This window comes from Pseudopipra pipra, chromosome 17, assembly GCF_036250125.1.
Source record: "Pseudopipra pipra isolate bDixPip1 chromosome 17, bDixPip1.hap1, whole genome shotgun sequence".
Classification (NCBI taxonomy): domain Eukaryota; kingdom Metazoa; phylum Chordata; class Aves; order Passeriformes; family Pipridae; genus Pseudopipra; species Pseudopipra pipra.
In genome coordinates, this window is record NC_087565.1 from 4213610 (window position 1) to 4284395 (window position 70786).

General features: G+C 47.8%; 1 protein-coding gene and 2 long non-coding RNA genes across 3 annotated transcripts in view; 2 read left to right on the forward strand and 1 right to left on the reverse strand.

The window, feature by feature from the left end:
- Positions 1–2022: 2022 nt before the first annotated feature.
- LOC135423576 (uncharacterized) lies at positions 2023–26132 on the reverse strand. Its single transcript, XR_010434835.1, has 3 exons — positions 26118–26132; positions 3656–4614; positions 2023–2408 (listed from the first exon to the last, which is right to left on the reverse strand). It is a non-coding gene; the product is annotated as an uncharacterized LOC135423576 (long non-coding RNA).
- On the forward strand, positions 25585–30950 carry LOC135423577 (uncharacterized). Its single transcript, XR_010434836.1, has 2 exons — positions 25585–25834; positions 29824–30950. It is a non-coding gene; the product is annotated as an uncharacterized LOC135423577 (long non-coding RNA).
- Positions 30951–70090: 39140 nt separating this feature from the next.
- The window catches only part of OPRL1 (opioid related nociceptin receptor 1), a 13716-nt gene continuing 13020 nt past the window's right edge, over positions 70091–70786 (forward strand). Inside the window, exons 1-2 of the mRNA XM_064673978.1 lie at positions 70091–70209; positions 70458–70735. The gene's annotated coding sequence lies outside the window, so the exon portion shown is untranslated. The remainder of the gene's footprint in view (positions 70210–70457; positions 70736–70786) is intronic.

Genomic DNA, 70786 nt, shown 5'->3' on the forward strand with positions numbered 1-70786 from the left:
CACACGTGTTCAAGCTGAACACAGGAAAGTCTCAGGCTGGAAACTTCTTGCAGGCAACCTGAGAGGCTCTGGATACTGCCCGGGTGTGTGGAAGCCCCGTGGCCTCACAGCCTGGCCGTGCAAGAGGATCAGTGTTCAGAGGAGCTCAGCTGCCGTCTGCACGCTCGCCTTAACAGCCAGGCTTTGAGAACAGCTCAGCTCTTTAGAGACTGAACTGTCGAAAATCTGGTCAGTTGTGTAACAAAAGGAGCTGCCACATTCTAATTCATGGTCATTCAGTCTCTAAGAAAAACCACTTAGCAGATCTGGACAAGGGCTGAAGCTGATAAGGAAAGAACTCATTAAACTGATAGAACTGGAGATCTCTTTTAGCCTTCCTCCATCTGTCTTTTGCCACCTGTCACTCACTGTTGTTTCTCTAACTCAGAACAGTGAGTTTGAGGAGCAGAGATTGTGTCTTCCTACATCTTCTGCTTAAGGTTCTTTTAACATTACATAATTACCAATAGCACAAAGAGAATAAGGTATGAGAACTGCAGAAATCCAATTTTTGCGATGTTGCTCTTGGCAGCAAAAAGACCCTTCTAGTTCACAAATCCTTTATAGTAAGTACATCTCCTAAATAAAACATGATAAGACTCAAAAAAAAAAATCAAAACCCAGGAAAGCTCTCTGGAAAACCTCTGTAACTAACACACTGACGGAGCCAACCACAGGGACCCTCACAGGCCCAGCTGTTGACTCAGACAGTGCTAACTCTGCCTGAGAACAATTCCAAGAGCAGATGTTTGGGTTCAAACACCACATTTCTCATGGACCCTGATGAAATAGACCTTAAATATATTTATAAAGGTAAAGATGTTTTAAATTATCTTCTTTTTTTCCAAGGAAGACCTGGAAGAAATCGCAGATTGAGGAACACGGCCTTGTTCCAAATCTTTGGGGAATTACTTTTTGAACCCTGATACCCCACAGTTCAGTCTCCTGGGAAAAGGCATCACAGGAACCTCTCCCTGCTGCTGTGTAACTGCAGGGGCTGTTGCCCACAGCTGTCTAGATGATACATACAATCATAGAATCATAGAATCCCAGACTGGTTTGGGTTAGAAGGGACCTCAAAGCTCACCTCATTCCAACCCCCTGCCATGGGCAGGGACACCTTCCACTAGACCAGGCTTCTCCAAGCCCCATCCAGCCTGGCTTTGAACACTTGAACAACAGGGATGGGTCACATATTTATGTAAAATGAGACAAAACCCAGCTCCTTTTTGGGGCAAGGACTTGTTGCTCATTTACAGTGTAACCAGGCTGGGCAGCACCAATCCTCACCACAGCATGTCCCGTGGGGCTCCCCACACCGTGCCCTCCCCATGCACAGATTTGGGGGTTCCTTTGAGGTCTAGACACAATAACAGCAGCAGCACCTTCCTGACCAGCTCATCGTGGCACGGGGTGGAGCAGGGCCCGAGCTGCCCCAGCCCCAGAGGGGTGTTTTCCATCAGGGTTATCCCTCCACTCCCCTCCTCACTCCCCCACTTTCCTCCACTGCTTCAGGGCAGTGCAAGGAGCCCTCAGGGCCTCAGTGTCAGCTGAGCAGTTCACAGGCATCTTGTTTTCCCTTTTCATGTTACAGCTGGAAGCAAATGGCTTGTCTAGCAGAATCATTACATTTTTTATGTTGTTTAAATGCTTTTTCCTGTGAGGAAAAGGTGTATGGTAAACAGATACTGAAGCATGCTGCTTCATATATATATATATATATTTTTTTAATATGTTATGAAGACAAATACTTTCAGGAACTCCATTTTTATTTCCCAGCATCTTTCATTTCTTTTGGCTGGGCACCATCCGCCAAATAGGTATAATAAAACCATGGAAGAAAGCAAATGTACAACAAGGCGCTTTACCTGAACAGATGTAAAATTGCACTCGTTAAAGAAGCACATTTAGGCATAAAATGCAGCTCAAAAATCTCCATTAAGAGCTTCCACCAGAGAAAAAGATTGCTTTGACCTTCAGAGATTGACGCAATGTGCAATGTTTATTAATAGTTTTAGCAAGAAAGTATCTGTATGGGGGGTTGTCTTGCCTTTTATTTGGCTGATTTTGAGTGCCCTTGCCGTTTCTTGACTTGCCTACTGAATAGGGTTGATGAAAAACTCTTAGGTTAACATCTATCAAAAGATTCTCTGCTCCTCTGATGACGAAAGTAGCACTGTGAATGCTGCAGGACCCTGGGTTTGATCCCATTCACTGCCTCTACAGAAAGGGAAGGCGGCTCCAAGGCTCTTGATAGCAGTTCTGTGTATGACAAACACTCTAAAAGCATGAGGGGCTTGGGAAGGCGCCTCGCTGAAGCATCCCCTTGTTTCTTCTTTGGCACTACTTCCTGCCCTCCAGGAGATTTTCTATAATCAAGATTGTCAAGATCTGCTTTCATGTTTTTGCTCACGATTTGTGATGGATGTAATTACTCCTGCTGAGGGTCTTTGAACACCACTGCTCTAAACCATCAGCAGCACAAGGCTATCACTTTGCTGATGTGACTTCCAAGTGTAAGAGTTTCTCTTACAAAGATCAGCTGAATTTTAGCAAACCACACATTTGTCTTTGTTGACAAGACTCAGCATTACCAGGCTATGAGGAGTAAATCTGGCACAAGAATGCCATTCTCAGGTCTTTTCGCTCACATTTGGTGAGTCAGGGCCTGGGAAGGGTTTGTGATGTGACTTTTCACAGGCAAATGGAGCAGGGATTTGTTTTACTCCTTTCCCATCCCTGGAAGTGTTCAAGGCCATGTTGGATGGGGCTTGGAGAAACCTGGTCTAGTGGAAGGTGGGGGGACTGGAATGAGATGAGCTTTAAGGTCCCTTCCAATTCAAACCATTCTGTGATTCTATGATTCCATGAGTGCTTCCCCAGAGCCTCTCCCGCAGCCCAAGAGAGCCTGCCAGCAGAGGGAGTGTAGCACATGAACTCACAAAAATAGGAGCTTGCTAAAAAAAAACCCACCCCAAACAAACCCAAACAATTACCAGAATGATTATGGTCTTTAGCAGAATAAACAGAATAGTCAGGGAAGTCAGAAGCTTTTCCCCAGGCGATGAGATCCAGCTGCAGGCTGGATGGGGAACAGGCACTGCATCTGCCAGCGATCGGGGAAGTCCCCACAGAGAGGATGTCCCCGTGTATCACACAGGGCACTGCCACTGCTGGGGTGGACCCCTGTCTCTTTTTTTCACCCTCCTTGATAGAGCCACCTCTGTAATTCCACATCAGAACACCACAGTTTTAGATGAACCAGAACGGAGCTTCCTCTGCCGTGGTGCAGCAAGCAGAGGGCACGAGTGCAGGAGGTGGGCAGGGTGATGGTCTCACAGCTGCTGTGCTGTCCTGCCTGCTCGTGCTCTGGCCATGCTTCAGTTTTTGGCCAGAAGCAGGGAAGTTTGGGGCTTGCCTGCGAGCAGCTCTGCAGACAGCAGGCTGTGCTCAGCATGGGAAGGTGGAAGTTAACCAGTCTGTCTTAAAGAGGATGATAAATAAAGACTAATGGGGAACTGGAGCTCTTCCCTGGGACTTCATCATCTGTGGTTCATGCTACGAAAGGACTTCTCCAAAGGTTTGGACAAGTGATGACCTTGGGAACCTGCCTTACTTGCCATGTGCTCCTCGTGTCTGGTTATGGGGGAGCAGAGCTCATAGGATCTATGGCTGGTTTGCTGGGGGGGCAGCAGCAGGTGGTGCTGCTGAAAGCACTTAGCTCTGGGACTTGCTGCTCTCTCCCCACACTCATGGGGGTGAGAGGCAGCTAAATGATTTCTCCCAGATCCCAGCTGGCATCTGGGGCCTTGACATCACAGTTATTGCTTGTGAAGTGTCTAAAACAGGATAAGTTGCACATTTATATTCTGATCCCTCAGTCAGAAGGAAGAGGAAGTTATGGTGGAGCCATTTCAGCATAGCTGTCAGATTTGAATCTGACACCAAACCATTTCTATAGCAGGTTGATCATTAGGAGGGCCTGAGTGTTTGCAGGGTATTTCCATGAGAGCTCTGCAGCCCTTCAAATCCAGCACACTGCTTTCATTGTGGATTAAAAGTGTAGCATCCAGCCAAGCTTTGTTAGCTTAGTTTTTAACAGGGATTTAAGCATTTTAAATTCTTTCAAAGCTGTAAGCGAGGATCATAATTTAAACTCCTGCAGACAGATGTCATGGGAAAAATATGGAGACTATTTAAAGGCAGCCTGCCTGCCTGTCCATCTATCTGTCACCTTCTAATCTGCCTGACATGTGCCATCACTTTTGTCTTTCCAAACACAACAAGGCCGAGTCTGCACAGCTGTGTGTGGAGTGACCTGAGCTTCCCAAGGGTCCTGCACGCTCCCTGCCAGCTGCAGTCCAGCAACAGGAACAGGCTGATGCTAATCACAGAATCACAGAATCACAGAATCACAGAATCACAGAATCACAGAATCACAGAATCACAGAATCACAGACTGGTTTGGGTCAGAAAGGACCTTAAAGCTTGTCTCATTCCAACCCCCTGCCATGGGCAGGGACACCTTCCACTAGACTAGGTTGCTCCAAGCCCTGTCCAACCTGGCCTTGAAAGCTCCGAAGGATGAGGCAGACACAGCTTCTCTGGGCAGATGCTGATGCTCAGCCCTGCTGCAGAGCAGCCTGTGCCTGCCTAGATCTGGAGATTCAGGCTTGCTACATGGGGAAGGTACCTGCAGACTTGATGGAGGAGCTTACTTATCCAAGGCACTCTCTGAAGTTGATGGGAGGAGGGAAGACATTTAACTTACCACCACATAAAGTTTCTTCTCTACTTGTTTGGGAACAAGCATGACATTTGCAGAAACTAAATCACTCTTTGGAAACAAGTGACACAGGATGAGATTTCACTTTGTTAGGTGACCCAATTGTATTTTGCCCTCCTACACTCCCCTGTGGAGAATGAAATGATGCTCAGCCAAGTAAATCTCTTACTTGGTCAGGCCTTTCCAGCTGTCCTTCGTTGGCTGGGGAGCAGTTGCCTTGTATGGGAGCCACAGCTTCCAAAGAAGCAGCTCACAGCCCTGCAGATGTTTGCTGGGGAGTTAGGAGGGATCAGCAGCTTGGGCTGACACACACACACACATCTAATTCTGGCAGTATAGAGGAGGGCAAAGGCGATGAATGTCTCAGGGATGGCACATCTCACTTCTGAGGCTGCATTTAAAGGAGTGGAAAAAATGTGGCCTGGTTACTTAACTGAAAAAGTTTGGGAAAATTATTTTTACAGTATTTTTGTAGATAAAAGAACTGAGCCTAATTCTGTCTTAAGAAAACCATGTCAGGGATGACTGCTGAAACGCCCCTTGTTGTCAGTGGTGGTTGGAAAGAGAACCTGAGTTTATTTGGTGAATTTAGTGAGGGGTTGGAGGGCCTGAGCAAGAAAGTTCAGCGCAGAAATTCCCAAGGCTCCATCATCTCAAGCTGCCATAGCCGAAGGAGCATTTCCAGTAATTGGTCTGGTGTCTTTCTGCAATGAGAGATGAAAATGCCCTTTGCCTTTAGCTTATCAAAAGGATTTGATTGTGGTGCTTGAGCAATGTTGTGCAGCAGTAGGCAGCTCGATGGGGCTTAGTAAGGACCAACATGGATGAAAAATGAAGATGAGTTCAAATTAGAAACCAGGCAAACATTTTGAATAGTGTGACACTGAACCACCAGAGCACCCTGCCAAGGGGAATAGGGAGTTTCTTTACCTCTGCATAATTTTGAGTTATGCCTGATGACCTTTCTGCAGGTGCTTTTATCCATCACGAGTTCCTGGGCTCAGCACAAAAATAACTCTGAAGGGGGAGAAAATGTAGCAGCTTCTTTTGGCTATAAGGTCTCAGAAAGTTTGGAAAGGACAAGGCACACTGTAAACTTGTCTTGTGTTATCAGAGAAGATAAAACGGTTGTTACAGTCCAGGCGTTGCTGCTGACTCCCTGCCATGCTTTTGTGCCTGCTGAGGTCTGTGCTGTAATCTCCACAGCCCATCCTTGGGTGTTGGGAGGGTTAATGGGTGTTTGCAGAGTGCTCTGGGTGAGGAGGGAGGGCATCATTTAATACTGCAGAGATTGGAGACTCCCTGATGTGATTATAACGTGTAGTGATGGAGGCTATTTTTGTTGTATGTTGTGAATATTTCCTTGTATGGAATCACAAGGAGCTTGCTTGTGACTTGTAGCTCTGTTGAAAGCTCCAGCAATGAAGTTCCCAATGTCTTTGGCATTCCCAATGTCTTTGGCATTCCCAAGTCAGTGCTGTATGCAGCAGTGTTAATTACCCGTGGGGGCAAATGCATAATAGTGATGAGATAATGCCTCTGGCCTTTGCTCTTTGCAGAGGGAGAGTACAAAATACCACAGTCCCCTCTGCATCTTAGGACCCAGCGTCTTGCAACTAGAGTGAGTAATCCCCATGGAAGTGGGAGGGAACTCTTAATTCTTCCTAGCAATCCAGACTGCTGCTCAGCAAATCCCCTCACCACTGGAGCTGCAGATCTGTTAGTTGAAATGGCATTGAAGAGGAAGTCAACCTTTTGCACAGTTTCCTCTTGGAAAGTGAGTGTTACTTCTAATTATAGCGATTGCAATTTTTCAAATGCTCTCCCAGGGACCAGGATGCCGGGGGTGGGGAGGGACAGCTGGAAATGCAGACATGTTCCTCCTCTTCATTGATTCATGTTAGTTATCTGAAACGAGAGCGGAGAGAAACAGTCTCTGACAACACCAGCCTGACTGTTCTCCCCATGCTAGTCCTGGTGTTGAGCACGACTCTGTCCCTGACAGGCATCAGCCTTGGTTGCAGAAACGTCTCTCCCAAGTCGTGGTTGCTTTTTAGAGAAGCTCAAACAGTCCCTTTTTTCCACTCTTCCTCCAGCACTTTAGTGCTCTGGCTTCCTCTTGGTGGGTTAGAGACACAACACGAGCGATTTTGTCCCCAGGCCAGACCCTCCTGAAGAAGAGCCACCATCCTTGGATGAGTTGAGCCTGCCACCTCCTGGTCACAGTCTCCAGGACTAACCACAGCTTGGAGCATGAAGCCGGGGGGCAAAAGACTTGGGTGCCACGCGCCCTGAGCACCACACACACTCCTCCTCCTTCCCCTCCCTGGAGGGGGAGAACACACAGCTCTTCCAAGTCCTGGGGATCAGGGGTGTGCTGGAGGGGGAGGCTGAGAGGTCTCAGTCTCTCTGTCACCTCTGCTCCATGTGGGGGTTCTGTTCCCAGCAAAGTGGTGATTGAGCTGCTGTGTCACTTCACAGCAGCTCATTTTGGCACTGCTCTGAAATCCCTCTTGCCCTCTTAACCTGACCCCAGAAATCTCTTCACTGTCTTGGGATTTGTCCTTGTGGTTTCTCTGAGGGGTGTGAGCATGCAGTTCCCTCTGTTTTGCAGAGCTAAGACTGAAGCTCAGCTCTGTCCACTTTGAAGTGCTGGAGTTTGGTGTCCGATGGTTTTGGGACCTGGATTTCCTGTGTGGAGAACATAGAACCAACGAAGAAGAGAGGAACAGCTGAGGAGGGCCCAAGTCATGCTCTGGAGGTGAGGCCAGGATGTGGCTGTGGTTGGCTCTGAGCCTTGCCTGGCGTGTGCCCCCGTTTTGGCCACCTGTTGTCCACCCTGGTGGCCAACAGCTGGGCTGCTGTTGGAACCTCGTTTGCCCCAGGAGTTCACAGAGCTGTGTCCCTTCTCTGCACTGTGTTTCTGGGTAATCTCATTTCAGCTACACTCAAATACCATCTCTATGGTGATGACTCAGAGGCATGCATCCCCACTCTGGGCTCTCCTCTCCCTGTCCAAATTCATATCTCAGAGGAGCTCTCTGACATCCTGTGGATGTCTCACCACCCGCTCAAGCACAGCATGGCCAAATCAGAGCATTTAACCTCTCCTTCTTAGCTCAGTGATTCCTGAGCTCAGCAATGCCAGGATGCTGCCAGAATCTGAGACCTGTCTTCATCTCCTATCTCCTGCCATGTCTTCATATCCTGGACACCTCAAACACTTGCATAACCTTGCAAAGCCTTTCCTAAAGCTAAAACTCTCACCTTCTCTTTCATCACATCCCCCTCCACTTGCTGCAATATCCCTTTTTGACCTGAACAAACTCACTGTGGGCCAGCTTGCATCCACTGGGATGCTGCTTCAGGCATTGCTTCCCACATCTCCTGCCCCTCCTGCCTCACCCCTCTGGGCTGCCCTCATGCCTTCAGCCACCCACTGCCTCCCCTCGCTCCCCACCCATGCTCATCGACTTTGCTGGCTGCCAGGGCTGTATCCTCCTCTTAGTTGCTCATTTTATTTCTTAATTGTAAACTTTTGGGTCAGAGGCAGCTTTCTTTACTCCTCACCACTACTAGACAATCAAGCTGCTGCATTTCAGCCTGTTAACTGGCACAGATGGGAAAACATCTCACTAGTGAGTAGGGAGGAGGGCAATAGAGGGGCAGGGAAAAGTATTTCCTCAAGTTTTGTCTGGGATGGGGCTCGAAGGATGCCCAGCTGTGCCCATTGGTGCTGGGTCAGCAGGCTGGGGGACACAGGGCTGTCACAGGCTGCTGGCAGCAGCTGCATCCCTGCCAGCACACTGTGGTGCCCAGGGTGGGGTGGAGCAGCAAATGGATGGGATTTCAAGTGCAAATAAACAGCCCTGGCCCTGGACACAGAGGACTTGGCTTTTTCCTGCAGCTGCAGGGGTGAAGCTACTTCAGAGGATAACTAAACCTAAATAAAGCCACCAAATGAGGACTGGGAATGGGGGACTGCTTCAGGGGAGTGAGCAGGGGGTAGAGCCTTCACCTGTGAATGGAGCGAGGCTGCGAGGACGAATTCTGCCCCAGGTCCGAGCTGTCGGCTGCACTGATGAGCATGGATGAAATGAAGGAAAACCAGGAGCTAGCTGGACTCCCAGGTCTGGTCCCCTTTGTGGGAAATGAGGAAGTTGGTTCCACAAACATGACAGGTGCTGCAGAACAGCTCTGGACCAGCTTGTTGTAAAAGGGGCATCTCAGAATCAGGGCAGAGCTGCCGCGGTGTCCCAGAAAGGTGTCGGTACAGCCCAACCTCGCAGTTTTCCTGCCAGCTGAATATTTGTTCAGGCAGGAGCAGAAAGCTGTGATGTGCCTGCTGAGATCTGCAGTGCCTCTGTTTGAAAGCAAAGACTGTTCTTTTCCATTAATTTATTGATGCTGGGCTCCAGCCTCATCTCTGCTCCCACAGAAGGATGAAAGCAGCTCCCTGTTCTCTTCTGGCAGGAGAGAGGCAGGTGTGTGTGTCAACAGGAGTTTTATGTTGACATGTGAGGAGCTTATTTCTAAAGCAGCTCATTCCTGGAATCCTCATGCTGGTGCTGGTGTGCATCCCTGTGCACTGCCATCCTCAGCAGGCTGTGCCCTGTACCTCACTGCAGCTCTCACAAGAGCTGCCCTTCCCAGGTGAGCCATCCAGATGAAGGATAGTTTTAATGTGGCTGCAGAAGAGGCACATCTACCCCTCTTGCTGTGATCCCTTTTCTTATGGGGAAAGGTTCTGTTCAGGAAGATCTTATTGATTTCTCTGAGATTTAAGGATGGAAACAGAACCTTACTGCTGCCTAGCTGTGCTCTTTCTTTGTTCTCCAGATCCTGCCAGCTGGCATTTCTTCACTTTTGATCTGTGTTCAGTGGGTTTCAGCTATGGCACAGCAAAATCAGCATCAGGTGTTTGTTCTTCCTGTGAAATTGTCCTGTGGCCATGGCCTGCCTGGGGTTAAAAATAACTGCTGGGCCCTGGGCAATTTGCTTTGCAGCACATAGTGCAGTTGCTGGGAGACATGAGTCAGTGATGCAATCCCAGTTTCAGAGAACTTTGGGCCACGTGATACCACCCCAGAAGTCAGTAAAAGTGCTGGATGGGAAATCCCCTTAATGTTCCCAAATCTCCACAACATTTCTGCAGTGCCAGCCTGGAGGGATGCTGTGGGTCTGCCCACCTCTGGACAGGGAAGGGTACCACAGCATGGGCAGGCACCAGTGTGATCTTTGGGTCAGTTCTGCCTGCCTGGAGTCACCCACACCCCTGGGATGCCCTGGCTGAGCAGAGACAGACTGACTCAAACAAGCCCAAAACAGGATGGAGCTTTCTTGGCTCTCTGATGGTCTGTGCTTGAAGCATCTTTAGTGATTATCTGAACCAACAAGGTCTTCTGATTGTGTCCTGATACATTTACCTCTTCTATACTAAAATGGCCCCAGAGCTCATCTTGACTCTCTGAGGTAAAGGAGAAATAGGCTAATGGGCTCTCGTGTGGGCCCTGGTCTCTCAGTGCTCTTCTCTTTCCTGAGAAAACAGTGGGAAGTTTCTCTAATGTTCTCTAACTTCCTAATGCACAATTTGCCGCAGGATATTATGAGGCATTAGCACCTCGTTCACAGATGGGAAGCACTAAATAAGCAACATTCATCAGTCACAAGAACCAGTTCTGCTGCTCAGGGCATCAGAGTAAGTGCAAGGGGACCTGGCTCTTCTGACATGTAACATATGAAATAATAATAATAAAAAAAGTCAGGTTCTTTGTTAAGTATTACATTATCTTCCAGAAAAGTGTCCTGCAGACTGCAGACAGTGGCTCTCTTGTGCTTTATATGAAGCATCACAAGGGAAGAAAGAAGCCAGCTTGCTTCAGAACAGCTCCTGCTGGTTCCTGTGCTCTGCTGCATCTTGTGGTGGTCAGAGCTGGTTCATATGGGAGTACAGGGCTGGATGTGGAGAGCTTCTCCTTGTTGTTGGGCACTTGAGGAAACAAAGAAGATTGTACAGAGTAAGGAGCCTCACCAGGTGTGAACAAGGGCTGGGATACAGCCCTCCATGTGCAGTAAGGGTGGCAAATGCTGCCCAGCAATGAGGACATAAGCAGGGTTCATCCATCCATTCACCTTCCAGACAATGCCACAGAGAGTGTGGGATCACAGCAGTTGAAAAAGAAACCAGACCCAGGAGAGGATAAGAGACATCAGGAAGGGACTATCAGGGAGGCCAGACTGAAGGAGGGTTCACAGGTGCTCAGCATGGAAAGCCAGTTCTGCTGTGCTGGGCACAGCCCTTGCTGAGTTCACCCTGCCAAAAAATGAAGGTCTTGCTGTTTCCACTGAAATGAATCCTTATGGGAATCTGGTCTCTGATGCAACGCTCAGCAGGAGATTTCTTTTTCCCATCACTCTGCTTATTTCAGCCTGAAAAACAAACAGAGGCGAAAGAGAAATAGGCAGTAAAAATATCTGAGAGCTGCTCGAAGAGTTCCGAGTTTGCCATCTGTCCGTGGGGAATGCGCCGTGATGGGTAACGCGGATGCTGACTCAGCTGCCGTTCCTCAGCGATGAGAGCCGAGGGAAAGACTAAACACGCTGCCTCGTATTTTGGCTTGGAATTACATTAGAAATAATAAACATCTGAGCTCTGATTCTCGACTGACAGTATCTCTAAATGGAAGGGAATGTATGGGATGGGAACCAGCAGCGAGTGGCTGAAAGCAGTAAGCAGCTACTGCTGTGAGCGGAGAGTGTGTGGAGGGGCAGGGAGGGGGCTGCTGGGGGGCTGGGGGTGTCTCAGAGTGTGGGAGGGGGACCAAAGGAGCCTATTGGACCATGTGTCCTCCAAAAGACAATGGGGATTGCGAGGTGGAGGAGGAAGAGGAGGGGGCTGCTGTGTTGCTTCACTGCTCCATATCTGCAGCATATGAGAATCCTCCAGCTTCAATTAGGGCCCAAAAAGTGCTTCATGCACAAAGCACTTGGCCTGATCCACTGCCCACAGCAGGAGAGGGCTGGTGTCCTAGGGACTTGGGACCAGCCCTCGTGAAGCAGAGAAGGCAGAGTCAAATGTCACCTCCGTGTGAGATCTGATTTCCCAGGGAGGGAGGAAGAGAGAAGCTCTGCAGGTGTTTTTTGGCTTTGGGATGGTTAAAACACAGACCCACACTCTTGATGAGCTCAGGGTGGGCACAAGTGGGTCTTTGCAGTGTGCTGGGCAGTGTGATCTGCAACGCAGACAGCAGTAAGTGCAGAGGCAGGGCAACCTCACCTCCACCTCCACCTCCTCCTCCTTCCTGGCTGTAATTTCCTGCAGTGAAGCAAACTCTTGCTTTGCTGGAAATAGATGTGTGGCAGGCACACTGAGAGCAGGTCCTTGGGGCACCTGTCTTGCCAAGGGTTTGGGTGAATAGAACTATTCAGACTCAAAACCAGGCCACATATTGCCTCCTAAATATGGCTCCATTTACCAAGAATTGGATTCCTAATAAGATGAGCTCGACGAGGCAGGCAGTAGAGAACACTGCAGATAATAGCCAGAGTGAGAGAACTAACCGTGTATAGGAATTTTAATTAAACCTGATAAATCCTGAGAGGAAAAGGGGAGAGGCCAACTGGCATAAAGATGCTGAATAAGCTGAGCTTGGTGAATACCTTTGACCTGCTGCAAGTTTAGGAGGATGTGCATGTCTCTGGGTGCATGGGCCAGCGACACAGGTCCTTCCATGGTGCTGGGTCAGGAGAGATGCAAAAAGAGCTTTAATCATGCTGTGCTTTGTACTAATACAACAAACCTGCCTTGAAATTAAATTCCCACTGGATGCTTTGCCCTGTTTCTGGCAGCAATGAGATGGTGGGTACGAAGGGAAACACTGTTGGGTGGATGGGCCCCCTCGTTATGATGCAGATGGGGTTGATCCACCCACTGCAGCCTCCAGTTGATACCGTGCTGCCAGGCACCTTTTGAGACCCTCTGCCCTTTGCTGTGTACCCAGCTCATGCTCCTGGGGGAAGGCAGGGCCTTGTAGGAGCTGGAAGGAATCCTGCCACCTGGAGATGTAGCACAGACTCACAGAATGGTTTGGGTTGGAAGGGACCTTAAAGCTCATCTTGTTCCAACCCCCTGCCATAGGCAGGGACACTTTCCACTAGACCAGGTTGCTCCAAGCCCTGTCCAACCCGACCTTGAACACTTCCAAGCATGGCACAGCTGCAGCTTCTCTGGGCAACCTGTGCCAGGGCCTCACCACCCTCACAGGGAAGAATTTCTCCCTTATATCCAACCTAACCCTGCCCTGTGCCAGTTTGACACCACAGCCCCACATCCTGTCACTCTATACTCTTGTCAAAAGCTCTCTCCAGCTCCAGGGCAGCATCCCCAGGCCAGGAGTGGTGCCGGGCGGACGGCACAGGCTCAGCAGCTGGCTGCAGAATCAGTGAGCTGGAGATAAACCAGGGAAGGGCTGTGGGAGCTCCCAGCCATGCACAGTGCCTGGCCGCCCTTGCTGAGCTCTCTGGGGCATTTGCCACACAGTCTGAGCCAGCTTTAGCTCCCCTTGGGCTATTAATGCAAACAGCAAGGCACTGGTGATACATTTTAGTTTAGCTGGAAAAGCCTCCAGAGCGATGCTGAATAAGGATTAAAAGGCCATTTAATCTATTTTTTTTTTCCTTTGCAAACACAAGGAAAATTCAAAACAGCTGACAGGGCAAGTGGTTTCGAGCCAGTTGCAGCAGCCCCTGGGATTTCCTTGGCATGCTGGAACTGCCTGAGGGGAGAGGCTGGAATGAACCAGGTAATTTGGGCTGTGTCCTGGTGGTGTTGCAAGCGGGGGTGGCTGGTGGGAGGCTCTGTTTTCCCTTGCTCTGTAATGAAGTCTCCATCATGTGCAGTGAGCACTGTCCTATATTTTTTACCTGCTTGGGGTGAGAATGGATCCCTGCCCAAAGAGGAGAGCCAAGGAAACAGAGCTGAAGAAAGAGGAGAGATGCTGGAAAGATGCATTTTACCATGTGGGTCCTGCTAGCAGCCAGATACATCCCCGGGGCATCACTCCCATCACCTGGATGTTCAGCATCTTGGCTCTGCCCTGCCAGACCCAAACCCTCCATCTCTCTCCTGTGCTGGAGATGGTATCAAACCTACTTTGATGCTCTGGCCAGGGGACCTGCTCTCATTTCCCAGCCCCATGTGTGTGGGGCTTTGGGGCTCCTTTCCTGGCTGTCTAACCTGGCTGGGAGGATACTTCAGATACCCCTGCCCTGGCTGACAGAGCTGGGAGCCCAGCCCTGCCTGGATGTGAGTCTGGCCACCTCCTACTTCACCTGGTTTCTCCGCAGCCCTCGATGCTCCATGTCTATCCACTCTGTGTCTCACTAGTCCTGAATACAATTTTAGTTCCATCCAGAGTAATTGCATCTTCATTGCAGCTATTGTATTACGCAAAATAATAAAACTTCATTAATTAGGCATAAAATGAGGGCAGTGGAGACTGGAGAGAGGATGCACATTGACCAAATGCAATATCCCGTGTCGGATGCCACGTTCTGCTGCCACCAGCACTGCCCACAGGAAGGGTCAAGCTTTCCACAAAGCACCCCTGGGGCTCTCCTGGTGCCCTCCAGCCCTCCTCGTGTTCCTGCCTGGTGCTGAGCTGCACACGCGGGCGAGGGCACGTCCCTGGCACGTGTGCCAGAGCTCATCTTCATGAGCCTGGAGCGCTCTTGAAATAATTGTGCCCAAACATTTTGACTAAGCCCTTTGCTCTCCCCTCCCTGCTAGCATCCCAGCTCTGTGGTATCCCTGGAAAATGCTGGCTCTTGCTGTGGGACAGGCTCTCCTGGCTGCTCCGCCAGCCACCGGTTGGTTCAAATTAAGTTTGCAAGCAAAGCTCTGCCTTGTTTTCTTCTGACTCCAACAAGCTCCGGGCTGCTCAGCGCCTGTGTGGCCTGTCCCCCTCTGCGCCTTGGGGACAGATATAATGAAAATCATTCTGGGTTGAAAATCACAGCCTGGGAGAATGGGTTTCTCCTCTTCTCACCAGGAACCCGGCTGGAGAGCCCAGGCGGCTGAGCGGAGGAAACTGGTTTTGGGGACCAGGCAGGGATGTGGAGCAGGGCTGGGTGCTGGGATCTGGGAAATGTGGTGGCTGGGAAAGGCAGATCCCCTGCAAAGCCATGCAAGGCCTGAGCTTTGCTTTTATGTAAACCATGAGTGTGGGCTGGGTACATCAGCCAGAGAGACCAGGGTGCAATAAAGGCTTGAAGTCCTCTGCACCAGAGCAGGCTGCTTCAGGAATTACCAGGTGAAGACTCTGCCTGGGACAAACCGTGGCACAAGGCATGAGCTTGGGGGTCCTAACACATCTCAGTTGTATGCAGGGACTTCAGGAAGACCTGTGACGTTCCTGGGAAGCCTTGATCCATGTGTGCCACACACGCAGCTCATGAGTCCTGGAACACAGGTAAGTACCAGCCTGCTGATGACCCATCCCTGCACTGACACATCCCCATCCCTCACTTGCCCCAGCGTGAGAGCAGGCTCACTAAGGAGGGGGTTTATTGGCTGGAAAATCAGCAAAAATCCCCATTCTGAAGGGGCATTGTCCACCCTTGGGAGGGCAGCAGAGACTCCTGGGGTCCAGCTGGGCAGCTCTGTCAGAAGCATCCCTGTCCCTGGGACATTGCAGGCATGGGTGGACACAGGACTGTAATCACATTTCACGTTCCTTTGCACACACTGTGAAAGTAATGCTCCTGAAAATGAGAGGCAGCTTTTCTGGCTAAGAGCTGAATCTTGGCCTGGCAGAGCCTGGCCTCCTCTCCTTGGTTTGGTGGAAGCAGCACAGTGGGGTTGGCAGAGCTGAAACGCTCCGTGCTCCACTTCAGTGAGGAGGCTACAGCCAGGCTGTGCCGGCTCTGAGGGATATGCCTGGCCTCCAGTCAGTCCCACCAGTGCACAGGCTGCCATGTGACCTTGGCCAGCTCTGCCATGGGACATGTCCCACTGCCCCACCAGGCTCCGCAGCCTCCCAGAAAGTCTCCCTGTGGCTTTAGGAGGAGAAGAGTGTCAGCTGGGAGCACAGCAAGCTTCTTGGTTAATTCAGAGAGTGGAGATATCAAAAAGCTGGAGCTGATGTGCTCAGTGCTTTTGGCAGTGCCCAGCATACCCACTGTGCCCAGCCCACTGTGGGCATCTGGCTCCTGTTCCCAGGGGAGTGGGTGGAACTGTGCTCCAGGCAGAGGAAGGAAAGCGGGAGTGCAGAAGGATGCTGCTCTCTCCAAAGCTGGCTCCGGAGCTGGCTGGGAGGATTTCTTTCTGAAATATTGGCACAAATTGCAGGGGAAATCACTCAGAGAGGAGAGGCTGGCTTATTCCTGGGTTTCTCCTGGTTTTAGGTAGCTCAGGTTTCTTGGCAGCCACCAGGGAGAGTGTGTTTGTAACAACTGTGCTCTGAGAGGAGCCGAGTGAGAGAATTAACCCATGAGTGTCCTCGATGGCTCTCAAGGGGAAGAAATCCACTGTCAAGCACAGCCTAAAACCCAGAGGAGCAAAGCAATTCCACTCCTGCATTTCCATCTCCTTTCTATCAGTGTCCATGGAAGCACCCATGAAGAACTTGTCAGTGATGAGCTTTGGGAACAATTATTTCTACACACATTCTTTTCCCAAAGAAAAAAAAAACAACGAAAAGACTTCTCTTTGAATTTGCTGGGTCAGCTCTTTGGCTGCTGCTGGTTATTTCAATTGGTGCTTTTCCCCCTCGTTAAATCCTGCCCTGTGCGGAAATGCGTGAGCTCAGGAACTCTGACACCCTGGTCCCTGCCAGGGCCCTGCCACCACGTCTGCTGTGATTGATTACAGCGAGAAAGGGGCTGCAGATGCTGTGGTTACACATAACAACAGGGAGCTGGTTTCTGTGGTTGAGGGAGATGCTATCTGCCTGGGATTTGCCTCAGGAAAAGCCCCCCCAAGGCCTTCCCTTCAAGTTGCAAAACCAGCTGAGGCCACCCCAGATTTGTCTGTTTCTTTGCACAAACACTAAATGGAAGCAAGGATTTTAGCAAGTCCCTTCAGACAATCTGCTCAGTGGGAAACAGGGCAGGAAAGACAAAATGCACATTGGCTGCTACATGCAGGGAGACAGGCTTTGGTCAGACCTCTCCTGGCTCAATAGTGTTGGAATTGATGGAGCCATCAAAAAAAAAAAAAAAAAAAAAAGGAGCTGCAGAGATGGTGATCTCCAGATCCTCGATGAGGGGAGCTCTGGATGAGTAAAACTGTGATGCTGGATGGTAAAAACCTCAGGGTGTGTGCCCCCAGACCCTGGGGTAATGGTTGCTCCTGAGATGAGCTGGGTGGGCTTTGCCACTTGTCCTCACTCTAGGCAAGGCAAAGCTGAGCCCCCTGACCTCCATGGGGCCGCATCCATCAGCCCCATGGAGCTTCTCCATCTTGATCTCTTTTATTCTTCATGAGGTGTGGTCGAGATACAGATTTTCAGGGTCCTCTTATCTATATCCAGATTGTTTGGGTGGGAGCTTCCCAAAAGGATGGAGCCCACCTATCACACAAACACACAAATACATATAAAACCTGTTGCTGCTTCAGATTGTAAAGCAGCCCTGCACCAATATGTTGCAAAAATGGGTAGATCAAATCTTCCCTGCTGTAAATGGATGGTGTCAGCTGCAAAACACTTCCTTTTTCAATTTGCAATACCTGGACAAAGCAACCTGCCAGGATTTGGTCAGACACTGTGCCCGTCCATCAGCTGCTGTCACCCTACCCTGAGTCTTACTTGATCTCCGGGAATCAATCCTGCCTAATGTATAAATATCAGATCTGGAGTCTCAGCTGCAGCAGAGAACACAGAGCTGTCAGATAAGCTGCAATTAGTGCATTTATCTACTTTATTTTCCTGTCGCTTCCTAAAAATCATTTGCCTGCCTGCTTTTAATACATGTTATTAAACCTGCACTAAATGTTGATTAAAGAAGTCTTAATCCCAGGTGTTTGTTTTCTAACACTGCTGTGAGCTGCACTCTTTAACTGTCTCCTTAGATTTTATTTTTTAGGAGTTTTTCCCAGCTTCCAAGTACATTGGAAAATGGGTTTTTAAGAGCTTATTAGTGGGCCATCCTTCTGATTTGCTTTGATTTGCTTGGCTTCACTGGACAGGTGATGGGTCATGTCTTTGCAGGCAGCTCTGCTGCCTCAGAGAAGCCTTTACCCCCCCCCCATCCACAACCACTTTAAGGAAAATACTGCAGAAGAGATAGATATATTCTTATTAGTCTTGCAAGAGAAACTACAGCAATCAATCCCAGTGCTAGACTAACTCCTTCCCTTTGCAATTTGGATGTTTAGAAGTAATTTGGAGAGTAATCGCTGCGAATGGCAGCATGGAAGTAACTGCTTGCAATAAAACATTGTGGGGGTGACTGTTATCCTAATGATATTTCCAGCAAACATTACTGAAATACGTTTTCTTCTCTAAAAATGGCAACAGAATTTTAATGTTCTTAGTGCTAACATGGAAATGGAGCAAAAATTAGCTGGGATGGTTCTGTGATGTCATTTCTTTCTTATTGCCATGGTGGGTGGGTTTTCCCCTGCCCTGCTTGTCCAGAGGCACCACATTATTCTCTGCTTCAGGACTTGCTTGTGTGTTATTTCATGTGATGAAACCCCTTTCCATTAAACCAATATAAATAATTGCTATATACTTTCACAGAAGAAACAGGAATGTTGCAAGTGGCAACAGCATTACAGGAAAAAAACTGCTGGCCTGATCCCAATGGCCTTTTCTCCTTTTATCCAGATGGGTTCATCTCTTATTCTTTGTGAATTATTTATCCAGGCATGCCTGGAAATGTTCCCTAAAGAAATTATGGCTGTTTTAAAACATATATAGCAGTGCTGCCTGCTGGTGCTGGAAAACCTTCCTTTAGCCCTTTCAGTGAAGTGGTTTCCCCTCTGTGTGCAAGCCAGTGGTGCTGGGATGCACTGGGATTTTGGGAGACGACCTGGGGAGGGTAGAAACCTGGAGCTGGGCAGTGATGGCGTGGGCTGGGTGTGTGGACCATCATCTAACTGTGAGGTCAGAGGGTGGCTAAGTGGTGCAGGGATACAGTTCAGAGCTGGGCAAATCCTTGAGGACCTGCTAGACCACAGAATCACAGGTTCAGGTTGGAAAAACCCTATAAGATCTTCAACCATTCCCCCAGGACAGCCAAGACCACCACTAACCCATGCCCCAAGTGCCACATCTACATGCCTTTTAAATCCCTCCAGGTATGGTGACTCCACCACTGTCCTGGTGTTCTGATGATGGACAATCCTTCCTGTGAAGAAATTTTCCCTAATATCCAATCCAAACCTTCCCTTGACTGAAGTCAATCTGCTGGCTGCAGTTGACTGGTTTTATCAAGCATGAGAGCTGAGGGTTGGGGGCTGCCGGGGAGCCTGCCCTGCCTTCTTTGGGTGGATGGGTGCATGTCAGGTGCCTCTGTTTGTGGATGGAGCCCATGATGGCCAAATCTTTCCAGCCAACAGCTTCATGTTGTTCAGCATTTGCAAACCAAAGCGGGATGGATGCAGAAGCAGTGCCAACACTTGATCTCGTGTTTCCATCTGGCCAAACCTGCTGAGAAGGCTTGGAGGCTAGAAGGAAAAACTCACCATGCTCATCATCAAGGCATCTGAAATCCCAGAACATCACAAGCTACAGGGAACACAAGAGAGAAAAATTTTGGGGAGGCTTCAGACATTCGCTGTGCCTGCTGCTCCTGCTCGGAACGCAGCCAAGCCTCATCCTCCCTCGGAGTCACAGCAGAGCCCTACACGGCGAACACCTGCCAGTTAAATACTGTGTAAAATGAAAAGTGGGGTGTTGTTCAGCCCTCGTTGTCCCTATGGAAGGGTGGGCTGCTCTCGTTAGCCTGTTGGCAGGACTCTGCCCTCCTAAGAGGAGGAGCTGGCTCTTTGCTCAGCAGCTCATAGCGGCTGCCGGTGTTCAGGGATTGCGCTTTTCATGGTATGCCTCTGTCAGACGCAAAGCTATTAAGGCAGGTGATTAAATGCCATGTCTCTCTATTGATCCTCCTGCTTCCCAGAGCCAGGGCTGACGTTATCCTCTTTGGATATTCATAGAGCTGCTGCTGAGAGCCAGCTCGGAAATCCTTCCGGACAAAGGTGTCAGCAGCCGTCTGCCGCCTTCTGCAGCGCTTTCGGCTGCCAGAATCCTGCACTGAGCTCCTTGGCACAGGGGGACATGGGCTTCTGCTCATCAGCCCGTGAACAACCATGGCATGACCCCAGGCAGGTGGTGATGGTACGTGGTGAGGAGGAGGACACATCCTGGTGCATCCACCCATTCTGGCTCCCCCTGGCCCCGCACTGGTGGGTTGTGATGTTCTCTCAGGAGTGGTGTTGATGTCGGGCAAGCCAGGCTGTACCTCTGGGGAACATTTTTCCCTTCCCACTGGCTGTGAATACTACTTCCCAAAGGGTCACATAATTTTGGTTTTTTCTCTCCTATTTGCCTAATTTTAAATGGAAGCATACCCCCCCCATAAACTGATGCTGAGGGAGCCTGAGTGACACCTCCCTCCTATTTGGCATGGGGTAGCCAAGAACAGAAGGGAAGGCCTAAGAGCAGGCAGGCTATTTTCCAAATGCACCAGAAAAAAAAAAAAAAAAGAAAAAATTTGTTTTTAAAGCATTTTTACAAGGTGTTTGGTTTGCAGCCAACAGCCTAATGCATCACTGAGTTTAGCTCCATCTATTCTGCGGTGGAGTTGCCCAAGAAATCAATGCCCTGACATACTTTCCTTTGCTAGAAAATACACTTTTGCTTGAGTGGGTGTGAAAACCGAGCTCTTGCCAAAACCCTGTGAGTGCCGAGGAAGGCTGTCCCGCTGAGCCCAGCATCCAAAGGAGCCACAGGACAAAGGCTTCACTCTCCAACTTCTGTTCTGCTCGCAGGGGCCATGGGTCTTTGAATACTGACCAGACAGCAATTTAACAAGGGAAATGTCTTCCATTCTCTATCTGAAAATAACCATTTTCTAGTGTGTGGCCAGGTGATTTGTGGTCTTGGATGATTTTCTGGCTTCCTTTATTCATAAAGCAACCAAATCTGCCTGCTGTAGCACTTGGGCTGTGCACTGATTTCTGCACAGACACAGCTTCACTGAGTGTATTTGGTTTGGCTGTGAAATGGGGAACATCTCTGCTCCTCATGGACTCCTCTGGGAAAGAGGTGTCTAATCCTTCCCACTTCCGTGGTGAATCCCAGCCTTGCTGGGAAAACTGAAACATCAGTGTAACTCCTGACCTCGTGGTGGTGTCCCTCAGCTGATGGTTTCATTCTTGGAGAACAGCCATTGTAAAAAATAACAGAACAAAAGTCACAAAAACAAACTACAAATTCCCCTCTCTCTGCCCGTGTTTTGGCACGGGGGGGTGGTTTCCAGCAGTGCCCAGGCAGATCTGCTGGAAGCAATAACTGCTGGCCCTGGGGCTGCCTGTGGCCAGGGGCTGCAGTGATGGGCTCCCCCCCAACAAGGGTGAGTTCTTTATGCTTTTCTATAAGGTAAAATGCCCCTGCATGATTGCCCACCGTGAGCATGGATTTTGGGAAATGGTGATTTCCTGCAGGGAGAATCCCCACAGATTTGTGTCTGGGGGTTTTCAGCCTTCTGCCATCACAGACCTCGGCTTGCAGGATCGCTGTTACTGCTGGCATTGCCCATTCCCCTGCCTCCCTCCTGCGAGGTCTCTGACTCAGAGCCTGTCTCCTTCTGACAAGTTTATTGGTTTTCCAGAGCTTTTCCAGTGCTACTGAGGCAATGCCTTTCATTTTGAGGGAGAAACGAGGAATAATGAATGCCTGCAGGAGTGAACGAGCTGTACAGCCAGGCTGGCTTGTGCAGGACCACTGTCCCCCTGGGTCCTGCATCCCCACTCCTGATGCAACATGGAAAAGCATGGGAATGCCCTGATGCCATTCCTGGAGGGAGCTGGAGGGGCTTGTGTTTCCAGCTCTGCTGGGGTGAGGCTGGATGGTTTTGTTCATGTCAGAGCTCTTGCTGCCTGCTGGGGTCTGCCCTGAGTGGGGGCATGATCACGGTTAGCTGTGCCTGGGGTGAGTGGGATAGAAAAGCCTCAGGATAGTCTCCCTGGTGTCCTGGGCACAGGGTGCTGTCAGCCTGTCAGAGGGACCTACAGGCTCCTGGATGCTCATTTTCTTCATGGATTGACAGCTCCCAGCTCCAGAGGCCCCAGGAAAAGGAGACGTGAGCACCCTGGCACCCTGTCACCTCCACTGTGCTCAGTGGCAGCTGCTTCTGGCCTGGGAAAAGCACACACTCCACCCTGAGATTCACTGTGCCATCTCTAACAGGTATTTGATGTTCTATCTCCTGCCCAGCTGCCAGCTTGTTTTACTCCTGCAGGTCTGGCCAGCTGCTGAGCAGAGCTGATGTGCTCTGCCCATCCCTGGCACCCTGAGTCTCTGATGGCAGCACACCCTGGGGACCTGCCTCTCACCTTGGAGGATGCCAAGGTCATTAATCCACTTTATGGATGAAAAGACTGAAAACCTTTGGAGCATGAGGAACTGTGGCTCAAACCCCTGCTGCCCCAGCACTCAGCACTGTGCCTTCAAAGCCATTTTCAATTTACAGTATCAGGCCAAAAATGTGGCTTTTTTAGTGGGAAAAAAATGTGGAGCTGGGAAAGGGGGAAAAAAAAGGTGTTTACTCCTTTACCACATTATAATTAGATTGTGATGGGAAGTGTGAAGTGATGCAATGAGCAGAGTGCTCATAAATGAGTGCTGCATCCATGGAAGGGGAAGCTAATGACATGAGTGCTGTCAGCATCCCCACCTTTGGGATCAGGGTAACTGGTCTTCTGATTCAACAGTGAGGTAGAGGGAGACAGCAGGGCTCTGGGGAGGAATGAAACCAAATAAATCCCCAAAAGAAAGGCAAATTTGTAGCCAAAACCCAAGCATCCCTATCTTCTATGCCCAGAGCCCCTGAAGCAAACATTCAATCATCCTGGAGAGACACACTTGCATGGTGACAGGAGGACAGTGGCTGCCACACTCGAGGTCAGGGTTTGCACAGTGATTGAGGTCTCAGCTGGCAAAGAAATCCACTCAGCAGATTGCAGGGGGAAAAGCAGGGAGAGGCACTTAGGAGATGCTGTGTGACACCTGTGAGCTCCGTGTCCTGCTGGATGGCTGTGTGAGAGACAGCAGCTCTCAATTTGAGCTGAATGTTTTCCAAGTATTCAAATGTTCTGGGGAGTTGATTTTCATTACCTGCTCGCTGCAAGTCCCTCCTCTCCAAGGGCTGGGAAGATGCTCTCTGAAATTTAACTGCAGCAGAGGGGTCACTCAGCCATGCTCCAAGTAATTTCCACTCCTGGAACTCCACAGGGTTTTTGGAAGATGCTTAACTCTTACAAGGGAAAAAGTTGCTCCTGGCGCCATAGAACTGGTGTGAGGTTGGTCTCAGCTCCTTGACTGGATCAGTGAAGTCCAGGGAAGGTGCTCTTAAAGTCAGCACATTGTTCCCAAAGGATCTCAGCTCTCTTCTCCTGCAGGGTGGCAGGGAGAGAGGCTGGGGGAGAACCGACCTCAAACACTGCCCTGAAGTTACAACCACTGAGTGAGCGTGGGGCTTGCTCTGCCAGACACATCAGGAAAACATCCAGGGGGCAGGGGGACAATTTGAGGAGCAGCTTTGAAGCTTAACATGTTCACTGTCCAGCAGAGTCAAGCAGTTTGTGTTCAGCTCTTGGCTGCACAGGTATCCAGCTGTGAGTGCAAAACCTTGTTCAGCCCAGCTCGCCTCTGATCCGTCCCGGTGGCTGTGACCTGGAGAAGCTGAAGCTCTTGTCCTCCCCTGAGACATGCTAGATGTGCAGATGGAGTTTTCTAAATGCTTTTGCAGGAGCTGAGCTGATACAAAATAGTGTTTTTACTTTGCCCTCCACATGCCCCCCCTTGCCCTTGTGCCTCTGGTTCCATCCTGTCCCTGCGCTGGTCCTGCTCCATCACTCCTTTTCTCCTGCCCTGCAGGGGAAGCTGACCTGCTCCTGGTGTGAAGGAGATAATGATGGAAGAAATGTTCTGCCAGACCGGCGAATTCAGCTCATTACAGAGCGTTCTCACAAATTTCTGCTGCCCTGTTATCAGCCCATCAGCTGAACCAGATCACCCTTCAGCTCCCACTAGACCCTGCTGCACCTCCGCAGTCCGAGCCTTGGGAGCTGCAGCCTGACTCACACTGTGTGGGAGAAAGTAATTGTTCCAGCCATGGCAAATTGGAGCCGTAATAACCTTTCTCTCCGTAACAGCAATGATGCTCCTTCAAAAATATATTTTAATTGATTTTGGATAATGAATTTGGCTTAGCAGGGAGTGGGTAGCGGAGGGATGAGGAATGGGTGGATAGGGAATAGCAAGTGGAAATGGCTGGAGTGTCCCATACAGAGGGTACAGGAGGCCTAAAGCTGCAGACAGGGCACAGGCAGGGAACAGGCAGCCAGTCTCTGGGACATGAGCAGAGGGAGAGCAACACTGCTGGACTCCTTGTCAGTCTTGAATTGCCAGGGGCAATTTCTAGGAGCCTGTGCAAGGGCTGTGTCCACACAGATCTTTGGTGAGCATTGAATGTGCATGTAAGGGCTTTCATCTTCCCTCTGCCAGCCTTTTTGGCAGCTTCCTCTGGGTTCTTTGCCCACACCCCGGGGTGGCGTGGAGCCATTTTGTGTCTTCAAGAAAGAACTGTTGCCCCTTCCTCAGAAACGTTCTGCTGTGAGCCAGCAAAAAGCATTTGATGGAAAGTGAGCTGGATCCAAGACTCCAGTGCCCTCCTCTGAAAGGCTTTGCTCACCCTCAGAGCTCACAGAAGGGATTTTGGGGGGGTTAACGTGAGATTGCCATGTACCACTGCAGCGTTTCAAGTGCTCTGCTTGGAGTGTCGGGAGATGCCTCTGTTCCTGTCTCTTACTGGGAAGAAAATGCAACAATGCTCTCTAGAGGCAGAAGAAGTCAAGGAGAGCTTTGCTTTCCCTGGCTCTGCCTTTCATTATGACCTCATTGCTCTTTCCAGCTGTTTATTTCTCACAGAAATAGTTTCTGGGCATTTTGGCCTCCTGAGATGTAGCTTGTGTAGTTTGCTTTCCCCTCTCCCCAGGTAATTATTGCAGATGCTCTGAAGAGGGCTGGGAGAAGTGGGGAGTATTTTGGGTCAGGACAGGGAGTATTTTGGATCAGAATAGGGAATATTTTGAGTCAGGATGGGGAGAATTTTGGGTCAGGATGGAGCTGTGGGAGCAGTTGGCTGTGCAGGGTGATAGAGAAGGGGAAGAGGCCAGGGAAGATGTGCTGCAGCACGGTCCAGCATCGCTGTGGGGCAGGGAAAGTGGGGCTTATGGTGGGATGTTGGAAGGAAAAGATCTTCTGAGGGCTAATTAACCCCAGTTCTCAGGTGAGGGCAGGTGCAGCTGTGGGGCTGCCCTGGGAAGGTGGAGCCACAGAAGCCCAATCAGGCACCATCTGCCCCTTAATAAGGGCCAGATGGGACACAGGAGCTGGTTTGGGAGGTTGTGGGTCTCTTCTGGGCAGAGCAGGCAGCAGCTTTGATACTGGCTCTCCTTGGATATATTTTGGGGTGTGAAGAAGAAACTTGGAGTCCTGATCCCCAGAGCCCAGGAGATGCTGCAGGAGCTCTTGAGATGCTCCATCCAAGGTTAATGGAGGCTTTAGTGGAGCAGCTCAAAAGGAGCCAGTCCAGGTGCAGCTCTGAGGTCAGAGCTCACGGTGGGGATGTGCTGAAGCTGTGGAGGTGTCCTACAGGAGCCTGAGGCTGCAAGAATTAGCAAAAATGGATATGCCAGCACCTGAAACAGCTGTTATAGATCCTGTCCTCTGTTCTTCCAGAGACCTCAGCTGACACCTGCATCCAGCTGCACTGCCTGCTGTATGTACAAACTGTTTGAGTCCTCTTCTTGTGATCTTTCAAGGGGGAAGGGGTTAAAAGGTGGTGCTCTGCCTGGTGCAGGGGTGTCAGAGGTGATATACACCTCTGGGCAGGGATGGGAATCCAGGTGAGATTTTTTTTCTTCATGTGGGCGGTTAACCAAGGAGACCCCAGCTCATGTGTGGAATAGTCAGTGGGGTCCCTTTGCTTGTGCCAAGTCATAATTGGCTTGTGCCAATCCCTTGTGTTGGAAGGGATGTTAAAGCTCAACCTGGCCTTGAACACTTCCAGGGATGGGGCAGCCACAGCTTCTCTGGGCACCCTGTGCCAGGGCCTCACCACCCTCACAGGGAAGAATTTCTCTTCCCTATCCAATCTGTCCATGCCCTCTGTTCCCCTTTGTCAGCTGTGCTTGCTGTCTTCTCACAACAAGCAGGGATCATCCCCACAGCTCATACCCAGAGCTGTGTGGGATGCAAAACCCAGACCACCTCTGGTCATCAAAAAAAAAAAAAAAAATCCAAATAAAATAATTCATTTTACTATCCTGGCCAGTTTCCAGTTCACTCAATTACATTCTGCTGATCCACCCTGCAATCCCATATGTTGTTGTTTATTTTATTAGCTCACATTGCAAATCTTTCAGTAACGATGGCCCTATGAATAGCCTCGCCTGTCGAATTAATTGTGCTGCTGAAAGTGTCAGGTTAATGTATAAAATGTACTTGCAGGCCCTGAATAAAGGAAACAAAGGAAATTATATTGCTGAGCTGGGCAAGTCTTGTGTCCCCAAGTGACCAGGAAGATATGTAATGAATTAACTCGAAAAATTGTTTATAAAACCATGGGAAAAATACCTAGGCTGGTCATCTCATTCCACCCTCCCTGCCATGGGTAAGGACACCTTCCACTATCCCAGGTTGCTCCAGGTCTTGTCCAACCTGTCCTTGGACACTTGCAGGGTTGGGGCAGCCACAGCTTCTCTGGGCAACCTGTGCCAGGGCCTCCCCACCCTCACAGGAAAGAATTTCTTCCTTATATCTAACCTAGCCCTGCCCTCAGGCAGCTTGACCCTGTAACCCCTTGTCCTGTCACTCCGTACTGTTGTCCAAAGTCACTTTCCAGCTCTCTTGGAACCCCTTTAGGCACTGGAAGGTGCTCCAAGGTCTGGCAGTTCTGTGTACTGCTGGGTTGGGGCTTCATCAGCTAAAATACCTGTGTGGTGTCCTCCCAGGTAGCTGCCCTGGGAGTGCTTGTATGCTTCTTTATATTCCTGGAAACTTTTCTGTTAGAAAGCAAGTCCCATATTGGATTTCTGCCATTACTCAGGATGCTTGATGCATCTGGCTATGTCTTCTAACATTTGCTACGTGCAGTCTGCCAGTCAAAGTGGGTTGTGTGGGGCTTTGTGCTTTGTCTGCTGGGCTCTGATCTTCCACAAGTGGTAAATCAGCCCTGGGGGTTACATGTGCAGACTGCAGATATGCACGGAAGGGCAGTTTGTGTCAAATTAAGGTTAAAACATTACTTTTTGGAAACCCTTGCTCTGGTTTAATTTCATGGGGTTCTGTGCTCTCTGAGACTTGGTTGCTATGGGGAGCTCACTGCCTTTGGAACTGGAAGGGATCACTTTGATTATTTACTCTGACCTCCAGCGAGGTGTAAAGCTTTCCCTCATTTCACAAGCCCACAGTTCTGCCTGAGCTCTTGCATGTGCTGCATCTTAACTTTAAGGCTGAGTGATATGTGATAGCAAACCCTGAAAGACCTCGTTAAGTTTGGAAATTACCCTCGCAATTAAAAACTGTCTTGTTTCTGGCAGCTACTGCACTTCAGTTTCCAGTGCCAGGAGTTCATTATGGCTTTCCCTGCTGCATTAAAAAATAGATGTTGTCAGGGGAGCACCAGGCAGGGCTGTCCCAGAGGGATGACTGGATGGTATGGGCAAGTAATTGGGATTCACAGGCTGCTTTTGGAAGGCGACAGGTAGGAGTGGATGCTGAGGGGGTGTACGAAATAACTGAGGCCTGAGGCAGGAGCTTTATTCTTATTTCACAGATCTCACTTCATCGAGTCGATGATGCTGGACTTTGCAAATGTCCTGGATTTGTGCAAAGGCTCAGCCAGCTCCTGCTCACTTAAGTCTGCTTTGCTTTTCCATCTGCATTTTCCCCACCTCGTTAGAGCTGTTACATGGCCATACTAGTGCCTTGATTGATCTCTGGTCTTTGACAGTGCTACTACAAGGAACTGAGGCTGCTGGTGTCTGTCACAGCCCAGCATGGGCCTTTGCCACCCACCCATTTTCTTCCTGGGGCAGATGAGCACTGCTGGGATGCCGGGCAGGCTTGAGGATGGGGGATTGCTGAGATCAGAGGTGATGTTCTGCTTTCTCTCACCAGCTGATTACAAGGACAGCAGTAGCCGTGAGGAGCGGAGACTTGTCCCCAGGGAGGTGCCTGGGGTGTGAGAAGGGCACTGTGCTAAAATTGTGGGAAAATCTGAACCCCTGTGAGACCCTCATTAAGTGTTTTCCCCTGATGTGCTTTCAGGGCACAAGCACTGGCCTCAGCAGGATGGAGCCCTGTGGTCCCCTCCTGTCACTCAAGGACGAGCTGCATTCGCTGCCAGCTCACACTTTGTTATTAATTCTTATTTAACCCAAACTGTCATGGGCGAGGGCAGGAGCTTGGGCTGCTGTGGAAAGGAATTTGCAATTGGGTGGTGAGAAAACTGTGTGCCCATAGGGATGCTGGGATTTTCCACCAGGCAGGGAGTGCCATCCATTACTCGCTGCTGTAACTCAGTTTGATGCACTGTGGTCTCAGCTCTTTAAACCTGATTAGCACAGGTGTTTCTTCTGCTCTTCAGTGATTTGCTGTGTCCTTAATGTGATGCCCACTAATGACAGAGGACGAAGCTAAACCAAGTTATTTTCCCATCGAATAAATGGCAACTTGCATTGTTCTTAAAAAAAGTGAGTGGAACAGGGAACCTCCCTAGTGGAGACTGCTGGATGGAGGCAATTAATTTTGACTGCTCAGAGTAGGATAAATGAGGAAAAGGGAGTTGAACAGGCACTTGCACTGTCCTGAGAGAGGATGATGATGTGCTCTGGCTGCTCTTAGTCCTGGCAAGGAAAACTTGGAGCTCAGAGGATGTGTGACCCTTTAACCTCCCAGATTTCTTATTGGCAGCATCCCCCTTTGTAGACCAACTTGCAAGGGGAAGATGCATCCTTGGGGATGTCTTATGTTATTCCCCAGGTATGGTGCTGGTTCCTCTCCCCATGTGTCACAGCAGAGCTGAGGATGTGGGACCGTGGGGCTCAGGACCTCTCACTGCCAAGCAGGGCTTTGCCTGGAGACCTGCAAGTGTTCTTGTAACCACTGGAGTGATTTCAGAGCATGTCCATGCAGCAGAAGGTGAAGCAAGCCCTGAGCCTCCTCCCTGGCTGCAGCGTGCGTCATCACTTATGTCTCTGCAAACCGGGGTGGGAAATGCAAGTCAGAGCTCTCTGCCATAAGCACTGCTCCTACTTTGCATGCAGAGTGCAGGTGTCTAGACAAGGGGAAAGGTGGCAGAGGCTTTGAGATGATGCAAAAAAAAAAAAAAAAGCCAAGTGTAAGTGCTTGTCCTTGTGCTCGAGAAGTAGGCTGAAGCAGGTTTTTTCTTTCTTAATCTCATTTTTCATTCTTGCCATGTATGCTTTGCTCCAGGATTTACTACTCAGAGCCCTTCATACTGTTTCCACAGGCTTATTTAATATCTAGGACCTCTGGCAGTTCTTCCTTGGCCTATATGTTTAGCTGTTGGGTTTTTTTTCCGCACTGCAATTTTCAATTAAATTTCACTGTGTGCCCTTTAGTGCTTTTGTGGAAAGAACCCACTGTATGATGTGTTCACTGTGCTAATTGTTTCCATCGTAGATAACTGTGCTTGGCTTTAAATCATTTCTCCTTCTCTTTATTCCTTTCTGTCTTCCACAGTTCCTCCTCCCTCCTGGGCAGCATCCCTATTCTGTGTTCTGATCATGAGCGCCACTGAAGAATTGCTCCTTGCTAGAATATCCTAAGTTATTTGTAAAGCAATCCCGCATCTTACACATCCCATAACGATCCCTGCTTTAAATTTGTAATGTTCCCTCATTGAGATTTCTGCTGAGGGATTTCTGCAGACTCTGAGATGTGATTTTCCATAATTGATGTCCCACTGAAGGAGGTGATTTAATTCTGCTGAAGTCATATTTGTTTTCTACAAGTCTCCCAAAGTTCATGAGGCCAATTACTCCGAAGAGCTGAGACTTTAATGGCACTGATGTATCATCCAGTGTTGAGCTCATCCCCACGTGTGAGGCAGGGTGGTCCATGGGTTGATGATGGTGATGACTTGGAGCTGCCCCTTGGAGCCCTGCTCATAGCTCAGGCAAGGTGAGATGCTTTGCTCCACAGGGACACAGAGCAAAACCAGGACTGTCCCTGTTTTAGGGAGTTTTCAGTCCTAAAGGATGTCTCTGACACAATCCAGGACAGGTTTGCTGTATAACCTGACTCAAAATTGTTGCATTATAAATAAATGTAGAAGACTTCTGAAGAGGAAAGCCTATAGAAGTGGAGTAACGTCATGTTGCATGTTCCTCTGCTTCCATCTGCTCAAGAGCATTTTTCTCCCTGTGTTTCCCAGCTTGGAGGATACTCACCCAGCCAACTGGCTGGGGATCCAGGACTGCTGTCAGCTGGATGCTGCCGTAGTTTCCCTCATGGAAGTGGCTGAAGATTAGAGACGTGTAACCTCTACACTCAAACCTTCCCTAGGGCTCCTTCATGCTCAAATCCTCCTTTTTGCCCTGTTTCTATAAACTGATTTCTGTGAGCTGCAACTTAATCAGGATGTTAATTTTAACCTTTTCTTGAAGGATTATGTTCCACCCCGCTTAACTCCCAGAAACGCTGACACCCTGTGGGCATTCCCTGGGCCTGAATGTTTTTCTCCCTTCAGACTTTCCTGTTTTTGCAGTTCCGTTGTGTTACTTCTTTCTAATGGTTCCAACTCAAATTCTGGTGCTGGCTGAATAACTTTTCTATGTGCTGGAATTAATAATTAATAATAGTGTCTATCAGCTGGAAACTGCATCATTCAAAGAGGGATAATGTGGGTGGGCAGCTGCTATTGCTGGTGGAACACCTCTCCTGTAGCATCACATCACATCATTGGGGGAAAGCTGGGTGATGTGCTGGGTATCAGGGTGTGTGTGGGAAGGATGCAGGTAGTGATTCACCCCTGTGAAAACGTGCCTTGCCTGCTGCCAGTACCCATTTCTGGAGAGAAGGGTAGGAGGGATGAGAGTGAATCTCCCAGGGCTTTGCCAGGATTTTGGGAAGTCAATGGGATAGAAGGGAAGAGCTGCCAAGGCAGAACTTGTGCTGCTTTCCAGGCTCTGCTGCTGTGACTCAGGGGGTTAGATCACAGGTTTGCCTAAGTGACAGCTTTTGCAGGTTTTGTTCCTGTAATGTAGATGACTTTTTTGTTTCCCAGGGGGTTTTCCTGGGATTTTGCCTTTGCTATTTCTCCGTGAGGTTTTTTCAGTGCTACTGTGGTGTCCTTCTGCAACACTGGAGGAGCCTGGGGTGACCCTTGGTGAGGGCAGAGCATGAGGTTTTCCCAGTGTTCAGTATGGTGAGGACAGGACCCCCGAAGAGAAGGTGCACAAGGTTTTGCTTGAAGAAATACTGGGGCTTGTAGTCTTTTGGAATTACTTTTCCCTGTAAGGCTTTTTATAACTAGTAAGAGCAGGATAAGCATCAGCTCCTAGTGCCATGGGTGGCTTCTCTTTTAGCAGGGAGCACTGCCATGGAGTAATGTTTTAGCATGGCAACATATGGTTCAAAATATTAATAAGGATAGAACTGTTGTTTGCACAGATGAATGCAGAAAATGATGTGAAATGGCAAGAAACCCATTTGTCTGGAAACACTCAGTTCTTAGCACCCACTTAAGCCCTCTGACACATGACATTTCTTCCTCTGACTTTCAGAGGGAGTGAAGGCTGCAAAAAAGCAGGTTGTCTACCATGGGAGAAAGAAATGTGTCTCTAGATTAGAGATGTCAGTCCACATTTGCTTTGTGCAGTGGAAAGGATGAGTTTGCCCATCGGGCTGTGGGTATATCCCTCTGTGTCTGACTGTCCTTGCTGGGCAGGAGGATGCTGAGGGTGGGCATGGATGTAAGGCCTCAGTTTTGCCATTCTCCTTGTCACCACTGCAGTGAGTAAACACCATCTGCCTGCCAGTTTTTCTGGTGAAAACTGTTCAGGAACAATGCTGTAAAAAAAAAAAAAAAAAAAAAAGGCAGTTGCACAGAAGTGATGCTTTCAAATGGGTGCTTTCTACTTTTTTCATCAGCTGTTGCTGTTTTGTGAAGTACCAGTTACTAATTAGCCCTCGTATCTCATTAAAATCATAGTGGGTTTTTTACCTACTGAAATTTTGTAAATAGCCTTTATTCTGGTCTTTAATGCACGTTGATTGAAGTATTTATTGGATGCCACTTATGCAGCTCTGTGCCTGAGTTCATTTTCTTCTTAAGACATTTACTAAACTACTGCTTAGAATTACTCCAACCCATCTGGCATATTAAGTGTTTGCGCAGAGTGTACCCGACTTTCCCATCCACTTCCTCAATTAATATTAAATACTCAAGGGAATTGAATTTTTTTCCTCCTTGCCATCTGATCTTCCTAGCACCTATAACAGCGTATTTGAGTGAAAATGTGGCTCTAGCAGTGGAGCATGAGCTCAGAGGCCAGGAGGTGGGTGCTGGAGGTGAGGTCAAGGTGCCCTGTTCTGCACAGCAACAGAGATTTCAGCAGGCAGATGGCTCTGGTAATGGGTATCCTCAAAGCCAAGGATATCAAAGTCAAAAGATATTATTCCACCCAATTCTGGCATAGCAGGGAAGGGTCTCCTGGAGGCAGGGATTTAATTCTGCCCTGCTGGTCACGTTGGCTCTGAAAGCTGCCCTGCATCCCCAGGGAGCTGCGAGGATGGGAAGGATTAGAAATGAGCTGCACTGGCAGAGCTCTGTGGGGAAGCACTTGTATGAAACCTGTCTGCATTAGGCATGACAGTGACATGATTTTACTTCTGTAGTCAGCCTCGTAGTCAAACAAAAATGAGAACAGAACCTGTCACTTGCCTGGTGATTATCCAGAGCAACCTAAATCCTGTGCCAACAACAAAATCAGGGCTATGAGTGGATTTAAGTGGCAGTAAAATATTCACGGTGGGCTTGAGGGTGGAAGGCAGTTATTAGCTCTGAGGAAGATCTCCTGCAATAAAGAGGTCTGGCTTTATAGCTCTTCCTCGTAGTTGGGAAAAGGGGCTACTTGGACTACCCCAGCCTTAAATCTGTCTACCTGGAGATAGAAATAAGAGATACCAAAGAGGAATATTCACAGAATTCTTGCTCCAGGATGTTGTACCCACTGTTTCAGTCTTTTTAGCAGCGTTGTACCTGGCTCATAATGTTGATGAGAAAACCTTGCTGTATCTGTTACCCTTTCCACAAGAAGAAAAGGAGCAAGCATTTATGGAAGGGGAAAGCACACAGAACTTTTCCCCTGGGAGTTGACTGCGATGCCATGCATGTGCTGCTGTGTACACATGGCCTGTGCTCTCAGGGGGCAGAGCTGCCACTTGTGCCAGGGAATTGGCATAACTTCCTGCTCTCCTGGTGCTGCCAGATCAGGGGGATGCTGAAGGTGCAAATGCTGTGCTGAAAGGGGAGTTGATGCTGTAAGCACCCTCTGATAGCTGGTGGAGGTCAGTGGATGTGTGATGTGCTGTGGTGCAGCTCAGATGTCCTGCCTGCCTGTGTCTGCTGGGAGTTCCTGCCTATGCTGGAAATATTTCAGTGGCCATCTCGCTTGAACAGCATCCATTGGGGATGCCCTGTCCCTGGAAGTGTTCAGGATCAGGCTGGATGGGGCTTGAAGCACCCTGGTCTAGTGGAAGGTATCCCTGCCAATGGCAGGGGTGTTGGGATGAGCTGAGCTTTAAGGTCCCTTCCAACCCAAACCATTCTAGGATTCTCTGATCCAGGGGCTGGAAATACCTTCTCACCTAAATGAATACAACATTTTCTGAAAGTGGTTGCTGCATGCACAGGGATTCTTTGGGAAACAATGAGGCAGAGAAATAGGATAATATGGCAATGGCAGGCTGACCTCAGTGCAGGGCTGGTCTGGATGATGATGGGATCGAGCTCCCAGGACCTGGTGAAGAAGTGACTTTTCCTTGAGCCAACAGTCACCCCCAAGGTCCCTGAGCCATGCACTGGGAAGCCCTTGGCTTCTGCCATTCATCTCTGTGGTGGGTGCTTTCCTTAGCCCCTAACAAACTGGACTCAGTGCTGTTTCTGGATATCATTGGGAGTGCTTGGAGCTTGGCTTTGTCTCTCAGCCAGCTTGATTGAGGGAATCCAAGGGGAGACAGAGTGTTAGTCATGCATGGGTGCAGGTGCATGCTCCTCAGCATAAACTCGGTGTACATAATTTATGTTGATCCCAACAAGGCCATAGAGATGCAGATCAGCTGTCTCATACCTCATTAGCATTCTCTAAACCTGCCTGTGCTGCTCTTAGGGGCAGCAGCACCTCCCCTGGATCCCGTGGGGGATATGTGTGGTGCTTTGGTCCCAGCAGAAGATAAGGCCCCAGGGCTTGTTTTGGGGTGAATCTTAAATTATAGTCAGGGTTTTACTTTGCAATGGAGTTGGCACGGGTGTGAAGTCAGTTATGGTGTTACTGTGCATTTGTGACACTGCTTCTGTCTCTGGTGATGCCCTGAGATGGATCTGCATGGAAGGGGAGGGCTGACCCCTTTAGTGCTGTGCTCCCTCGTGCTTGCTTCCTCTGCTTTCTTTCTCATGGCATTCTGCTTGCTGAAAATAATATGGAAATGAAGGAGGAAAATACCCTCCCAAGCTCTCTGCTGTCCTCATGGAATCTGTGTGTTTTGATCCTGTTTTGGGGGATCTGCAGCTTCCTTCCTGCTGCTTCCCCTCCCAAGCCCCCAGGGACCCAACATTATGATTTTTGGAGACCCTGAGCAGCGTTGCCTCCGTTGCACCTGCCTGGTGCAAACCACAGTCACACTGCACAGTCCAGCCCCACTTCCTAAACAAAGCAAAGCAGAGCTACCGGGCAACTGCAGTGTCCTATGGAAATTCTGCTTTTACTTCCCAAAATAGGAGAAGACAGTGTTTAGCAATAATAATTCCTTCTGCAATGGGAGTGACTGACAACAGCACCTCCCGCTGAGAGAGACAAATGTGGTGTTTCACACAAAAGGAGACATTTCCTTTCCTTCTAAAACCGCAACCTGTATTTTGCAAGTTAAATTGCTCCACTTTGATTGAAATCCACCCGGTGACGAGCTTCTTATTTAGTGACACACTGCTCCAAATTGCACAGCTCGTGCTTTTGATATTTCTAAATTACTTGCTTATTGGAAATTAATACTAAAGAAGGGCAAACACTCAGTGTGCTGACAGACTGAGGGTTCACTGCCACCCCCCTCAGTAATTAAGAATTTGGTGGAATCGTGGGAAGGGGAGTGCAGGAAAGCCTTGAGTGATGCGTTGCCCTCCCCGATGCTGGGAGGCCCCAGGGGAGTGTGCACAGAGAAAAAACACTTTGATCGTTGGGACATGGTGACTTTTGCAGCGTGGGTGTCTGGTGGGCACGGGGCTGGCAGTGGGCACAGAGGCAGCCCAGAGCCCTCCTCCGTCTGTGCTGGGTGGGAACCGGCGGGGTCTCTTCCCAGATTTCGCTGACAATGTGTCTCCTCAAACTTGCCAAAGCAACAGAAGGGAAAATTAATCACGGAGAAGGCTGCTTGGAACTGTGCTGGAAAACAGGCAACAAATGACTCGCTGTGTGTTGGGTTCATCAGTACAATTTCCTAAAGTGAATTTTAACCACTTCCATTACTTTTTTCCTCTCTAGAAGTAGATCTAGCCTGAGGCAGGGATGGCAGCCCATCCCATGTCCTCACCTCTGCTGAGCAGGGTCCTTTCTAATCAAAGTTGAGCGGTTTTCACCCAAACATGTGCCTCCCATGTGGAGTTTTTAGAAACTACAGGATAACTTGATGCTCAGCAGATGCTAGGGAGTCCTTAATGCAGTGATCCACCTTGCTGGTACTGTGGGAACCTCACAAGATCAACTGAAAACAGGCCAAGAAAAATAAATTTCCTCTATTTAACTTATTTATTTGCACTGGGATGTCACCCTTATTTTCATGCCCATCACTTTCTGAATTAGTGCTCCAGAATTTGTCAGCTCAGAGCCATCGATAGGCAAACAGTCAGAGGCTGAAAGTCTGCTTGTGGCATTGCAATGAAAAAGCTTGGCTGGACTAACCTAATGTATTGATCTCAGCAGGAGCTGCACTAGGAGATGCAAGAGAAAGGAACGTGCTGCTGGAGAGGAGCTGCAGGTATGTGTGGGGCTGGAGATGGTGAACCAAGCCAGAAGGCTGGATGGCCAGTCAGGGGATGTGCTGGGCTTTCCACATGGAGCTGTCTGCCCTGGTGGGCTCAGTCATTGCTATTAAAATGAGATCTAGCATTTCTCTGACCTCCTGTAGTTTTATTTGAGACGCACAAGCCAAATCTGGAACTGCTGCCAACTCTCTTGAGGGGACCTGCCATTGAGAAAACCCAGTTTGGAACAAGATGTACACATGACAGCTGCCTGTCTCTGGGTTTTATAAAGCTGCTTATCAACTTAATGGCAGTAAATGAACTCCCAGGTGGTCTTAACAGTGTCTTTGGGATGTCCCTGTGCTTGGGAATTGCTTGGGTAGCCATGTTTATCTCTTATTTTCTTTATTTTTGGTGATCAGACTTTTAAAATAGCCTGTTTGCCCTGCAGCTCTGGGGCTGGATGGGTTAGGAGTGCTGCATGGTTCCTGAGACTTTCTGTGCAGGTGTTATAGCTCAGCATAAAAGGAGGAAAAAAAAATAGAATAGTGGAATAGAATCATTAAGTTTGGAAAAGACTTCCAAGGTCATCAAGTCCAGGCTGTGGCTGAATCCCACCGTGCCCACTAAACCATGTCTAGCCAATAAGTGCACCAGTTGTAGTTCTATATAAAAAAACCCTACATAAGCCCTGCCCTAGTTTAAACACCCAGGGGTTCCCTGAAACCCCTGTCCCACCTGGCCTCGAGCTACACCTTCTCATCACCACTTCAGAGATACAGGTTGACTACACCCCTGGGAGCGTGGAGAAGCCCTGTGTGGGACAGAAACCCACAGCTTGGTGGGTTTTGGGGGGGGAACATCTGTCTGTGAGCTGTCCCATGTGCTGGACGTCGTGTTGGGATGTGGGGCTGGAGCCCCAGGCGGCTCCTGCAGCTCTTGGCAGTGCCTGCAGGGAGGAGCAGACGGCAGCTGGAGCGCCGAGCACAAACACAGCCCCGGCGGGCTGAGTCACGCCTGGTGGTGTTACTTGCCATGTGTTATAATCACCGAGAAACGCTTCGCCTGTGGTATCATTTTCTTTAAATATATCATTAGGGGAAAATGACAGCCCAAATTGTGGGAGGATGTTAATGGCTCTGGAGTGGCAGACAGATTGCAGAAAATAGTTCCCCGCAAGCACGTCGCAGGTGGGAGCTGGTGGAGGAGGAAGGGAGATGGGACGGGCACGTGTGAGCAGGTGGTGGGGCAGTGATGGGACACGGGCACCAGGCTGGGGCTAGGACAGCCCTGTGCCCTCCCACACCTTGGAAAACCCTTGGTGCCTCTCTGCTGCTTTTCCTTGGAAGACTTTGGAGTGAGTGTGGAGAGGATGAGGCAGATTGTCCAGGTGGGGCTGTGCAGGCTCACTGGAAAGTAAAAACGTTGGTTTAAGCACTGTGTGATGGAGCAGTGCCTTGGCAAAGCACAGCTATGACAGCATTGCCATGTTTGTCCTGCTGCTGGGCTCCTTGCTGCTGCCCCTGGCTGTGTGCCTGGCATGGGATTTGTGGTCCTGCCCCCTCTGCTGCCCCTTATAAGAGGTCTGGGGAGGAAAACCCTTCTCTTTGTTCTCTGTCAGAAAGTCTTTGTGGTCCCCAGGGCTGTCGAGATGAAGGTCTTTCCCCCTCTTGCACAAGCTCTGCTGCCACCTTTTTTTATTGCACGAAGAACAGCAAGGAACAAAATGTGTTTTGAACTTCGCAGCTCTAATATTTTGTTGTTTTTAATCACTCCTATGTCCTCAAAATCTTATATTTCTGCTGCATCTCCGTAAGAAACAATAAAAAAGAATGACATTTAATTTCCATGCAAGAGTTCCCAGGGATGCTGAACAAACACTGTGTATCTTCGTGGATAAAGGTCTTCTGCCTTGTTCTTCAAAGACATTGTGCTTAAATCCTCTTAGACTTGAATTTTTACTAAATTATTCCTGTCCAAGAGCACTTAGTAATTGCTCTCATATGGGGACAGTTAATTGCCCCAACCCACACGCTGCTCAGATCAAATGCCAAGGGCCATGTGAAGCCCAGCAGTGCCCTTTGCATCAGAAGAGTGGTGTGGAAACAGAGATGGGCTCTTCTGAGGGAAGAACCTTGTGGAAATGGTGGTGCTTCAACTAAACCTGCAGCCTTGAGCCTGCCCAGAGGCAAGTACAGCTGGATCCATGTTTTTGGGAATGTCAAAGCTATTTCTGCCGGTGGCACAGACACTCCATGCCCTTGTATAAAGTCCCTCTCTGGGTAGGAGCCCCTTTAGGTACTGGAAGGTGCTCTAGGGTCTATTCTGAGGCTTCCTTTCTCCAGGATTCCCAAGGTTTTCCCTCAAGGAGATGGAAATCACTGCGCTCTATTGGGGGCACAATGTTGGTGTCTGGTGTTGGGACCAAGAGAAAACAGGGAGGAGATGGAGGGGAAATGGTGACTGTGTGTGGCGTGATGATCACACCCTGGCCTCTTCCAATCATCCCTTTATCCACTTAAGGTGGAAAACTGCTTTCTGCTCTTCTATTTTCAAGTGGTCTGGGCAGAGTATTTTGTCGCTGCAGCAAAGGCTGAGAGTGGAGGGGAAGGGGAGGGAGAGCAATGCACCTACCCAGGAGGTATTTAAGGGGTTTAGTTTTAGTTTCTCTAATTATTTCTTCACGTATTCTCATTTCTGAGAGTGTGACATTGCTTTTGGCACCGGTCTGGGATGAAGGGCAGATTTATGCCCCCAGTGAGGGGAGTGTGGCTGTGGTTCCCCAGATGTGTTTGATCCATGGGTAGGAATATTTACAATTCACAACCAGCCTGCATCATGTCCTTGCCTTTGACAGTGTTTCAGGGGTTTCCAGCTCTCCAGCAAAGAGGGGGACCCCACCACGCTGCCTCCAGCACAGCAGATGGAGAGAAGAGGGTTTTATTTACTATGAACGAGCTGGAAACACCCCCAAATGCTCCCCTCTGCCAGGAGCAGCAGTTGGGAAGGGAAAGCACTTAAAAATGATGGAATCTGTTGACTGTCATTAATGCTTTATCTCCTCCCTGACTGCTGTGTGGAAATGTTGTTTTGAACTAGTGGTGCTCCCAGGCAGGGAGCTTCCAATGGGACAAATCAATGGGATAAATCAGATCCTATTTGTGACATGGGACCCTGAGGAGATGCTGTAGCTATTTTCTCACCTTTCAGTTGATTCTTCCTTCAAATTGAAAGATGAATTAATTAATGACATTTACTTTAAAAAGGATTTTATTCTGAAGCCACTAGGAATTTAAGTGAAATGGTACTAAGTGTTCCTGGCTGATGTGGGAGGGATGAATTCATCACAAGAAAAGTGTTTTCTTTGCAAGGGCTGATAAACAGTTCATAACATGAATATTTTCACACATTCAAGCAAGGTCTGATCCTCTGAGAGGTTTTTCTTAACATGGACTTGTGAATTAAATAACATTTCTGTAAAGCTACAGAAATAAATAACAGCCCAACCTGAATCTCATATTCCTATTCAGACAGCAAGAAAGCCACTGGCTGTTTCTTGAACAGAACTTGAAACATCTGAAATGCTAAGGAAAAAAGGGTCAGTTGTGTGGAACCAGTTGGCAAACCAAGAGGAAGGAAGGCTCAGTCTGCCCCACCTGCGCCAAATTCTTGTTGCTCTTCTGAATTGATGAACCTGGAAATAATTATAATAAATGTGAAAAGCTGGTGCTGGGAAGGAGATGGGTTGGGTGGCCCAAGGGAATGTTCCATCCCTCGAGACGTTGCTCACCACACAGGTATGATATGGCTCCAGTGTGAGAAATGTGAGCGTGGAAAAGCTGCCTTTGCCTGAGCCGTTTTTATGTGCCTTGGCTTACCACTCTAATTCTACCTTAATTTTCCTTTGGCAATTTTTCATGCTTGGTGTTTGATGCAGCAGGCGTGAGGTGCTCTTTGATGCAATTACAGCTCCGAAGCAGGAGCAGGCTGGAATACCTGATTTAAATTCCGAGCCTACTGCGAGACAGATGAAAGCAGACCCTTGGATAGCTGCCGGCTCCGAGTTTTTTTCTCTGTTATCAGTGCAGGATCTCAGATTTGCTCCTTGGCTGGATGATATCACCACGCTCCCAGCTCAAGGCTGCCTTGTGGGGTTTTTTAGTGGGATTTTTTTAGTCTTCCTGCTACTTCACTGCAGTTGAAAAACATCAAGCGCTGCTGCTGAGCGAGGGATAGACAGGTTGATGAAATGAGTGTTGTTTTGCTCCTGGGCAAGTGTCAATTGTGCCAGCTAGCAAAGCTACATGGAGGTCACTTCCTGAGTTACCTAAGGGCAGCAGAAAGCCAGAAAGATGGATAGGGTATGAGGCTGGTTAGTTCTACTCTGAAGCTGAAAGGAAAAGCCTCATCAGGGGATGCTTGGTGGACAATTACCTCCATGCCCATTCTGGAGGAAATAACTTATGGTTGAAACATGATCTGTAGATAAACCAATGATAGACTGACTATCATCTTCTGTTTGGCTTTTCCTGCTTATTTCATCCTTCACCTTTTTAAAAGGTCCATAAGCAAGTTGGGTGATTTGCCCACGCTCCAGCTGTGCACACCAGCTCTGTGTGTGTGCTCCCCAACCTTCCTCCTCCAGCTGCTGCAACAGGGACTCAGCTCCAGGCAGGAACAGATGTGCTCCTGGAAACCTTCAGCATCTCAGCTGCTGCTGCTAAATGAATATATTTATTTATTGCTACTTTCACTAAAAAAATAACTAGAGCTTATGCATGTGGTTCTTTAGAAAACTGGAGATGGAGGAGATAGATAACAATAGAAAAAGCCTCTTGTGGGTGGTATGTAGAAGTTCTGTCTGAAGTCCAGCAAGTCTAGCCAGCATTAACATCTCCCATTAGTGCTTGATGTATCTGTGGGAACTCTTCTGCTGAGGTACCTGCATGCTGCAGGGACACAACACTGTGAAACAATTACCATTTAAAGCAGTGCCAGAACGTGTACCTGAGATGGAAATAAGGATGTCACAAAATGGTACAGAGACACCAAAAAGCGATTTTTCTCAAGTTTCGCCTGTTTTTCTGATGTTTCAGACCTCACCAGTGTTTAAGGCAATGGCCAAGTGTATTTTGTTGGAACCAGCAGGAATCCCTGAGATGGTCCTGGTGTGCTCCACACCTCCAGTTGGAGGTGCTGCCCTATGGGGGAATCCCCTCTCCAAAGAGAATGTGCCTCCTGTTTTTCTCTAATAGTTCTTGTTTTATATTGTCCTGAAAAACAAATCAATGAATCTGCAAAATGACTCACTGCACTGAGGGCAGGTCAAATTACATGTTATCGAATGCTTTGCTGAGATGTTTTAAATTAACAGAATTAACTAATTAGGCAAGCACTCTGCTCTGTCCTGCAATTAGCAGCCCCAGGCACGGGTGGTTGAGAGCATCCTGCAGGATCTGTCCTGCTTTGAGTCCGGAGGCGTCTTAGAAGTGATGAGAGATGCTCAGCAGATGTTAATATCTGTCAGCTCATGAGGAGTCCTTATTTAAAAAAGGCAAAACAACCAAACCCTCCCTCAGCTTACACCTGCATGGAGAAGAGCAGACATTCAATTAAGGTTCTGATCTCTATGTGCAATTACTGTGGCGAAAGCAAAACTGCCTGGTTATCTGGGAGTGCTGATAACTCGTCTGGCACCTTGCAGGCAAATTGCCAGAACCAGGGAAATTGTGCAAGCTGAGGTGTTGGGTTCCTGGCTGTGAGCACGAGGCTGTCCTGGGCCCTGCTGTGCTCACATGCTGGGGCTTCAGCTGGAGACCCCTCTGGATGACTCCGAGTGGAGTGAATCCCGATCCATAGACGTGGTTTCTCTGCAGAGGGAGGCAGAGCTGTCCAGCACAGACGTGATTTGGAGGGATGAGTGTGGCAGAGCCTCCTGGACCTCCTGCAGCTTGATGTGTGTTGCTGGCTTGGGTCAGTCTGGACATCAGGGTGAACTGATGACAGAGAAGCGTTTTGGGATGTTTAGTGAATGGCCTGAACAAGCAGAAGACAGTGATAAGTCTGTGGGGGCCACATCCGAGACATAGCACAGCTTCTGCTGTGACTTTGAACCCAGAGGGCATCTCCCTTCATATCTCAACGTGAAATTGCCTTTTCGGATGGCTGTGCCTGCCCCAGGGGGAGCCCTGGGCCCTGTCTGAGTTTGGGGAAAGAGTTGAGGAGAGGGAAGGAGTGTGGTCCATGGGGGGCTCATGGATGCTTATGCTGCTGGACTCCCCCAGCACTGGGGAGGGAGGAGGGTGTGCGGGTAACCCAGTGTCTCACCTGACCTGCAGTGGTTTCCTCTGCACTATCCACTGGCACTGGGATGTAACTCATCCTAATTTGGCTCCATCCTGGCAGCTCCCAGCCTCTAATGAAAGCTTCAGGCTGCAGAGGTTCCAGTTAGGGACTTTTTATAGAAAGCCACTCCCCTGCTCAGATCCATGGGGAATTAGGACACCTGGTGTTTCTAAGGAGAGTGGGAACAAAGCTTGAGAGGACCACAAAAGGGTGGGACTCACTGGCTCTTTGGAGAAAGACAGTTGGAAAAATTTCCCATGGAGAAATAAGGGCCTGGTTTAGACCCTCCAGACTTACTCCTAGATTGGCAGTGTGGGTGGGACAGGTCCTGCCCAAGCAGGACTGTATCCCATGGCATTATGCTGGACCACAGGAGAGCCCTGGGAGTTGGGGGGTTGCTGGTAAAAATGGATCTGTGCTCTTCTGTGCTGTCCTTTTCTCTAAACCCAGCTGGTGATGGGGAATTTCTGCTGTTCCTGGCTGTATAGAACCACATTTTCTGGTTTTAATACAGAAGCTTTTTTCCAATTTCTCTTCACTGAAGAAAGTGGTTTCCACCCTCTCCAGGGTGACTATAACATAAAACACTGTGAGTAGCTGTAAAAACAAGTTATGTTCTGTGGAAAATCAGTTCTCCTTTGTCCTTCTCCCATCTGCAGTGGCTCTGGGGAGGAAAGCAAGACATCATCCCGATGGTCCCATGTGGAGAGAGGTGCAATGCCAGGGCAGACTGTAAAAAAAATGTACCACTTTTTGTTATATGTCCCCGTTTGCACACAGTGGTGAGGAGCTGACAAAATGGGCAGAGTGGGAAGCAGGGATGGAGAAGGCTCCTCTGCTGAGTGTCACCAGCAGCCTGGCCTGAGGAAGATATTCCTGACATATTTCTGGGCTTTCATTCAATTTGCAAATTAATTTTACCATTTTGAATTGCATGAAGTGACTCTGGCATACACCTGTGACTGAGACCAGGGTAATGTCCAGATACTGAGGGAATTGCAGTGAAATTGTGAAATCCCTTAAGCTTATTAGTGAGTAATGGTGTTGGCTTTCAGTGGAGTTGGAGTAGCAATAGCATTTTAATTTTCCTAAAAGGTCCATGTAACACAATGCCTGGTTCTCTCAGCACAGTATGAACGACAGATAACTCCTTGCCAAGGAAAGCTTAAAGATGTTTTCCAACAAATTGGCTTTTCTCTTCATTATTCCTTAGTCTCTTATCTCTGATTCCAGGCTAAGGGATGCTAAACTTGAAATATTTGAAACATTAAAAGTTGCAAGACGCAGGCAGAAGTGGCCCCAGGATATGGGGAGTGGCCAGTTGTGTGTGTCTGCAGGAGTTTTATGGTAATCAGGGGAGAAATCAGCTGAAATAAACTTTATTGGTGCATAGCCTCCCTATGGAAGCTGTGCTATGAATCAGAAGAGCAATGAAAATTTCAATGTCCCCTCCAGGTCCTGTAAAATGACAACAAACTCTTTGGGTCTTACTATAACCCAGGCTTGAAAGTGCCTCACTCTTGCTGAGCTATTGTGGCCCCTGCCACAAAGTCTGGGGCATTTTGACATTGGGTTGGAGTCCCTGTGGTGAGATTCACGTGTATCCCACTAGTTTCCCTCCAGTTTTGAGCAAGTTCAGTTTTTTGGGGTTTGCTGGGAACATGGCTTACCATAGCTCTGTCCTCACTTGATGTGTTTGTGAGCTCAGTCAGCACAGGACAAGCTCCAAATTTCACCAATAGGTGAAATATTTGGATTTTCCTTTGGCAAAATCTCAGGAGCTTGAGTTCAGCCTTCTATTTTTGTGAGTGCTCCTGCCAGGAACAGAGAGGCCAAATGGAATTGTGGCATGGGAGGGATTCACTTTGCCAGGTGACCTTTGTGAGACAGGGGCCTGCCTTCAAACCACAATAATAACCAAACAGAGTAAATGCAGGTAGTTAAGAAGCATTAGGGTTTGGCAGCTACCAGCAATCAAATGATTTTTCTGGTTTATTCAACTAGAGGGGGTGTAATTGGGAGTGATGCTCCTGCCTCTCCCCTCCAGTGCTTTTCACTGGGTGGATTATTAAACAGTTCCAGGAGACCATGCACAAGCCATTTGTTTTGATCTGTTTTTTCCACCCTTTTTATTTTGTTTAATTTTTTCTGTCACATGAGCCTTTGGGAACATAATGCTAAAAATGTTATTAAGAAGCCATTGACCATACATGCCCTGCAGATTTTTCTGATAAAAGCCTATTGCTTTAGAGAAAGGAAGATTAAATACAGGCCAAGTCTGAAATTATTCCTGGGAAGAGTTGGTGAAGTTGGAAAAGCACCTTCAGACGTCAGTGATGTCCTTTGTCGCTGACATGTCTTGAGGTCTGTGAGGACACCAGGCTCCCGAGGAGAGCTGTGGATTCATAGATGGCTCTTGTCTACAGGAAGTGGAATTAGATGAGAACGGTGTGACCTTAAAGCTTTCTGAATAACTCAACACCTGCGCTGAGCTGTGAGATGGTGTGTGGAGGGTTCGTGTCAGAGTCACTCTGGGAAAAGGGCGATAAGCGGGAGAGCTGCTCCAGAGGAGGGTGTCGAGGCAGAGGTCAGCAGGGTGAGGGGGATGAAGATGACTGCAGCTGCACTAGGGGGGAAAGAGTAGCTAATTCTCACCTGGATTTTTTTTTTTGTCATCTTAAAAGGAGAGAAGGCACAATGTGGTGGCCCGGGAAGAAGGAATCTGTAGTGCTGTCTGTCCAGCAGTGCCGTGCCCTTCCCACCTCCCTGCTGGCTCTTCGGCAACTTGTCTTTCCTCTTTGAACCTTCCCAACCCAAACTCTGTGATGCTGATGGGCAGCTGAATAACTAACTACCTGATGCTTTCCTACCCTGGAAGGAGGTGCTGGGCCACTGATGAACACGAGACAGGCTGGCACCACACCTCCCAGCCTCTGTAACGTGGACCTGCTGACTGTCTGTGCACAGACACCCTCTCTGTGTCTCAGAGCTCTGCGGATGGAGCTCACAGCACATTGTGAACACCACCAGCATGTTTTCTAATCAAATGCAGAGCCCTAGTCAGCCCAGAGCTGGTTGTTTAGCCCATGCATTTTAAACAAGCTGTTGCCAGCTTTAGTTCAAGGGTATTACCACTTGCACATTTTAACAGGGAGAAATCCTGCCTCATCCAGCTGCCGAGTTTGTGTGGATGGAGTGATCTGTGCAACTACACGGGCTGAGATGTGTTACCCAATCATTACAAAAATGTAACAAGAGCTGGATAAAAAGCTCTGCTGCTTATCCAGAGGGCTGCTGGATGCGATTCACCAAAGCCTGAAGTTGTTATTTTCCTCTCTGGCTGCAAATTGTTCTGAGCGACAGCTTATGAAAGACACTACATCAAACCAAGTGGAATCAGATAGATAACAGGCCTTCCTGGGGAGCTGAAACTACTTGGCATTTGACTCTATGGCTCTCTAGTCTCATGAGGCATCTGCATGTCCCGGGTCCCAGCTCACCTGCTCTGCCTCAGTGCTGATCCAGTGCCATACCTTGGTGTGGCTGTACCCCGGGGCAGCGTAATTGAAATGCTGTTATTTCAGGGTGGTGATTCTCTCTCAGTGCTGCAGCTGGGTATGAGATACCCTTTTTTTTCTCCTCTTGTGGATGGGCTGGTGCTGGAGGATGGAGGATACAACATTTTTGGGGAGAGGAGGCACAGATGCTACTGGGATAAGCACCGGTGTGAAAAGTGATGCCGATCCCGGCTCTGAAGTTCTCCTCCACTGCGGTGGGAGGGAGGTCGTTAACTCTGATTAGAACATTTGCAATTCCAGCAAGGCCTTTCATTTCCACCCTGGCTGCTGTTCTGCATATTTGATGCCATTCTCTAGTGAGAGAGTGCAAATGTTAAGATGTTAGAATAATGTTGCCCCAAGGTTCATACACTAATGACAGGAATTATCACAGTCTGAGTAGTTCAGGACTTGACAAAAGGTACAAAACAATTAAGCTGTGATTAACAGTCGAGTGTTTCTGTAATTACAGAGCTAGGTTTTGTGCTACTGTTTACTGCCTTTTATAAAACAAAAGGAATCCAGTAGCAGACACTGGTTTACTTAAAAAAAGAACCCCACTGGTGATGATGGGCAAGCAGAGAAGACCCAAGTGAAGCCCAGCCCTGTGCTATGATGTAGAAACTGGGGGTCCCAGCAGGATGTGGAGCCTCATTAATGCACATTGATGAAACAATTCTATTCCTGTAGGTGACAGATTGTGGTGCAGTGCCAGGAACTACTAAATACAAGCATTAAAAATTGATTTTTCTGACACCATTGTCATGTCCTTGCTCCCCAGCTCATCTTGAGGCTATGCCCCTCAGTCCCTTCAATATAAAAGGATGAATGATTTTTGTGCATATATATATATATGTATATTGTTTTATATCTCACTGACCAGAAGAGAATTTAACTTAACTTTTTACATATGAAGACTTCAAAAAGCAGTTTTTAGAATTAAATAAGAATAAGGGAATTAAATTAAGGCAGCAGGACAGAGAAATTAAAAGGTTTAGACAAAAAGCCTTATTTTCTGTGAAGGGGGAGGAAGCAGTGTGGGAGGTCAGTCCTGGATGGTGCTGGGTGCCCTTTGCTGTCAGCCCAGCCAGGAGGTGCCACAATGTAAATGTACCAGAGCACTAGATCTGTTACATCCATTTAACTCGTCAGGCTATAAAGAACTGTCAAAGGTATGGAAGAGGAAGCTGGGATAAATCATAAATAGTTTAATTATTAGGTAGGGCCATAAATATTTCTGCTAGCCTCCTGGGGATTAAAAAGGTCTTGTTTTCTCTCTTACCAGCAACAAGATAAGAAGCTGAATAGATTTTCCTGTGGCTGATGATCCAGCCTGACTGAGTTGCGTCCAGGGACCAGCAAGTCCCATGGGATGAAGAGGAATTCGGCAGCTTGTTGGGGCTGTGTCACTCCTGAGCCTTGTCTGAAAGCTCCTGAGGTCACTGGTAGGTTATTTATAGGCAATCAGAAATCATAAGTGATTTGTTATTACTGAGAGATGCTAATTCAGATTCTAGAGGGGATTCATTAGCTGAAATGGCTTTACTGTATGAGAGTTGATGACAGCCTTCTGGGTGCAATGCTTCTGGCTCCAGGGAGGTGTCTGACAGCTTTGGGAAGAGGAGGGAGCCCCAGATAGAAGCAGTCTGGTACCAGTGGTTATCTGAGTCCACTTGGCCAATTTTTCCCCCCCCAGATATCGTACTGTGGGGTGAATGATCCCAGCTCATCCTGGGGGCTCCCAGTTGGCCCTGAAGGAGTGAATCCTCTTGATGATCTTAGAGGACTTCTTCAACCTTAACAATACTGTGATTCTCTCCCCAGAGGGGAATTTTCCTTCTCACAGACTGACCCTTTTCACACCATACTTTTTCCCAGTGTCACTGCAGGACTGTGGAGCACTTCTTGCAGGGGACAGCACCACTGGTTAAGAACCAGCCCTTCCTTGTTTCAGATAGTGTAAGGCAAGGACAGAAAACCTCATAAAACAAAGAGATACATAGGCAACGTGGCTGCAAATTGTTTTGTTCCTCTTGGCAGGGGAGTTAACTGTTGAAGAAAATTGGGCAATTGGTGGTGCTGCCAGCTGTACAGTGCTTTTGGATGGCCAAGGTGGCAGAGCTAATTTTCCACCCTGCTGGGATGGAGAAAGCTGTGAATTACAAAGGGTGGAAAATGCCACAATAGAGAGATCAATAGAGGGAAAAAATGTTTTCTTTCCTTGAAATGTTTCTTGATATAAAATAGTTCTGAGCTGAAGAAGGACCAAGCATCTTGAATTTCTAGAGGGTTCTCTTACTGTTGTCACAAACAAAGTAGATGTTGCTTATTATTGATATACACTTGAGAAAGGAGAAAAAAAAACCCTTCTGCCTTTATTTTCACCCTTCCAGTTCCTTTCTGGTGTAACTGGTTTCCCTGACTTCTCTGTAGGATTAGCTCATTAATCAGCTGCCCTACCTGTAGGTTATTTGCAGGAAGCCTCAAGGAGGATCAAGGTGGATATAAAATGGGGCTGTCAGGGGATAGCAGAGCAGAAAGGACATCATCTCCTGTGGAGCTGGGAGCTGCCAAGGAATACCAGCTTTGCCTGCCATGTCTGGGATGTTTGCAGCATTTCGCTCCCTTGTTGATTCCTTTGTGTCTGACGTAGGGTAGAGCTTCCATTTGGTAGTGGATTTTACTGGGGGCTCTATCAAGGAGCTACACTGGGACCAGACTGGGGAGATGGCCCTGTTCCCATGGCTGGATCAGGAAACTGCCTTTGTACCTGGGGCCAGTGGCTTGGAAATAAGGCACTGCTTGCTCGTGTCTCTGTGCCTCCCCAGGTACAGCCTGGCTCACTCTCACTGGCAGGGTGTCAGAAACACTCCTGCCTGCAAATAAAATCCCACTCCATTTGGCTCTTTAAAAAACAAATGGAAAGAGAAACACCTGTGAAACAGAGATTGATGCTGTCAGCACTGGTTTGTGTTAGTGTGAGCCCGGCCTGATGCACTTGGGTGACAAAGCACGCTGCGTTGCCTTTGCTTAATGCTTGCCAGGCTCTTTAGGAGAGGAATTAGCTCAACACAGATATAATTATTCCAGCAGGATGATCGCTTCCGTGAGGCTGAAATTTCCCTGATGCAAAGACTGTGGGGAGAGGGGAAGGGGCAGGAGTGTGAAGGTGATGGACAGCCCATTATATTAATGAACCTCACAACACTGAGGGAAGAGTTCAGCTTTCCAGCTGGGCTGGCCTAATGTATTCTGATGGCTTTTGGCCCATGAATAGCCCCTGATGGAAGCCCAGCTGGAAAGACAGATAACTGGGAACTTTCTGCAGCAGAAATAATTTCCCAGGCTTGGGATGCTGTGGGAGTGGAGGCAGCATTTAGTGCTCTGAAGCCTTCCCTGCCCCATTTCCAGGTGAGACTATTCCCAGCCTTGTGCCGACTCTGGATTATGGTTTGGGGAGGGGGGGCATGTGTTGAAAGGGAGTGGATGCAGCTTGGACATCACTAACAGAAAAGGTCACTTGCTTTAGGAGAACTAGGGTGTTTGTTTTGTAAGACATCTAATCTGGTCTTAGAAACATAAAATATTCATGAATGTACCATCTCTCTCAATGCCTTGTTTTACTGTTGAATTATCTGGAATGTGATTAAAACCTTGGTCCATGTCTGATCTGACTGTGCCAATGTTCACACTGCAGGTCGGAAAGGTTTTGCTGGACTTTTTCCTGCATGGAAAGAATAAAGCATTGCAAAATGAGTCCCTGCTGTTCTTTCCTGCAGTAATTGCATAGTTGTGGTTCATGCCCTGCTGTCCCATTTTCACCCTCTCCATCAGAAGATGTCCCTGGGGGGCTGGTGATCCCCTTTTGGGTCAGCAAAACCTCAGTGGAGATGGGATACACAGGGACAATGTGTCCCATAAGGACCCTTTCTTCCAGGAGCATCAGGAACGAAAAATTGGGTGGGAAAGGAAAGCTCTTAAACCAATAAATTAATATAAGCTAACTCCACCAACAGGTCCCAGTGCAGCTCAGGAGGATGCTCTGGTTCACTCCAGTGCCTCCAGCACCGAGGACATTTCTGTTTAATCCCCCAGCACTTTGTTTCTTTCTGCTGCAGTGAGTGAGCTGTTTACTGAGAAAATAAATACGATTTTAAAAAATGCAGCAGAATAGATATGCTTTAAAGCACTCAGTGGGAAATGTGAGAGGCAGCTCTGAAGTGCCTGTCCCTGAGTGCCTGAAGCACATTTCCCTCTGGAGCAGCGGCCGGTTGCTGCAGGCTCCCAGCTCCTCAGGACACGGCTGTGGTTAGTGCTGGAGGGAGGGTAAATGGTTTCTGTTTATCTTTGGATTTGCCATTTCAAAAGGAAGACAGAATAAATAGCAGGCAGCAAAGCTTTTACCTCTTTGCCCACTGTGTAATACAGAGAGCACTTGTGATTAATAGAGGGTGACCTCAGCTCCAGAGAAGTTGGAATTAAAGCCAGGCGAATAATGGATTGTTTTCCTGCCTTTGTGGGTGGATCTAGGAGAATCAAGTGCTAATTTCATTTAGGTTTAATTTACAAAGATATTTTTTCTTAAGTTTAGGCCATTTTTTCCTGCTGTAGTATGAAAGAATAACATCAGCAAGGTGATGGCTTCGAAAAGCCACGACCTTGTGTCCGTTATAAACCCTACCAATGTTGAAATTTTGGCAGGGTGTTTGAGACACTTGCTGCAAGCATGTTGTTTTATTGTAAAAATAGGGAAGTTTAATGGACAGTTCTTCGGATCCTAGAGTGGTCCAGGTTAGAAGGGAAAGCTCACTTTGTTCCAAACCCCTGCCATGGGCAGGGACACCTTCCACCAGCCCAGGTTGCTCCAGGCCCTGTCCAACCTGGCCTTGAACACTTCCAGGGATGGGGCAGACACAGCTTCTCTGGGCAACCTGTGCCAGTGCCTCACCACTCTCATGGGGAAGAATTTCATCCTAATATCTAATTTAAAATAATTATCTTTCAGATCCTGTGTGGGCTGAGGCTTTGGAAGATGCTGCTCTTCTCCCCTTTGAGGTAACCACCAGCATCCCTGAGCTGGTTCAACACTTTGTCCTCCAAAATGCTGGGCAACCAAGCACTGAACTCAGAGAGTTATTTGGCAGCAACACAACCTACAAGTTTTGTTCCATCATCCCCTCACAGAAGGTAGAAGCCAGAAGGCAGTATGTGATTTGGGGTTTTTGATCCATATTTATGTTATGTCTTCAAGTTCCTCTGGAGCGTGACAAACCTTTCTGCTGTATTTCTGGGTCCAAACCTTCAACCATTAGTGTCAGCTTTTAGTACCTTGCACCACAGGTATTGCTGTAGGATTAAAAAGTATACTGGATTTTGTTGCAGTCAAGTTATCAACGATTGAATGATGGCAGAAGATGTGTTGAAAGCAGAGTGAGTAGTTTAATATAGGTATAAATATTAAACTGTCAAGGGGAAGTATATAAGAGAAACAATCCCTGAATGGTCTAAGGAGGAATAGGTAAACATTGCATTTCAATAAATTCACTTAAAAGGATTCTGCCAAGTTTAATTCAGACCTTACATGTCAGTATATGGGGAAATAATTGCTACCAATCATCATAAAGAAAACTGTTGTTTTTCCACTTTTTGCTTCTGAGTTTTTACAAGTAACCAGTAACTTTTATCCATTTTACTTTACTGGATGCTGAACCCAGAGGAGTAGCAGGTGTATTTGAATGTGTAGTGATGCTGTCAGTGCTGTGCTGCTGCACCAAGCACACAAGTTTTACCCTCCCCATGCCTTCAAACTTGGTCTGGCTGTTTTGGAGCACGTAGCCCTGCCTGGTAAATAATTAAATTGTGCAGTTTCCTGTTCCTTTGAGCAGCTGATGGGGTTCAAGGATCTTGAAGTGAAAGCAGAAGGTCTCAGGAAGGGGGTGGAAGGGTGGGAGCCAAGGGATTTTGTTGCACGCAAGCCCTACAGCCGGGAAGAGCTTCACTGTGGGAACATCACTTCCCAAAGCAGCACTCCAGACTCGGATCCCTGAAATCTGAAGCAGGGCACTTAAAAACCAGTGAACTGCAGAGTACCTGAGCTCTTCTAAAAGGGTTATTTCTGCCATCAATTTTAAAAGCAAATCTAATGGATGCCAGAGAAATGAAACACCCAAAGTTGGGCAATGGCTCTGTGGATCAGCCTCTCTCTGTGCATTCCCTGGTCCAGCCCCACCATGAGGGCAGTGCTCAGGTTGCCCAGATAAGGCAGATGCTCAGGTGAGGCTCCTTCCCTACTGATGGAGGCTTTATCTGACCATTTGGGGAATTAAAGTGGTTTTTCCTTCATGTTCAGCAATCTGAAAATTTTCTGGTCTCCTGCATAGAGCTGCAAACATTTCTTCATTCCTGGGCTTTGACCTAATTTCTGGCCATAAATATTAAATTTCTGTAAGGGAGCAGAGAATAGTTGATAAAGCAGGAGCTCCAATCAAATGGCACAGATGTGAAACAGCCTTTAATTGACTTGCTTTTGTCAAACATAATTAAGTCCTACATTTCATTGCAGTCCTTGGCTCACATTCAGATCTTGAGAAATCTTTGGTGATAAAGGAGTATTTTGGCTTCAAATGAGACTGATGGATTCTTGCAATCACTTGCACAGGAGGGACGACATTTTCTGTTGTATTGGCTGAAAGTAAAGCCATGAGGCACTGCCAAAACCCGGGTTTCTGATTACAATAAAGTGCCAAGATGTCATTCCTCCTTCTGTGCATCTTGTTTGTATATTCTCTCCACTTCTGTGAGCATCAGTTGCTTCACAGTTTGTCAGCTCTGGGTGAGCTCAGCTGCCCACCCTTTCTGTCAGTGTTTAAACTGTACATGTTTAAGCCCCTGCTTAAATCTCAAATATGTATAAATATATATAATTTTAATTTTTTTTCCTGGATAAGGATGGACTTCAACACATATCCAAGTGTTTCATTGAACTGAGGCCTGAGGGCCCTGTGGTATGTCTGCAAAGCCCACATCAACACACCTGTAATGTTTTGCTGGGAACAAAAGTATCAGGACCTTAGATTCCTTTATACTGCTCATTGTCCTCCAGAAATAAGCAGTGCCTTTTCCCTGAAATGTAATGAAGGAGCTGGGTCGATGGTTTGAGTGGCAAAACCCAAACCAGTCCATATTAAACCCTGTTAGCTGGGAAGTTGGGTCCTTCTGGAGCCAACTGGGAAGGTGTGTAGTGAATCTTTATGGCCACCTTTGTTAAGAGGCTGAAGATAACCAGGGAGATGCAGATGTGAAGGCTACTGTAAGGTTTTCATACCTCCTGGCAAAGTAAAAGGACTTGAAAATGTTCCTTTGCCTTGCTCTCTTTCTGTCTGTTGTATTATTTAATCTCACCTTCCCTCACTGCGTTTCTTATGTGCTGAAAGGAAATGAAATCTCTGCTGTGTTATTGTTGCTCTCCACTTGGATAAACAACGTTTTGCTGAATTCAGGGGATTGCATCCTGGCTTTTTCCTTCCAGCTGCACCACTCTGGGGAAGCACAGCTCTAACAGGTGGGAAGACCTTGGAGGTGTTGCAGAGAAATCTTTAAATCCCCATTTTTGAAGCTGAATCATTTATATGTAAGAAAAGCTACTGTGTATTTTGGGTGAGAATAACTTCAGGACTTGTCACCTACCTGGAATACCACAGTAAAAGCTGAGTTTTTATGAAGTGGGGTTTCAACAGAGATACTTTGTCTTGCTTTTTACCTGCTGGGCTGAAAAAAGCCCTTTTCTGAAGGAAGTAGGGGTTGAATCTCCAATTCAGTGGATATACAGAGCCTTTGGGTTTCACACAGCCCAAAGAATGGCTCAGGAGCTCTGAAAGCAGATGTATCACTGTGATATGAAATGTTCTTGTAGGACAGTTTTCCTTGCCCCCAAAATCAGGACAACAGAGAGAAGCAAGTATGAGCTGAGCTTCCCAATGTGTTGCTCATGAGGGTTGATGCTCATAGTCCAGCAAGTCTGGGAAATCTCTGATACATGAGAGGATTGAGAGGAAGAAGGACAGGGAGATTTGGAGAGAGCCTTACATGTACTGAAAGCCAGGAGGGAGCTCAGAATGCAGCATGGATGGCTGCCCTAAAACTGAGCCTGGAAAAACTTGAGGATGGAGGGGGAGGGAGGTTGGTTTGGTGTTTGATTGTTGTGGGTGGCTGTGGACTCTGCCTGCCTGTGACCTGCCCTGTGGTGGCCACGTGCCCTCTGCAGAGGTCACAGAGGAGACCTGGCACAGTGGCTCTCAGTAGTTTTTCAACTGAGCAGTGTCTGGAGCATTTCTATATCAGGACACCACTCTCCTGGGGCCCTGCTGGGATCTGAGAGCAGATCCAGATGACAAACCCTCCCCATGATCTCTGTCTCAATGTTGCCATCCTGATGGTTGGCTGCCGACAGTCAGGTCCTTTGAAATGTGCCAAGAGGTTAGTTGGAGTTTTTTTTTGTGTTGACTCTTTCATCTCTTGCTGCAGAGAGATATTTCATGCTCTTTTGATTCTTTGGTGCTGCTTTTCAGTTACCCACAGCCTCTAGATTAGTTAAGACCTCAAGAAAGTGTGGAAAAGGATGAGTCTAGTTCACTTTTTAATTAACTGAAGAAAAAATAATATGTTCTTTGGAGAGAGAATATTATTTTCCATGAAGAATTTCCTTATTCAGATTTAATTTCTGCCCAGGGTGAAATTAGAAGTGGCTTAAGACAAGCAGATAGGAGCAGAAACTTGGAGAGATTCAGCTCCAGCAAATAACCACTTGCTCAGAAATGTGATTGGAAATGCTGGGAAGCTGAAAATTTGGGAATCACCAGTCTGGGAAGGGAAATTGCCATCTCCAGGAGCAGGGATTGCTTTTGCCTGTAGCTCTGTGAGACCTTTGGCTTCTTGCTGGAGGAGTGAAGAATGAGTGTGGATGAGCACATTACCTAATGAACCCTGGGGAGGTGGAAGAGGGATCCTTTGCCTGAGGAGATGCTGCACCCTAGAACAGGTTGGATTCTGCTGCTCCAGCTGATGATCTGCAGGAAGAAAACTGCTGTCATTACTGAGGGTGACTTCTGCTGGAAGTCCTGTGCAGCCAGTAATTAAAACACTAAGGGTTTCTCATAATGACAGCTAATAATTTTATAACATAAAAGATATTTTGGCCAAAACAAACCCAAAGCCTGTTCTGGACTTGGTTGCTGGACAGAAATTTTGTGGTTGCCTAGTAACCAGTGATCAGAGCCTGATTACCTCCAATATGGGCCGACAAAGGGCATTTTCATCAATATCATCATTGTTTATGGCCATATGGTCCTATGGCATCTTCCAAAGGGGTGACTCTCCAGCATGGGGGAAAATTGTGCTTGGAATTGTCTGAAAGCCAAAATATAAATACAAAGTGGTGAATGAATGTTGGAAAGTTTTAGGTGGAGACTGTCATGTGGACAAGCCCCTGGAATTCGTTTTAAAGAGATGTTGGATTTGCCTTGAGGATCTTACAAGTTCAGGTCAGTGAAGATATTTTAAAAAAAAACAAAACCGGGTAGATTGTAAAAAAAGCCAGATAACAAATGACATGTATCAGAAATTCTGAAGCTTAGCCTGCTGATGAGGGACAATTATTAAAAGAGCTTGAAATCTGTGACTATCAAGAGTAAGAAGAAAAACTTTAAATATAATTAAGCAGAAAAAAAAATAGTGCCAGCTGGTGGGTTCATCACTGGATGACATGGTTCAATCAGTACAATAATATCTGGCCAGTATTTCTTTGTGGCATTTAGAAAGACAAAATGATGTGCTTTATCTCCCTAATGTGAGATAAAATCGTTCCTGTTCCATCTCTAATCAACAGTGTAGTAAATTATGTCTGTGTTGTCAGGGGGTACACTTAGAAATCAGCTTCCATATAACTTGTATTTGAGTGTCTCAGAAAACTGAGGTCTGCAGATGTTCACTTTTAATCAACAACAGAAAAGTTGGGAAAGCTAGTTTGGATTTTAAAAAGGCTGTCATTATGTCCCAGAAAACTAAAAGCCAGTAATCCTGGACAAAATAATGGTATAGGTGAAAGGGAATTCAAATGATGAAGAATTAAAGGCTAGGAATAAATGGATTTATGAAACATAGATCTTTAGAAGTCTGAATTCATTAGCTTAGTCATGGTTATTAGGTAGGTCTAATATTCCTGAGGTTTTGCAAAGTGTTTGACATCATTTCACATGGAATTTGGATTAAGCCACCCAAGGGGCACAGCGAAGCAGTGGTGGGAGCAGGGAGATGCAGGGATGGGGGATCACTACTCCTTGGTGGGAGCTTTGCTGGGGGACTGGCCATGATGAGGGCTCAGCATTGACTCCTCTGGGTGTGCAAGCAAATGCTTGTGACATTTCTGTGAACTTCCAAGGTTTTTGATTAATTTCCCAAGTTAAGGACATTTACAGGCTAACATAAAGCTGTTCTGCTTATCTTCCCTCTGGTTTCACATGTAAGATGTGATTTCAGGTTAAAAGCTGTTTTGGCAGTGGCCCAATGATAATAGGGGGTGGATTGATGAACAAGTCTTCTAAGGTCACTTCTTCCAAGAGGACAAACAAGAGATATGTTGGTCCAGGGTAGCCAGTGTTTTTAATGCCTGAGTGTTATCTCTTAAGAACACGTTACAAAATAAAAGGAAACTTGTTTTAGTGAATTTCTCTGGCCAAGTTGAAATAATTATAAACTGTCACGCCTTCGAGCTGTTCCCCCTCAGTTCTGGCACTGGGGGGGTGAAGTGGTGGTTGCAGCAGTGTGGGGATACAGCTCCCAGCACATGTTGGATAGCAGGAGCATCCAGAAGCCCAGTCCCAGACCACACCATGGTAGATGCTGCACAGACACAAATTGAAGAGCAGGATGTGTTTTGAAGAATTTGCGATTAAAGGGAGAGGAGTGGGAGAGCAGGAGAAATTAGGGGCCAAATAGGAGCCATTATTGTTATCAGTGGTATTGAACATGCTTGTGTCCCACTGGGTTTGGAAAGCTTTTGTGTAGAACATGGAATAAACACAGACTAAGAGGTGAATGATTTTTAGCCTCTAGGATTTTGGTGTTGAATAAAGTTGCTGCACTGTGAGCTGGGAGTTGTGATCTGGGAGCAGAATGTGGGAAGAAAAGTGAGGACTGCCCTGCGTGGGGGTGGGGGTTTCTTCCAGAAAGCATTAGGAGGTTTCAGAAGCCCTGGGTGAGCTGTTGATGTGATCTGCACAAAGGGCATAGCCTCACACAGCTAACAAGCTCCAGGGCAGCTGGCCTGCCTTTGATTTGAGGCTTTTCTCCAAGCAGGGATTGTAAACTGTAGGCAGAAATAATTCCTGTCAAGGATCTAATGATGCTTCAAGTTCCTACAACCCTTCAGATAAACAGGGTGGAACAGTACAGTGAATTTTATAAGGAATCTCTAAAAATGTGCAGTGAACATAATGAAGCAAAATTGATCTGTTGTTTTCTCTCAGGAAAAAAATACTGCACGAGGAGGCAGAAAGAAGATGGGCCAGAAAAATACAGCTGTACTCTCAAAATGGGTCAGTCATAGGGAGAAGCAGCTGCCCTCAGACACATTAATGTTTTCACATTAAAAAAAAAGAAAATTTAAGAGCTATGTTTATGCAGCTGCATCTTAACATCTAAGGATGAAATCACCAAACAGCCCATTTAAATATTCAGCCCAAAGCCACATAAATGCATGATTTGCAGAGCAACCTTGAGACGTGTGCACTGGCCTTGCTGAGAGACAGGAACTTGGGAAAAGGAGCATGAGTCTGTGATTCAGAGCTGAGCAAGATTCACTTCACACATAGAAGACAAAACCAGGAATGAACCAGGAAAAAAAGCCATGTAGCACATTTCAAGCTCGTGGTGCCCTTGAGGGGATGGAAGGCAAACGGAGCAGGAGCAGCCGCTGCTCAGCTGGGCTGGGAAAAGCTCAGAGATGTCCCTCAGCAGGGCTGTGAGTAATGTCTGATCCCAGGAGAAGTGACCTTGGGCATCTCCCTCCCCTATCTGAATCCCCTGGTAGAGTCCCAGGTAAATCAGTGCCACAGCCCTGCTCTTCTCCAAGGGTAAGTGGGCTCCCAGGACAGCAGAGCTTGGAATGGGGCCAGAGCCATCACTGGGGTCATCCTGGGGTCCCAAACTGGGTCTAGGGCAATCACAGAATCACAGAACAGTTTGGGTTGGAAGAGACACACCCATATCTGGACCCTGATGCCCCTGAGACTTTTTCTGTTCCTGCAGGGTTCTGCAACTGTTGTGTCTCATCCCAACACGAAGTGCCACAGCAGGGAATAGGCTTCATTTGGCATCTGCAGAGAGCTGCACCCTTCTGAAGATGCTCAGAGTTGGGAAGGACACAGCCCCTTCTCCTGGCACTGATCCACAGCCTGAGGGATGACCTGAGAACTGACAAATATCGTCTCCTAAATGACCTCCTAAGGGCTTTCCCATGCTTTTACAATACAGCCCATCATCTAGGGCTGTGATGAAGCAGAGGCTGGTGCTTTAATGCACCCACTGTGTAGGCTCAGCAGTACCAAAGGGGTTGCTGAGGATGGAAAAGGTCCCTGTGTCATTTTAGGGTGGGAGGAAGAAGATGGTGCTGACAGACCTGCATAGAGGGAGAAGGGGAACACTCCTGCCCGAGGCAGATGATGAACTACAGACAGGTTTGGAGAAGGTGGATGGACTGGCAATGGGAGGACGCTGGAAGTCATGGCTGTGATGTTTATGGTGGTGCCAGCAGAGCTCACATTTATGGCAGCACGAATTTACTGCTGGGTTCTGCCACTGCCATAAACATTTTCAGCTGTCCCGAATTTGGGCTGGCTCTCAAGAGCCCTTTTCCATTGCATGGGCTGAGATGTCCTCCGAGTGCAGGCAGCTGCCAGCCCGGTGTTCCAGGGGTTGAAGGAGCAGTGCTCTCCTCCAGCTTCAGGGGGCTGCATGTGACTCCTCCCTTTCCCTCATCAGGTTTTGTCATGTCTCATTAAGGAATAAAAAAACCCAAGAGCCCCCCAGGTAACTAGGAAATGATTTTTCAATCCTCTCCTTGAGGACAGCAGCTGCACCTGGTGTTTCTCAGAATGAAAGCAAATCTTTTTTATTTCTTTGTTTCTTCCTTTTTCCTAGAAATTTTCAGCCATGCCTTCTGGTGACATTTTCCAGAGATGAAGTGACTGATGTCACAGGTTGATGCTGTGGAGGACTCTGTTTCTGTTTCACATTTCTTTTGTTTATTTTCCATCAAGTTCACCCTGCCTCTTACCCAGGGCCTGGCTCTTACTTCAGCTGGAGCTTTCAAGAAAATGTTAGTGGCATCATTTCTTTCTGGGAAAATCACCGTACAAGGTGGACTGAAATGCCTGAAAATTTGGATGAAATTAATCTAGGATTGAGCCAGAAATTAAAAAGGGATATGAAAGTTTGCTTTGAACTTGTGATCTTTGTTCTGTTTGGATCCTCGTGTTGTGTGTACCTTCAGAGAGATCACTGCACATCAACTGAACTAAATCCTCAGGGGGAGGGAAATAAAAGAAACTAAAAGCTTTTTTACAGAAATATTCATCAAGCAAAACTTTTAAGCCTGGTACATTTCCATTCTGGAAAGAAATGCCTCCTACAGTCTCCCAGACCACCAGAGTTTACTGCAGTTTTATGTGGAAGGCACCTGGGTCGAGTGGTGAAGTTCCTTGGAAGAGATGTATGGGATCTGCAGACAAAACCTGTGCCAGTGTCTCCCCACCCTCACAGGGAAGAAATCCTTCCTCATATCCAATCTAGTCGGTCTGAAGCCATTCCTTCCTTGTTTTATCACTCCATGCCCCTGTCCAAAGTCCCTCTCCAGCTCTCTTGGATCCCCTTTAGGCACTGAAAGGGGCTGTAAGGTCTCCCTGGAGCTTTCCCTTCTCCAGGTTGAACAACCCCAGCTCCCTCAGCCTGTCTCTATAGCAGAGGTGCTCCAGCCCTCGGAGCATTTGTGGCCTCCTCTTGACTCTTTCCAGCAGGCCCAGTCATCCAAATAGGATGTTTGAGCCTTGGTCCTTGTGGTGAGTGGGGAAGGACTGAAGGCATCAAACTTCTCCCTTGACATACTGAAGATTATTGTTTCCCCTTCGGCTGCTGAAGTTTGGCAACACTTGCACATGTCAGTGCCTGTCAGGAAGATCTTTTGCATTTCCCATCCCCTGGAGTGGAGGCTGCCTATCAAGTGTCTCTTTTACATAGTTTAATGTTTCTGGTAAAACTACTGATTTGATTTTTAGATTTTGTCTGAACAGAATTAGCACATATCACACATTGTGGCTGCCAGTCAAGGGAAAAGCCAAGGAATGATCAGGGGAATGAAACAAGTTGTCCCTCCTGGGGCTGCATCGGCACACAAAGCCCAGATGGCAAAAGTCCACGTGATCCTACTTTTCACATCACAGGGATGACAGTGACAGAAGGTGATGACAAGTAGGGCAATGGACAGGTTCTGCCCCAATTAGGAGGGAATGTTTGCAGGGCGAGGGTGCCACAGCATGGGCTGGGCTGTCCCTGCCCTTGGTGGCAGCTGGAGAGCACCAGCTGTTGTGGAAATGGAGCAGATGAGGTGGTGGCTGCACATCTGGATGGGGCTGGGACTGACCAGCTGTGTGCCATGGCTGGCTGGAGATGGGAGGTGAGCAGGGGCTCATGCAGGCACCTGGTCCCCCCAAGCCATGGTGGTGCTGGAGAAGGCTGGTGGGGAATTTACATTTCTCACAGAACACTGGCAACAGAAAGGGATTCTATTCTGCTGGTATTGAGTGGTGACATACCCATTTCTCCTTCTTCTCTTTATTTAATAAATGTGATCTCTCTCACAGGCAGAGATCTCAGCCAAAACATTTAGATGCAGAATTAGCTCAAGGACTAAAAGCAAAAAAACAGCCCAGAGAGGCACATCTGTAGTGCTGCTAACCCTTGCAATGTTCCAGCTTTGAGGAAAGACCATCAAGATGATTTTTCAGGAAGACTTGGATAGAGTGTGACTCCCATAACCTGCTGATGAAGCCTTGGAAAAGGAAAAGCATCTCCTCACTTTGGACAGGGTCATTTACCATGTTTGCAGGGGAGCACACTAGAAGTTAGCAAGATGCTGAGCACGAGTCTCCTCTCCCACCACAGCTGCTTCCCACAGTGTTCACTCCAGCACCTGCAGACTTGCAAAGGGACACGTGGTGTCTGTCACACACTGGGAATGTCACAGCGAGGTCAATGGAGCTGCAGCTTTGGGGCTTTGCAAGTGCTGCAGGAAGGTCAGCACAAGGAAAGCTCAGACCCCACTAACCTTCCACCAGAGAGAAGTTGCCATGACTTCAGTGGTCCATCCTGGGTGTGAAAAAGGCCGTGAGTATTCCCTGGGATTGAAGAGCTGACTTAGACAGCGAGAACAAAGCCATATGTTACATGCCATCATTTCTATCCTACACTTTCTAAATCCCCCACCAAGATCGCAGTATTTTTCTCACTTGTGAATTTTATGGGAGGAAAATAAAAGCCTAATAGGAGGCAGAATGAACTCCATGTTTTCTGCTTCAGCATCACCTGCTGGTTCCAGCGGGATTTGCAAACTCATGGAAGAGCTCAAGAACTGTTGGGCAGGAGGTGTCAACCAGCCCATTTTTCAGGCTTTGGGATTTGTAATGGGATGTGTGGGTGCTTCTTTGGAATAATTCACTACCTGAAGGATTAAATGAAGAAAATAAGGGCAAAGAGGACAGTAATAAGGCAGCTGGTTAAATCATTTAAATTTTACTGTCAGGCTCTGAGATTCACAATGAGGTGGCAATAAAAGGCATCCCTGGGCAAAATTCAACAACCATCCTTGGTGACTGTGGCACTGAACTGCTTTAATAGCTAGTTTAAAGTTAGTAAAAGCAAGTCCAAGTATATTGCAAAATCTGAAAGATCGAAGTCTGCAAGAAAGCAGAAATCTAAACCTCCAAAAGTATAATTGCCCCTCAGCTCAAGGAGCAATATTAAAGATGCCATTTCACTTTCTTTCCCTTTTCCTCAGCCCTCATTCAGATTTTCTTGAGGCCAATGGATAGCATGAGACGATGCCCCAGTTTGTAGGGTGATCTCATACAAAGATAAGATCTCAATGGAGCTCTATAATTTTTGGACTTTTGAAAATTTTTATTTCAAGAAGAGAGTTTTTGAAAACTCTGAGAGAGGTTTGTTTTTTTGTTTGTTTTTTTTTTTTTTTCCTCCTGGCTCTGTTTTCTCTCCTGGACTGACCCTCAATGCAGAATTGGGGCCTAATCCAGCTGCACCAAAGCTCAGCAATGGAGAAACCTCCTACAAGTACTTGTAGAAACATCTTTCTGGAACAGCACGTGTTGCCTGATCCAGAGGTCATGATACAGGGGGTGTCAGGACAGGGAGGAAAATTGTTCCTGGCATTTTCCCTGGCCTTTGCAGCATTTTGTTATGCTAGAACTAGAAAGCTTCAGTCACACATCAGTGATGGTAACTGGAAGCTTTCAGCACATATAGTAATAATAAAAAGTAAAGATATGTGGCAATGGTCTCCCAAAGTTCCCTCAGAAATTAATTCAGTGAAATCCTAAAGGAATTAGATGTCTAAGACTGCCATTCTCCAAGGCATTTCTGTCACTACTTTATCACTTCAAAATGTGGAGGTTTGGTGCTCAGATGACAAAATGAGGCCTGGGGAAGGAATAAGTTTCCTGTCCTACATAGTGTGCTGAATGATTAAAAAACCTCCCTTAGTTACTGGATTGGATCTGAGACATTTCTAGTGCAAAATTCCCCAAACTAATAGTAAGATTTCACAAAAGCACAGGAAATTTCCCAGTTTCAGGTGTCACAGCTGCTCCACCCTTTGATGCTGCTGAGGTCTGAGCAATGGGATCCCCGGGCACGTCCGTGGTCTCTGGAAGCTGTGACACCTGTGGGTGCAGTCAGAGTTTCTCAGCAATCTGGGATGGTTTCCAGGGGAGATCTGGTCTGGTTTGTACTGGAGATGGACTATCTGGAGCAGAGCAAACAAAGGTGCCATGAGAGGTTGTGGTGTGAACTGAGCAGGGATGTGATCAACGGGAAGGGACAGCACGGCTGTGCTGGTGCTGGGGTGGGTGGGAAAGCCATCAGTGTCTCTGCCTGGCTCACTGATGGGATGTTGCTTTCAGATGATGGTGCCCTCAGTCTGGATTTCTCTGACACCTGCAGCTCCTCTGGCATGGATCTTCACCTTTCCAGGATGCTCCTTTACTCTCAGCTCCTGCATTTTAGCCCCAGGCTCCTGGTATCTCTCCCCCTCCCTCCATCTCCTAAATGAGTTTGAAGAGTTTGAAGCACTCTCTGAGTGCCTGCAGGAGCAGCACGGTGCAAAAAGTCAATCCTTGTTTCTGTGATGAGTGTAGCTGGCAGATTCTGCCTCTGGCACTGAGCTCACGCTGCTCCAGAGACGGACTCAGCCCGACACCGGCTCAGCCAAGGTGATGGAGGGTGCGAGCCTGGAAAAAGCAGAAGAAATGAAGCTAAATGGTCTTGAGGGCAATTTGAGGGAAGTAATGAGCTTCAGAAACTGGGACAGAGCTGGGGTCAGGCCTGGAGGAGCATCTCCCTGTGCGTGAAGGAGAGGATGTGGTGCCAAAGGGCAGCTGTATCCTGCTTTATGCCTCCTGGTTGGAAAACATGGAAATAACAGCCCCAAATGTGTTCCTGTTGTGTTCCTGAGGACCCAGTACTGAAAGCTGTGGCAGGGTTTCTATTTCCTAAAGACCTTTCACACATTTTTTCACATTCAAATGAGGCAATTTTAGTAAGATACGTTTTTCTCAGGGTCTTTTCACACAGTTTTTCACATTCAAAAGCCTGGCTCAGTCACACACACCCAGTCTCAGCATTGGTGGTTCTGCTGAACTGGGTCTGAAAACCTCTCCCAGTTCCCAGGCTGCCCCTGCCCCATTTGTGTAACAAGCCTTTGCTGAGGCTGGAAGAGCCCACGGAGAGGAGCAGCCTCAGGTGACAGGGTTTCATGCCATGATGAGTGATGTGAGTTGGATGGGTAAGGGATAAAAGGGCTCCGTGGGGCTGGGGAAGGAGCTTTGGTGGTGTGGAGGATGAGGAGCATGTGGAAGCTGATCAGCTTGTGGGATGAAGCAGCTTCTCAAGTAAGGCTCTGGCTTGAGGCAAGGTGAAAGAGGTTCTTGATGGAGGTTAAATATAATTTTTGAAGGGTAATGGTGTAACTTCCCCAGCTGGGAGTGAACTCTGAGCATCCAAGGGGGCTGAAAGCCCCTCTCATTGTCACTAGTGCACCTCTGCATGCTCAGTGCACGTGTGCTTGTGGTCCTGGGGGCAGGCATGGCTGGATGCAGCCACTGACATCTCTGTGACACACATTTAGAAGTGTTTTTTTTCATCCTGTCAAACCTTCAGGCACTGGTTTTTGGCTTCTGTGACTCAGCACAGATTTGCTGGAACCAACTTATCCCAGCAGGGCTGTTGACTCTCCATCCCACATAAAATTATGGGGAGCTGGAGTGCATGTGTGGTGCTGCTGGAATGGCTCTTTGTGTGACATCTCCAGAGTGAGCGTGACAGCCACATAAATAACATATGTGAGGAGACAGTAGGTATCTTCTGCTTGTTGCATATTATTTACATATCCTCTACCTAACTGGTGGTTATTCCTAGTTATAGATTTGCTAGACTGCAGTCTTTTCAAGGTAGATAGTCAAGCCTTTGACAAATTGATGGGAATACATTTCCCTCTACAGTTACTTGAAATTTTCAGTAAACATCTATTGTTTCCTCTTGCTAGAAAATGGAGCAAGGGAAGGCTTCTGAGGCTGAGTTCAGGTGGGTTAAAGCTGTGAAAACAACTTGCTTTGTTGGTGGTTTATCAGGCATCAGCTGCTATTGATCCACATAACAGTGAGATCTTGAGAGACCCCTCTTTGGGGAAAGCAAGTTCAGAGGGAAGCAGACAGCAAATGGACGCTGGATATCTTGGTGTCAGACTTTTTTCTTGCAGTGATTTTGCTGCTCTCCAAGCTGTTGGCTATGTAAAATGACTGCAGCACAGAGGTGATAAACAGATCTTTACTTTGAAAGGCTTCTGTGAAAATCGCCATCTGAGCACAGAGATGTTTTCCTCCCTAAGGGATAAGAGGTTAAAGTGCTGGGATGGAGCTCAGAAGATCTGATTTCATCATCTGCTGCTGTTTCTTACTGAGGATTTACCAGTGTAAATCCTGTAACCACTGTTGCCTTTCCCTAAACCAGAGCTATCTCCTTTCTCAGCATCTGGGATGCCCAAATAGTCAGCCTTGGATGCTGGGGGCCCATTCCCAGAACAGGGAAAAAAAATCAGTGTCCTAGGGAAGGAATAATGAAAGGGGGAGGAGGGATTTTCATCCTGTAAGAGTAAAGGGACTCATTTGGGTTTGAGATGCAAAAAGGAATAAAACTGTAAAACATAATTTAATGTTGCAGTGAAGATTAATGGCCTCATCCACAGTCACCTGAAAAGATCAGTCCCTTGGAAATTGCAAATAATGATGGCAAACATTAAAATTTCAATGAAGGAGGTAGCATGGTGTGCTATCTTTTTACTGTTGGAGTTTGAGGGATTTTGCTCTAAATGAATTTTTGGTGAAAGCAGGATCAACTGTTATTATTTGTAAGTAGTGAGAATCAGGCCCAGCACCACAGACATTATTCTTCAGAATGCTGCTGGCACTAATCCTGGTTATCTGCCTTACCCTGCACCTTGTAGATGGGTAGAAGAGAAATGGAGAAATTTCCTTTGTGTTTGTGCTTGCAATAGGCATGAATTAGACTTGTTCTGCTGTCCTGTTGTTTTAGAAAGAGGAACCCATTGACTCCAGCTTTGTTAGCTCGGTGGCCCTGAGGATCAGCTCTCTCTTGCAGGAAATTGTTTTATTATATAATATGCCTGTTCCTATGGATCAGCTTCTTGCACTCTTGGGAATGGGCAGGGAGGTCCCCAGCCAGCAGCAAGGTGGGGTTTCAGGGTACAGAGGGAAGCAGGTAAGGACCCCACATCTCTGGGACAACAAGCATCAAGAGTGGTGGGATCAGTCACCTTTGATATGGACTGGACCCTCACCATCAGCCTGCCATGTGCATCTTGAGATCTTGCCTCAAATCTACTTTTCCTAAGAAGTTTGATCATGGAAGGGGAATAGGGATCTTGAAGGAGTTGGGACATGGCCTGTGACATCCTTCTGACCCCATTCCCCTCAGAAGGTCTGGGTTTGAGGTACCATCCCAATGCAAGCTGAAGTCAGCGGGATCTTTTTCCCAGCATGAGTTTGTTCCCAGGCCCCTCTTTACTTCTTGGGAAGAGTTACTCTGTTTTCTTTCTGTTCTGATGCTCAGCAGTGCAGAAAAGCATCTGCACAGATTTCTGCCATCTCTAAAAGGAGTCTGATGGAGCCAAATACAGAAGCTACCATGAATATGTATTATTGCAAATATTGAAGAAGCCAATGTCCCCTTCCTAATAGATGTTATTTCTCATTCTTTGAATGAGTCTGTTGGCAATAGAGGGCAGATAATCCACTTGTGGAATCTTTCCTGCCTTGTGCTATGTGATTGATAACATCATGAAAGGAACAGAACTTGTCAGTGCTGTCTCTGAGAAGTACCATTGAGTCCCCTTGTAGGGGTGGCTCTGGGAAGTGGCTTTTGGGGATCAAGAGACAGCATTTTCATTTTGTTATGGATTTTCATTTCTTCCTGCCAGATTCTTCGATGCTCTAGCTGATGACCATAGATGTGTAAAAATCATCTAGTTGCAATCCCCTCTGCCATGGACTGGGGTGCATGGTTGCTGAATTTCTGTGGTCATTAATGTCCTGAGAACAAATTCCACCCACCACCAGTGGCTATGGTACAAATTTAGCTAATTGGCATTTTGCAAGTAATTAGCCAGGTGCCCACCATCCCAGGAGTGACACTTGCATTTTTGAAGCTTTGTTTTCCAGCCTTTCAAGCACACTCCGCTTCCCCCCCCAGCCTTTCTCCCTCTCCTCTCCAGCCCAGGCACTTTTTTCCTGCACAAGAAATGATTTAATTTCTTGCAAAATTAATTCTCTGCTCATGATGGCCTTGATTAAACAGATTGCCAAACTGTGCTAAAGGTGACAAAACAGTTCTGACGCGCAGACGTCTTCTCCTCCTAAAAGGAAAGGCAAAAAACCCCAAACCCTGTGGGCTGTTGCTATTATGAGATGTGCAGGTGGCTGTGGGCTGTTTGCTGCAGAATCAGCAAAAATTGTCCACATTTAGGAACAGTGTCTGTAAAGTTAAACTGGTTGAAACAGCAGAAGATGTAACTACTGGCACTTGAACTAGATTATCCTGAAAAAAATGAGGAGTTTTCATCCACAACTGAGTAGACTGTACCGATGCTCCAGGAGTTTGGAGGTACAAATGGTATAGATATGTGTGGCTACCCTGTCCCTGGAAGTGTGCAAGGCCAGGTTGGATGGGGCTTGGAGCAACCTGGTCTAGTGGAAGTAGAAGGTGTCCCTGCCCATGGAAGGGGTTTGCAACAGGATGAGCTTTAAGGTCCCTTCCAACCCAAACCATTCCATGATTCTATGTGGGGAAAAGCCCAGACTCTTTCCTCTGCCAACATATGTCCATTAACTGAGCAGAGAACAAGCCTGTTTGGGACCCAGCTGTGGCTCTTTTTAATATAAGCCTCTGAAAGCCTGCAAATATACTCCAAATATGCACACAGCTCATTTTCCAGACATTTTTTAATTTGTTAATGGGCCTCGTAATTATTTACCAAATGCATCAGAACCCTTTTGTATACACTTGGTTTGAATCTTATTTTGCAGATATTCAGTGGAAAGTGGGGTGGAGGGGAAAAAAAGCATTTGTACTGTGAATGTGTTTTTTCACTTGCATGTTGATGCTCTGGACTCTTGTAAATCCAGCCTCTGTTCATGGTGTGTCCTAATGCTTCCATGTGTGCTTTCTGGGCAACCATTGCCTGGAAGAAGGGTGATCTTTTTGGCTTGTTCTTTTTTTTTTTTTTTTTTTTTTATTTGGCTTTTGTTAACATCCTGTCTGCAGAGAAACCTTCAAGCTGAAGAGGGGATCTGGATTTTCAAAAAACAGGCTGGGAGAAGTCCTTTTGGGTCATGCAAATAAAATTTTGGTGGCCTTCCTTCCCAGCCTTGGTGCATAGACCCCAATGGACAGGGTGAAGACTTCTGATGAGGAAGAAATCTGGCAAGAGTCCTGCTCTTGAGATGACTGTTCTCTGCTCATCCCAGGGATCCTGAGAACAGCAGGTGTTAAGATACCATGAGATGTTCTGGAAGGACAGATCTCTCCATTACTGAACTGGAATTGGGGTGGAATCATATGATTGGGACTGAAGGTGCAGCATGAATATCCTGCATTTTTTTCCCATGCAAAAAGGGTATGAACACTGGGAAGATACTGGATGGATGGATGAGGAGAGTTTTTGGAAGAAGGTTTGTCCCAGACACAAGGCATATCTTGGCTCTCAGTAATTCAGGGTGGCAACCCTGATCCCTTTTACAGCAGCCATTCCGAACACAGCTGTTAGGTGAAAATGAGCACAACAACAAGATAAATAGGTGAACCTGATGCATTTGCTGCACTGAATTAACATAAAAGGGAGTGTGGGAAGGGTTGAGAGCATTTATGGGGTGAGAGCCAGCAGAGAGGAGCAGAGCTGAATTTGCAAATGCTCTTCCCGTCAGCTCCTGGGCTGTCCAGCTGGGAGCTCTTGCACTGATTTACTGCTGTCCTTCCTTCAGCCTTTGAAAATCAATCCATTAACAATTAAGGTAATGTCTAGTCTAGTGTTTATTTCACACTCTCATTAGTGGACTGACAAACCCCTCACTTTTTCAAGCAGTAGGACTGCTCTGTTCCACAGGGGGGCTGTATCTCTGGGTCGTACTTTTCCCCTTGTTCCCCATTAGAGCTGAGATCTGCTCCTGTGGAAGCATTCAGGAAAATTACCATGCAACACCATACCTTGGCATTGTGTTCCTTGTGAAGGAGATACAGCTTTTGTGCTAAATATCCCCAAACATCCATTGAAGCAGAACTGGGGCAGAAAGGTATAGCCCTGACTGCCTGCTGGGCCCCAGGAGTTCTGTGTTGGGCTTGGGAAGAGAAAAAGCATTTGCTGCAAGAGCTCATGTCCCTTTTCTCCATCTCCTGGGCAATAACAGTGTGCCCCGGATTGAATCCGACCTATGTGTCTCTGCTTATGTCCCCAACACTGGGAGATTTCCTCAGATTGCTGGGAAATGGCTTCTTTAGAGAAACACTGTAGATGGCCAGAGGCACCAGACCATGAGGCTCTAGTTCTCAGTAGTCAATCCACCTCTGATCTGGGATTAAGCTGGGGGTGGACCCCAAATGCCTCCATGCAACCTGTCTGAGGGGTGGCATACCTGGGGGACTCTGCAGCTCTCGGGCTCTGAGTTTATGAGGGTCAATATCTCACAGCCAGACTGGGGACCGCAGGTACCTGTGGGGTCTTTGTGGCTCACCCCACCTTGAGGTAATGAATTTACCACTGCAGCTTCTTGGAATATATGTGTTACTCTAACTCTGATGTGAAGTGCAGGATGGTTTGCGCTGCAAAAAATGACCTTTAGTTAATGCTGCTAAAAGATTACTAAATAATAACAATTTTCTCCCCCTAATTCTCATTCCTCCTTGTATTTTTTCGCCAATTTCTAGGTCAGATTCCCCATTCCGCTGCTCCTGCGCTAGCACAGCGATCAGGTTGCACAATTGCAGAGGAGGGAGAATCTGCTTCCCGAATCCCTATCTCCTCAGCATCCTTCCACGATTTTTCCCTTCTTCCTAGCGTCTACGGCTGGGAGCCCATCCCAGGTAGGCTGCGGGTCGAGGGCTGCTGCAGGAAGGGTTTGGGGAGGTTGGGGGGTGCTGACCCCCCCTGTCCGTGCCGGGGGTGGGACGGGGAGGCCACCGCAGCTCCCGGCGCCTGCGGGGCGGGGGAAGGACGCTGCCCGTGTCTCGCAGGTGTGGGCTCGCCTTCCCTTTGCCGCGTTTGGTAATTTATTATTTCTCCCCCCCCCGCTTCTTTTCCTCCTTCCCCCTCCCGCTTTTCTCTTACGCAGTGGGAGCAGCCCGGCAGCCTGGCTCTGCCCAGCCGCCCTCCGTCCTCCCTCCCTCCCTCTCTCTCATCCCTCCCTTTTCCTTAAAAACGTGGGATCCGGGGTGCAGCCCCCTGCGCTGGCAGCATCCCTGCCTGGGAGAGCAGCCCCTTCCCCTCCTCCACCTGCGGAGCCCCCGACTTTGTCCCGTGTCCCCCCTCATCCCCCGGCCCGGGGGTGCTGGATGCGGCCGCGGGGAGCGGAGCCTGGTCCGGAGCTGCGCTAGAGTGGACCCGCCACAGGTACGGAGCCAACTGGGGTTTATTTCCAACTTTGGGCATTTCCTGCCGTTT